Source organism: Saccostrea cucullata, unplaced genomic scaffold (genome assembly GCF_032062105.1).
Source record: "Saccostrea cucullata isolate Sc308-1 unplaced genomic scaffold, CSIRO_AGI_Scuc_v1 ctg163, whole genome shotgun sequence".
NCBI lineage: Eukaryota > Metazoa > Mollusca > Bivalvia > Ostreida > Ostreidae > Saccostrea > Saccostrea cuccullata.
Window position 1 is genome coordinate 503,701 of NW_026933609.1, and position 72,089 is coordinate 575,789.

Sequence of the window (72,089 nt, forward strand, 5' to 3'; positions counted from 1 at the left end):
TATGTCCAAAATATGAAGCACAGAGAAACATATTCAAAACAAAACTATCCACTTTTCCTAACTTGAACCAAACAATCCATAATAATGACAAATTGTTAAAACTATTGATGAAAACTAGTTGTAAAAAGGTGTGTGTAAAATATTCTCATCATTTTTATGTCAAATATCTGATATAAGAAAAAATATTTTAGCTATAAATGAGAAAATACATTGAAAAACTGAATCATATGTATGTATTTATATAGTATTTTATGAGTACAATACATAATTTTTTACACCAATTGTTTGTATTCTAGTTGTGTTCTACTGTATTTTCATGCTTATCACTATGTTTTCTATGGGCCTTTACCAATTACTGTAATTGTGTTGGTGCCAATAAAATATTTGTAAAATATTTGTAATTTGTTTTCCGGCACATGTATATCAAAACGGAAAACCTGCATTTAATTTTTTTATTTATATGGTATAAATTTTTATTTGTACTGTATTCTTTGATTTTCCATTTGAACTGTGTTTTTTTTTTAACTTGCATTCTATATTTCCATTTGTATTGCAAAATTCAACTTCTCATTGTTCCTTCATATGTACCCCACAGTGCATACTACTGTTACAAGTCCAAAATCATTTCTTTAGATTTCATGAGATCGCATGCTCAGCTCACTAGAGAGAAATGGAGATAACGGAACAATGATCAAGTCTAAAAGTCTATCTAAACAATATACAGATTGGAGGACGAGCGAACATATGGACCTTCAAGAACACACGCCGAGTGCTCCTTGAACATTATGTTATGATCAGGTAAACAGAAAATCTTTAGGAAATTCAATGTTTGTATAAGGGCACATGAATTAATATATGAAAATCGTCATTCAGCATTCGACTTTATGATATTTACTGACAAGGTCATGGTATCGGCCATATAGAACTTGCAAAATGATGGATTTTATTGATAATGTCGATATCCTATTTTCATCAAGTTGTTTGTCAGAAGCTTGCCTCATTTATAATTTGTTCGTACGTAGAGCATGCTTTTGCATGTTTTTCTAATGAACTGGGGGACATTATGATAAGTCCATGTTCAGGTAATATTGTCATATGTACAAGAAAGGAAAATTGACATTAATTAGAAAAATTGAAGTGATCAAATTTATCATAAAGTTTCGTTGACAGCTACCAAGAATGACTTTTTCTGGTAAAATATCAAAATATGAAACACTCTGTGGTATCTTTCATTTCAGGTTCACTAGCTGGGATGATGTATGGAGTCGACATGTGAATCGAAGTAACAACTATTATAGTATTTTTAATTGATAATACGTCGTCGGTAAGCTGAAGTCACAGTTTTTTCTCTCCATTTTCATGCATAAATTAATATGAATATAATTTAATTCTGGTTGTAACACGTCATTTGATTGGTTAAACGGTTTTATCCATTTTGTATAACATAACTTGCTTACGTCACAATGAGTTACGTCGAAAACGTATTACTCCGCTTGACATTAACTTTGAAAATATGCGATATTTGAAGCCTTTTTCCGAAGGAAAAAATGGAGATATTGTCTCATTGTCTACATTGAAATTAAATTATAAGGAATGAAGCTTATTTCAACTTATGTTATACGATATAACATAACTTGAGGTAGTTTACGCTTCGCGGTTTATAAAGCGTAAACTGCCCCAAGTTATGTTATATCGTATAACATAAGTTGAAATAAGCTTCATTCCTTAAACAAAATAGGTAGATAATAAAGGCACAATTTGTACTTATCCCCTCCATGCTTCGGAGGACGCTTGAGGCCGTTCAACAAAGAATGCCACTTACGGCGGTCGCTAGCAACAACCTGCACCTCCTTCCAGCTGCTCCAACCAAATTCTTCTCTTTTTCTTTCAACAGAGCGTCGCCCATCGTCGGAACCCAGGGGTTTTCTCTCGTGGGTTCCGACGATGGGCGTTTCTCTCCGTTACGCTGCATTCAACCAAATGCAGTGAAACGGAGAGAAGACCCTAGGTTCCGACGATGAGCGTCGCCAGGTGATCTTAATTTGGCCATCCTCTTCTACCCATTCCCCCAGGGGCCTATGTGAAAGCTGTTCTTATATGTGAGCTCGTTTCTCTTCGGAGGATGTGGCCATCTCCGGATACATTCCTTCCTTGGATCGTCCTAGATAGTACTCTAAATATGATCTTGTTCTTTCATACAATATTTGGTTGAGTATCTTTTCAGGTCAGTGTATTTTTAGGATCCTCCTTCATCTGGTCATGTAAGGCATCTTCTATGGGATGTGTCCAGTTTTTCATCGTCTTTCTCGATGAACAATACAGCATCACAGATAAAACATTTGTGTTGAAGACCTAAAGTTAAGTCTTTGTGTTGTATTGTGCTGACACTTTCATATTTTGGGACGGGATGTGAAAACAGTCCTGACAAAGCCAAGCCTTCTCCCTATGTCTGCCTAAATTCCTCTCGTCTTCTCCAGTGTGGCACCCAGGTACATGCAGAGGAATATAAAAAGTGATACATCGAGGTTCACAGAAATTAATGATTTTTCACTCACAGTTTTTTCTCAGGCTATAAGCCATGTATGTGGAAGGAAAAATAATATGGGTCATTGTTACTATGGAAATCTAGACAAAGAAGTTTCCCTAGCAACAGACCAATTTTTCCTTATATATTGACGAAATTTCACCCATTTCGAAGGCTTTGTACAAAAAAAAATAATGAAGTATTTTTTTTTCTTCTTTAGTGTCACTAGCTGCAGATCTGTAGCTCTCTGAAAAAATATGTTGATAGACCGGACTATCAATATATTTTTTTTCGGAGAGCTACAGATCTGCAGCTATAATGTCACAAGAAAGATACACTCTTGTAGTGTTCTGCCAACGTAATAAAAAGAAATTACATTATCTAATATGTTTTATAGATACAGCTAAAGATACATCATGTATCCCGTTTTTTTGCTGATTCAGCATTTTGCTTGATTTTAGCAAAAATCAAGTTGATAATTTTCGTTTCACCATCTTAATACAATTGTTTTATCTATTTCCTGTAAAACCACAGGAAAGGCTTTCTTACAACTATCTGTTGCTAAGCAACAAAAATGGATAGTTTGATAAATTAAAATGGGGAAAATGTAAAGCATTGGTAGAAAAATCTTATAAATTGTAATCAGTGAGCACCAAAAACAAATTTCGAAATAATAAAATATAAAATATTCTTTCTTGTGAACCAATGAGCATTTTACAATAAGTTATCACCATGGCAACAGTTCATTTCCTTAGCAACAGAGCATTGAAAGTTATTTTTGGCACATATTCATGAAAGTTTTTAACATACATTTGTATTATCTTATTCTTAGAGTTGAATTGCTATTGCCCAGATTCGGGCATTGCCAACCAGGTTTTTAAAAGTATTTTAAAGTTATTTTATCCCTAGCAACAGAAGTTACCACATAGGAAGAAAGGAAATAATTAGGATGTAGCAAACCTATCAACAAGAATCTGTGTCTTTAAGAATGTTAACTAGGAAAAACATTCTATTCATAGAAATGAAAAGTCATATACTTGACCTATGACTGTGGTATTTTTCAAATAATAAATCAATGACCTACTTTTCATTCTAGTAGCTTATTGAGACTCGAAAGTCTTCAAATTTTATTGCAAATTTCTAAAAATTTTGCACCAGGACCAATATCTGCAAAAACTGGATAGTCTAATTTCTGACAAATGTAGAAAATACAGTAATCTCATTAAGAAAAAAATATATTGACTTTTGTTTATGTCAACTTGTGACAATGCAGACCTGGTGAGGTTTTAATTGACCAAGGCCAAAGGCCGAGAAGGTTAATCAGTTCATGTAACGAGTAGGCAACATTCAAATTCAAAAACTGTTTTTAAAAATATCTCTTCCCACTCTTTTTCTCTCTCTCACCCCTCTCTCCCACTCCCTCCTTTCTCCCCACTCTCGCTCCTCTTTCCCCACTCTCTCTCGCAGCTCTCTCCCCCTTTCTCTCCTCCCCCTCCACTCTCGCTCGCACCTGTCTCCCCACTCTCTCTCCTCTCCCTCGCTACAATCTCCTCCCTCTCGCTCCTCTCTCCCCACTCTTTCTCGCTCCTCTCTCCCCCTCACCACTATCTCCCCACTCTCTCTCTCTCTCCACACTCTCTCTTGCCCCTGTCTCCCTACTCTCTCTCGCTCCTCTCTCTCCCTCGGAGTATGAGAGAGTTATCATCTCCCCACTCCAATCAGGAGTAGGGAGTCGAGGAGGCATAGAAATAGGGCAGGTAAAAAGAAATGGAAAAGTTTTCCTTTCGTTTTTCCCTAAGCTATGTCTACCTCTCCCAGCTTATTTTCTCTCACTCCCTCTTTCTTACCCTCTCTTTCTTTTTTTATTTTTCATTTTTCTTCTTTACAACATTTCACAACATATTTGTCGTAGATAACCTTATATATATGAATTTTATTAAAAAGTAATAGTGTTTTAAGCCTAGCATTCTTATTATAGCCAAAATTTACGGCAGTGGTTAGTTCGATTCAAACTTAATCATCACCAATAATTTTTAATTACGATTTTAAACATTATTGAAAAATTAATTTTTCAAAGAAACGTATTCGTTGATTTATAATCATGAAATAAACAATTTAAATTTGCAACGCTTACAAAACGTTTACTCAAAATAGCGCTAAATTGAACCACTAAAAGCGCCAAAGGCGCTTCCCATTCCTACTTATACACTGTTAGTGTATGTCAGATTTTCAGTTTAAACTTGTTTTGCAACTTTTATTGGTAATTAAAAAGACTTTAATCATGATATAAACCTTTATGATTGTTACGTACACATCTTATTGTACTGTAGTTTAATTATATAATATGACAATGAATGTAAAACTACTAAATGACTCTAATTCCTTGATCGTTGGCGTGCATGTTTCTGGCCATAAAGGATTTGATATGTGTTACTATTTTTTTGTTTACTCTACTAATGATTTGGTGTTCACTAAATCGCCTCTGGTGTAACACTGTCGCCTGTACGGGATCTTTCTGAATGGGGTGTCAATTGGTTAATTAATGGAACAATCAATTATAGAGTTTTTTTTTAATTCCAAGTCATTCTGTTAAAGTACTGAAGTTATGAAGAAGGCGGGGGTCAACATATTTCTAAAATGTTTTACGGTAGATTCAGAAGAGAAAAATAGGTGATGTGTATGTGAGGTAGTTGCTGGGAAGATGGGGTGAAGGGGGGATTTTCATTCAGTCTACATAAAAATATCACGAAACTAAGACTGAATTTTATCATAATCCAGAAGTATCAACTATCTATAAAAATTAGGAGAGATACCGTTAAAATCACATTGAAATCCGAGCCAGATGCAAATTCTTATATCATTCATTACCAGTTTTTCCATTTCTTACTGTCCAACTCGTTTTTTATTGGTTGTAAAACGCTTCACATATTAATTTCAAGTTTTCATGTTAGTTAATTTCTTTAAGAATAAATTACCAAAAACTGCGAACAATGAGCTCACTATCAATAATACCCCCCCTACCCCGCCTCCCAATATAATGGTAGTGTCCATGATTTGCTAAGGGAAACCCAAAATATGTCGGATCAAAAAGTAAAATGGAAAGTGCGCAATGGCAATATGTAATAAAGACTTTGTCCGCAACTGATTAACCTCAGCTTTCAGCCTCGGTCAATCAATACCTCAACAGATCTGCATTGCCATAAGTAGAGGGGTAATCCTCATCAAAATTATATAATATATTTATTATTATATCTTTATATAACCAGATTGCTGTATTTCTTAAACTTGTAGAAATAAGACAACGCAGTTTTGTTGCAGATATTGATAATGATACATAATTTTCAGGAATTCGCAAAAATTTTGAAGACTCAAGAGTCTCAATTAACTACCCACTAGCATGAAAAGTAGGTCATTGATTAGCCATCTGAGAGTGAAAAAAATAAATACTACAAACATAAGTCAAGTACTTGATTTTTCATTTCAGTAAGTACATTGTAGAATGGTTTTGCCCAGTTAACATCCTAAAAGACACATATTTTTGTTGAGGAATTGCTACATACTGATTCTATTTAAAAAGTATTTGTTGCTATGTCGATACCTTCTGTTGCTATGAATATATATGTATTAACTTTAAATATTATTAAAAACCCGGGCAATAGCAAATGAACTGTATCAATCAAATGATCGTTTTATAAACTTCGATAAATATGTGCTAAAAATAACTATCAATGCTTCGTTGCTAAGGAAAATTTACTGTTACCATAGAAATAGCTTATTGTAAAATAGTCAATGGTACACAAGGAAGAATATTTTATATTTTGTTATTCTGGTACTCAATGATTACAATTTGTATGATTTTTCTACTAATGCTTTACATTTTCCCCATTTGAATTTATCAAACCATCCATTTTTGGTGCCTAGCAACAGATAGTAAATGTCAAATTTGCAAAACTTTTTATTAAAAATTTTTAGAAAGCTTTTCCTGAAGTTTTACAGGAAATAGATGAAACAATTGTACATGTATTAAGATAGTGAAACGAATAATATCGGCTTGATTTTTGCTAAAATCAAGCAAAATGCTGTATCAGCAAAAAACGGGAAATCTTAATTAGCTGTATATATAGTAAATACATTAAAGAATGTAATTTCTTTTTATTATGTTGGCAGAACACTACAAGAGTGTGTCTTTCTTGTGACACTAAAGAAGAAAAAAATTACTTTATTAATTTTTTGTACAAAACCTTCAAAATGGGTGAAATGTCGTCAATCTATAAAGAAAAATTGGCCCGTTGGCAGGGAAATTTCTTTGTCCATGTTTCCATAGTAACACTGGCCTAAATTATTTTTCCTTTCGGATACATGGCTTATAGCCCGAGAAAAAACTGTGAGTGAAAAATCACTGATTTCTGAAAACCCCATGTATCATCTCCTGCCTGATTCTTACGTGGACCTGTACTTAACCTGGTGGCATTTTTATTTTCATTATTTTTTTCCTTGTTAACATTTAATTAATTTTAAGCTTGTAATATCAGTGACGTCATATAATCTCGTCTTTTCTTGCATGTCGCTGTGTTTTTATCCATTCTACCACAACGATGAACAGAAACCCATAGCTATAAATAACACATCTTGAATTGTCTCACTCCTGTCTGTACCTTGAATCTGACGTTCTTCCATTTTCTATGACAAAACTAGAGTATTATATAATGTATAGTCATATAATTTCCTGATTATGTCTACAGTACATATATTTCAGGATCAATTCCATACTGTATTAGTATTTCCCCCAAGTTTACCTCTTATTACATATGCTGTCAAAGGCCTGTTCAAGTCGATAAACCTTACTTACAGTGGTGCTTGCCACTCTAAAGATTGCTCTGTTCTAATCAGTATATTTCTTAGTATATATATATTTTTTTCTGATCCTCTTCCTCTTCGATATGCAGCTTGCTCTGGCCTTAGACTGTCTTTTATTCCATCTCTAATTCTGTCTTTCACCCTTCTGCAGAACACCTTAGATGGCACTGGTAATCAATAGTGATATTCCTCTATTGTTGTCACGTATTGTCAGATCTCCTTTCTTGGGTATTTTGACAATAAACGATCTCTTCCAGTTTGTTGGTATTTCCTGCTCACCGATGATTCTGTTGAATAAATCTGTTAACTCTGATGTTGAATATGATTATGTAGTTCTGTTTTGGTGTTATCTACGCCAGGCTCTTTCCATTTTTTTTTATTTTTTAGATTTTTTTTACCCTCCATTCTTATTGGTAATGTGTCAGTATCAGTAAATTCAGCAATTGTGTTCTATTGCGTGATACATCCCGTGGTTAATTCTGTTGCTTCTGTTGGGACATTATAAGGATATTTTTAAAATGTTCTTTCATCTTTCCAAGATTTGCCCGCTGACTGAATTTTATCATAATCCAGAAGTATCAATTATCTATAAAAATTAGGAGAGATACCGTTAAAATCACATTGAAATCCGAGCCAGATGCAAATTCTTATATCATTCATTACCAGTTTTTCCATTTCTTACTGTCCAACTCGTTTTTTTATTGGTTGTAAAACGCTTCACATATTAATTTCAAGTTTTCATGTTAGTTAATTTCTTTAAGAATAAATTATTAAAAACTGTGAACAATGAGCTCACTATAAATGATACCTCCCCCGCCTCCCAATATAATGGTAGTGTCCATGATTTGCTAAGGGAAACCCAAAATATGTCGGATCAAAAAGTAAAATGGGAAGTGCGCAATGGCAATATGTAATAAAGACTTTGTCCGCAACTGATTAACCTCAGCTCTCAGCCTCGGTCAATCAATACCTCAACAGATCTGCATTGCCATAAGTAGAGGGGTAATCCTCATCAAAATTATATAATATATTTATTATTATATCTTTTATATAACCAGATTGTTGTATTTCTTAAACTTGTAGAAATAAGACAACGCAGTTTTGTTGCAGATATTGATAATGATACATAATTTTCAGGAATTCGCAAAAATTTTGAAGACTCAAGAGTCTCAATTAACTACCCACTAGCATGAAAAGTAGGTCATTGATTAGCCATTTGAGAGTGAAAAAAATAAATACTACAAACATAAGTCAAGTAATTGATTTTTCATTTCAGTAAGTACATTGTAGAATGGTTTTGCCCAGTTAACATCCTAAAAGACACATATTTTTGTTGAGGAATTGCTACATACTGATTCTATTTAAAAAGTATTTGTTGCTCTGTCGATACCTTCTGTTGCTATGAATATATATGTATTAACTTTAAATAATATTAAAAACCAGGGCAATAGCATATGAACTGTATCAATCAAATGATCGTTTTATAAACTTCGATAAATATGTGCTAAAAATAACTATCAATGCTTCGTTGCTAAGGAAAATTTACTGTTACCATAGAGATAACTTACTGTAAAATAGTCAATGGTACACAAGGAAGAATATTTTATATTTTGTTATTCTGGTACTCAATGATTACAATTTGTATGATTTTTCTACTGATGCTTTACATTTTCCCCATTTGAATTTATCAAACCATCCATTTTTGGTGCCTAGCAACAGATAGTAAATGTCAAATTTGCAAAACTTTTTATTAAAAATTTTTAGAAAGCTTTTCCTGAAGTTTTACAGGAAATAGATGAAACAATTGTACATGTATTAAGATGGTGAAACGAATAATATCGGCTTGATTTTTGCTAAAATCAAGCAAAATGCTGTATCAGCAAAAAACGGGAAATCTTAATTAGCTGTATATATAGTAAATACATTAAAGAATGTAATTTCTTTTTATTATGTTGGCAGAACACTACAAGAGTGTATCTTTCTTGTGACACTAAAGAAGAAAAAAATTACTTTATTAATTTTTTGTACAAAACCTTCAAAATGGGTGAAATGTCGTCAATCTATAAAGAAAAATTGGCCCGTTGGCAGGGAAATTTCTTTGTCCATGTTTCCATAGTAACACGGGCCTAAATTATTTTTCCTTTCGGATACATGGCTTATAGCCCGAGAAAAAACTGTGAGTGAAAAATCATTGATTTCTGAAAACCCCATGTATCATCTCCTGCCTGATTCTTACGTGGACCTGTACTTAACCTGGTGGCATTTTTATTTTCATTATTTTTTTCCTTGTTAACATTTAATTAATTTTAAGCTTGTAATATCAGTGACGTCATATAATCTCGTCTTTTCTTGCATGTCGCTGTGTTTTTATCCATTCTACCACAACGATGAACAGAAACCCATAGCTATAAATAACACATCTTGAATTGTCTCACAAATCATATATGTTTCCCTCATACCCATTCAATGAATAAGGAAAGTTTAGAAAATCTGAAGCCATCAAGTTCATCCTGTCTGTACCTTGAATCTGACGAACTTCCATTTTCTATGACAAAACTAGAGTATTATATAATGTATAGTCATATAATTTCCTGATTATGTCTACAGTACATATATTTCAGGATCAATTCCATACTGTATTAGTATTTCCCCCAAGTTTACCTCTTATTATATATGCTGTCAAAGGCCTGTTCAAGTCGATAAACCTTACTTACAGTGGTGCTTGCCACTCTAAAGATTGCTCTGTTCTAATCAGTATATTTCTTAGTATATATATATTTTTTTCTGATCCTCTTCCTCTTCGATATGCAGCTTGCTCTGGCATTAGACTGTCTTTTATTCCATCTCTAATTCTGTCTTTCACCCTTCTGCAGAACACCTTAGATGGCACTGGTAATCAATAGTGATATTCCTCTATTGTTGTCACGTATTGTCAGATCTCCTTTCTTAGGTATTTTGACAATAAACGATCTCTTCCAGTTTGTTGGTATTTCCTGTTCACCGATGATTCTGTTGAATAAATCTGTTAACTCTGATGTTGAATATGATTATATAGTTCTGCTTTGGTGTTATCTACGCCAGGCTCTTTCCATTTTTTTTTTATTTTTTAGATTTTTTTTTACCCTCCATTCTTATTGGTAATGTGTCAATATCAGTAAATTCAGCAATTGTGTTCTATTGCTTGATACATCCCGTGGTTAATTCTGTTGCTTCTGTTGGGACATTATAAGGATATTTTTAAAATGTTCTTTCATCTTTCCAAGATTTGCCCGCTTTGATGATTAGCTCACCAGTTTTGGACCTTATGTTTTCTTTACCTCCACATATGCTTGGTCAGTTGGTACAGGGAAACATTTCCCAGGCGGTTTATGTTTGATGTGTTTCCTGCTTAGTTTGTTATATCCTTCAGATGTTTCCTTTTATCAGCCCTTGTTCTTCTTTTAACATCTTTGTCTTTTGTACGATATTCTCTCAATTTTCCTTATTCTCACTGGATTTGATCTACCTATTTGGTAACACAGTGGAATTCCGAAAGATTGTTGGAAGATCGACCTATCTCCAAATTATATAAATATTTTCAGTAGGAAGCTCAAGCATCTTTATACCTCCCGCTTGTCACGTGGGAGGGTATATAGTGATCGGGATGTCCGTCCGTCTGTTACGCTTTAGAGTACTCATCTTTCATCCGCAACTCCTCTTATACCACTAAATGAAATTTAATGAGACGTCTACAGAATCTTTGTTACACAGTGCCTTTATGTAACTCCTATTTTACTTTTTGATCAGACACATTTGGGGTTTCCCAAACGTAGCAAAACATTGACACTGCCATTCTCTCTATTACCGGTATATTGAAGGGTACCTATCTCTTATCCGCAACTCCTCCTATACCACTGAATAAAAGTTAATGATACTTTCACAGATTCTTTATAACACAATGCCATTGTGACCTTCTATTTTACTTTTGGATCCCACAAATATCTCTGGTCTCATGCAGACATATGGTTAATTCGCAATTATAATCTTATGGGAGACGAGGTATCATTTAGTGAACTCGGTCATTAAAAAATATGACTTCGGAGTACTTGTTTGTGCAATCAGAATGTTTTTTATGCTAGGACCGCCGATTATATTTACAAAGTGACAATATATATATTAGTTTAATGAGTTTTGTGGTAGTGGCAATAATATTGACTTGTAAAAACTCGTTCCTCTCCGATAATTTTTCGCCAGAGAGTATCATGTATCCTTTAATATTACAACACGCAGAAAGCTTAATAGTATTAATCTCAGACAATGGAATTACATATATCAGATGAGGCAATACTTTATACACTGTGACTCATACGTTTGACATCTGTATTAAATTCTTCGTAGCACGGGCTCAAATTAAGCCTAGGACACTTTCGTTTAGAACGCAACTTTAATATGTATGATTGTATCATGTTTTGGATCGAAACTCTGTGACACTTATCGTTGATAAAGAGTGTGTGTGTTTGTTAGTTAGAATGTGTAAGGGGATGTGAGGGAGGGTGTGTGTGTTGTATGTGTGACTACCATATCATCCTCACAATTGGGGGACCTGAGTCCTCTGGAGGCCCTGGACAAAAGTGAAATCAGGACCTCGATCTTACGTTTTAAGGATGCAGACGTATTTTCTTGAAAAAATAGTAGAAGGAAGAATAATGACAATATTTTTTGTAATTTATGATTTGTTGGACCTGAAGGTGAAAATGTTGTCCTTGAGCGGCGGCCTTGGGCAACATTTTTACCTTCGGGTCCAACAAATCATATATGTTTCCCTCATACCCATTCAATGAATAAGGAAAGTTAAAGATAGAAAATCTGAAGCCATCAAGTTCATCATAAAGTTTGTAAGTCGATCTACCATCACTGTCAGACTCCATGGTGTCCTTTTTTCGAATAGGACATATGGAATCAACATGTAGGAGTGAATGAAATACTAGTATTCATTGATAAAACAAAAATGTTGATATATCTCAATGTCGAAGTCCACAACAAGAGCTTTTTTATATAAAATATTTGAATAAAGTCAACTTCATCTGAATGTCGACAAAAGTCTGCACTTATGATTCATCCTAATTCTGGATAAGTAAGAATAATTAATCCAACAATCATTTAAACCATCATGAATATAACAGAGAAAATATTTTTAAGCTTTTAAAAACATGTGTTGAATTAATATGTGGCTATTATTTAAGATTTTGTAAACTGCAGAAAAAATATATTTTCAAATTTTAAGAACTTGTGTTAAATTCCTTTGAATTTGTTATTCAGGAAAATATGCTTTTAACCAAATCTTTTAAAGGATGAAATTCTTCGAATTCAAGTTAATATTTTTCATTAAATAGAAGTGCAAATTCAATTGACCTATCAATTTAAGAATATCAACAAATGATTAATCACATTTATGTATCTACAAACAACAAGTAAATATGATATTTTCTTCATTTAATAAATAAATATATGTTCTTCTTTTATCATTTGAATCACAGTGAGAATACAATATTGCAAAGAGGTACGTCAAGGTGATAATTGACTAGAGTCTACAGCTGCATATAATTTTCTGGATATCATTTTTCGTCTGAAAATAAAGAAAAAGATGTAGTTTTTCTTGACATATAAATTATAACCTCGAATTACTTTTCAAAATGATTATCCTTGAGAGAGAGAGAGAGAGAGAGAGAGAGAGAGAGAGAGAGAGAGAGAGAGAGAGAGCATAAAATATATTTGTTATATAGTATTACCAAAGCAGGGCTGTTCTGATCTCTGAGTATGTAGTCTATGAGTGCTTCTGCCATATTGCATTGAATGGATGTTTCAACTGAAATGAAAAAAAAACCCTATTACATTATAGACTATATCTAATATATCCAACTTTATTCAGGTTTGAAAAAAAGATTATTTAATCAAATTGATTGTTCATTTTCGTAATGAGTTTTTTAAAAGTAACTCAAACAAATTAAACTTAAGTAAAATTCTGAAATACTTCTTACCATCAAACTCATGTATACCCATTGTATTTTGACTTATTATATCTAGAAAATTGAATAAGAAAAGATAGAGCATTAATAATACCTTTATTCTTTTTAAAACTTTATTGAATGTACGATTGATTTGACTGATTGGACCTCTAATAATACGGAACATATTTTCAAAATCATTTTTTTATTGACTAATCTTATCAAATAAAGTTCATGTCTGGACGTTTTCCTTTTTATGCCCCAGTTATTGAGGATCTCCTGACATTGAACTTGGAGTTTGACTAACTTTTGCAAAAAAATTATCAAACTTTAACCTTGGATATAACTTTAAAACAGTCGATGCTAGGGCTTTCAGATTTCACATGTATATTCATCGTGACAAGATCTTTCCACGGGTGTAAATGCTTTTCACCTTCAAACCTTGACCAGAGAGTTTGACCCACTTTCATTTGGATACCGACAATTTTGAACTTTTGACCTTGGAGTTTAACCTACTAATTGAAAAAAAACCTTCGCAATAACATATTAGCACACTTGGTGCTAGGACTTGCATAGTTTGATTTTATTCAGATTGCTTTGCGTATATCTCATACTTTAAAGAACTGCGAACGATAGTATTGTTCTCCCGCCTACCTCAAAGTCAATTTTCAAAAGTTAACATATTCGATGACTTTTTAATATTTTTTATATTTTTTATGCTTGAAAAAATAACTGGATTTTTACAGGAGGAATAACAAGAGGCTTAAGGGCCTTAACGGTTGTCTGAGTATAATACAACTTAGAGGATCCATAGAATATAAAATAAACTGGAAGATGAAGCTTGATTCAAGGGAAATAAGATGATCAGGATCAATGAAGTATTTAGTCTTATTTTTAGTAACAACTCAAAAAATAAAATTCTTATCTGTACCCCATTTATCACTATTACCATTCAGACTCTTAATACACTATTACAGTTTCTGTACAACTTTTTAACCCCAATAAAAATTTCTCACATTGGCCTCTCTTGGTCTTTAAAGAACATTTTACTAAGTTATTTAAAAACCTTGGCTTTTGAACTGTTATTGCTTGTGCTCTTTATTTCACTGTTGTTTTTGTGACAAGACCTCTTTTTTTATAATTTGATTTGCATTTGGGTTGTTTAACTTTCGCCATGTTCTTCCATACGGACACATTCATAAACTTATCTTGTTTCATAAACACATATTTTCAATAAAAGATTGAAGGTCATGCAATCCCTTGCCCATATCAATTTTGATTGGTTGGAGCATTCCCTTTCACCTGTCACATAAGTTGTTACAAAGACTATTTTAAGATACAAATATTATTGACATATTGACCTTGGAGTTTGACCCACTTTTACAAATTTTATTAAATTTTAATCTTTGCCATAAATGTTGATGGGTCGGCCCTAGGACTTTCGTACTTTACATGTGTATTTCTTATGATCAAACCTTTCTTTGGTTAAATATTTTTAAACTCTTGAAAAACTTTAATGGTTTCAAGAAATTATCCTTGTAACAAGACTTTTCTTTGGGTTGCAACACTTTTAATATAATAGTCATGACTTGGAGTTTGACTTGCATTTGAGAAAGTCACCTTCACCATAAGATGCGTAACGGGAAATCATTGATTCACAAATGCACGTATGTCTTGTTTCATTTAGTTGTACAAAATAATCCAACGTTTTTCCTTCCATGCTTAGTAAAATGAAACGCTTTTTTTAATATAGTACTTCAGTTATTTAAGTAATCGGCAATTCAAAATTTATTTCAACTGACCTCGAAATATTTTGTTCTTAACGAAATTGTGCATAAATATACATTGATATTTGAAATCGTCACAACACATTGACCCCCCCCCCCATCCCCCCAAATCATTTGAAGAATTTGAAATTATGATGTTACATATAAAAACAGTTATACGGGCGTATTTTTGATAAGTTCATACTAACTAAAGCTAAAAAGATCTTTCTATTTGTTTTGTTATTTTATTTAAAGATGGAACTTTCCTGTAAATTACACAAAATCAATTACGTTTCATAGTTATTTGAGATTTAAAACAATAACCGATTTATTTACTGATTCGGAGAAAAATACCAGACACAGTTTAAAGTCAAGAACTATAGAAACGTGGGGATATTCAGCTTTAAAAACAGTGAAAAATTTAATTTGCACGTAAATAGCAAATATCATGTAAATCAGTACACTTATAATCTCGTATTTTTATTTTTAGTTCAGATACGCCATATATAGCTTTAATAAAGTGCAATATTTTTTTTACCGACAAGGATTCTTTAATTATTGCTAAGTAAAAATTAAATAAAGAAAAACCTTCATGTACAATGATTTTGAATTTTATGAACATTAGCTCGAAATAATGTTGCAACATTAATTTTTCTCCTAAAACGCATATTTCAAAGAAAGATATATATAATGAAAACATAAATTTATCTTCTATTGCAGTAGACACTTAAAACGACACTATCAATTTCAATTTCTGCCTACCTTTCACAGATGCATATTAAAGAAGCGAATGGTTAGCTTTATCGTTGAATTATATTTTAATGCAAAGAAGAATTCATAACTAGTAACTGATTAATAATTATACTCACTGTGCCAATAAAAACAGGAATATGAAATTCTGTCATTTCGAATTCAATATATCACGTTCCATTATTACCAAATTGATGTATTTAAAAACTGCTGAAACTGTATTGTGGTATAATGGAAAGAAACTTACCAAAAACCAAGAGACAAAAAAATATGAAAACCAGGAAAGATCTATAAGCACCATGGGTTTCCATTTCGATTGAGCACTCTTGATTGTTCATTCAATTTGTACTGTTTTAAAACAGCAGAATTTCAAACCTACTCAAAATTAAGGCGTTACAAAATACATTATATTTAGTTATATTGATCAAATTTGACGACTCACATTTTCGATCGTCCCATTCTACTATTCAATCATAATCTTCCACAGAATATACAGTTACCTATATGTTTAACTGCAGACACTTTTTGCAGCAAATGTAATTTAAAATTCATTATGGTATTTGGGATCCCTAGCCTTAATGTAAAATCAAAATCTGATGAAAAAATGTAGGTCATTGGTAAACTGTTGCATAAATGCAAAAAAAGTCATTAAGATTTCTGTTACAACGATAAGTGCACATCTGTGCTACACGTGTACCATGAGATCTATTTTTCCAATGGATTTCTTTCGTATGTTAAGTTCCAGCCGTTCTGGGTTAGATATATCAAAATAGCCCGATTTTTTAAACTGACAAAGCAATAGGCCAATCGGAGATAAAATTTGGCAGAGAAAGTTCAATCAATTAATGAATGCAGATCATTGTAGAAAATGTGAACCTGTATGAATATTCACTAAATCTAGATATTTTCTTTAATTGAATTTCGGTTAAAACACATGCATATGGACCACGCTTTTTTTAAAGGACAGCAACTTAAAGATATATTTAATCCAATTTGACAAAGTGTCAATGTCTTCTTTTTCATGTGTTGCCCATCACCTGGCGTAATCTTCTACAGAATCCACAACATGTATGCAATTATGACACCAGTTAAAAGACTGGAGTTCTCTTAATTTAAATTAGGACTTTTAAATCATAATTGTAAAGGTCCTTATTATGAACTATATTTACGTCACCAGTAATATCGCGTCCAACAGGACAATAGTTATAGCTAGGGTGAAAAAGAACATGAACACAAAGGAGTATTATGTTTAAGATATTTGATAGTTAGGCTGTATCAAGTTTTCTTGTACTTAGAAAGTTTGGAAGCAATAGTCGATCTTTGTAGGAAATACATTGTGTAGTCGTCAACTTGAAATATGGTGGAAAACAAGACTGGACCATTCTGTGATTAAGAACATTGTTTATATTAAACGCGTCAATTTCTTCGTTGGCAGTTTAGTGTTCAATAAATAAACGTGTTGTTTAGATGCATTTTTCAAAAGCCTTTGATTTGCAAAATCCAAAATCTCTGGTTCGAGTCCGTATTTTGGAGTAAAGGAACCAAAAATTGGACTTTTCATGACCTTTTCAAGTAGATAATATAAAGAAGATGGGGGAACAAGGCGGGCAGAATGCCTATAGCGTCGGAAATTAAGAAATCATTATTCAATATGTGAATTGAGTATTTAAATTAACTTCTCATTATCAAAAGTTATGAAATTATGAGAAAAAAAAACTTTTCTGAGAGAAAAAAAAATCTCGTAAAAAATTTCTTTTATAAAAATATAAGATGATATTCGTGGGGTTCGAACCCTAGCAGTAAAAATCCGACGTATCTTACAGATTTGATACTAACGCGCTAACCACTGTGCTACATGGCTTATGATGATTTTGGGCATTCAAATCAAGGTTGTGATATGATCCTTGACTTAATGGACTTTCTCGGAAATCTACGAAAGTTTTGTCATAAAAGTGTATTAAGGTATAGTGGGTATAGTGGGTCTTGTCTCCATGTTTTTGTAAACCAAAAAAAATACATTTTATTGCAAACTTTTAGGATTATCTTTTTAAAAATGGAGCGAAGACCCACTCATATTGAAAAAAGTTGTTAAAGTATGAGAAAATGATCGTTTTTTGTTCTTTTTAGTGTGTGTATGCTTTTTCATGGGCAAATATTTTCAGTCTTTGTGTGAATTTTGTAAATTGTAGAGATTTTACATTAAGTATACTTTAATATTAAATATCAAATAAAAATTGGATATAATTGAGATTAACTTTTCCACTTCTTATCTGTCGCACTATAGGCACTTCGTCCGCCTTATCCCCCCATCTTCTTATTAAAGGGAAAGAGTAACGTTTGATGCAAATGTGTAAAATTTTAAAGGGATTTGTGGTGCATAATGATACATCTTGGTGTTATTTTCACCATTTATAAACTACAATGTAGGTCGGTGTGAACTTTAAGAAATGTGTGAAATAGAGGAAGCGATACGTTATCCATTAAAAGTCCAGATGATAGGTCTTTAATATTTAATCACAGAAAATAAAAAAGGCAGTAAAACAGATAAAAAATGTTCGCGGTCCAACTTCATACTTCCCCCACCAATAAATTACTAACTGCGTACAAGAGGCCCATGGGCCACATCGCTAACCTGAGAAGCTTTGACCATTCTGTTTTTTACCAGACTTCCCCCTTGTAATACATAATGCATCCCCATTCTACCCCACTGATCATAATTTAGACATTTTGAAATCTACACTACCCAAGGATCCTTCCATGTGCACATAAGTTTCAGCTTTTCTGGCCCAGTGGCTCTTGAGAAGAAGATTTTCAAAGATTTTTCCTATATATTTCGATGTAAAACTTTGATTTCCAATTGGCCCCACCCTTCCTCCGGGGGTCATGATTTGAACAATTTAGAATCTACACTATACCAGGATGCTTCCACATAAGTTTCAGCTTTTCTGGCCCAGTGGTTCTTGAGAAGAAGATTTTCAAAGATTTTTCCTATATATTCCTATGTAAAACTTTAATTTCCCATTGTGGCCCCGCCCTTCCCCCGGGGGCCATGATTTGAACAACTTAGAATCTACACTACCCCTGCTTCCATATAAGTTTCAGCTTTTCTGGCCCAGTGGCTCTTGAGAAGAAGATTTTCAAAGAGTTTTCCTATATATTTCGATGTAAAACTTTGATTCCCCATTGTGGCTCCGCCCTTCCCTGGGGGGTCATGATTTGAACAATTCAGAATCTACACTATACTAGGATGCTTCCACATAAGTTTCAGCTTTTCTGGCCCAGTGGTTCTTTAGAAGAAGATTTTCAAAGATTTTTCCTATATATTTCGATGTAAAACTTTGATCCCCATTGTGGCCCCGCCTTCCCCCCGGGGGTCATGATTTGAACAATTTAGAATCTACACTACCCCTGCTTCCATATAAGTTTCAGCTTTTCTGGCCCAGTGGCTCTTGAGAAGAAGATTTTCAAAGATTTTTTCTATATATTTCTATGTAAAACTTTGATTCCCCATTGTGGCCCCACCCTTCCCCCGGGGGTCATGATTTGAACAATTTAGAATCTACACTACCCTAGGATGCTTCCACATAAGTTTCAGCTTTTCTGACCCAGTGGTTCTTGAGAAGAAGATTTTTTAATGACCCTACCCTATTTTTGTCTTTTCTTGATTATCTCCCCTTGTGAGAGGACTTGGCCCTTTATTTTAACAATTTAAATTTCCCTTTACCCAAGGATGCTTTGTACCAAGTTTGGTCAAAATTGGCCCAGTGGTTCTTGAGAAGAAGTCGAAAATGTGAAAAGTTTACAGACGGACAGACAGACAGACAGACGGACAGACAGACAGACAGACGGACAGACAGACGGACAGACGGACGGACGACGGACAAAATGTGATCAGAAAAGCTCACTTGAGCCTTCGGCTCAGGTGAGCTAATAAAAGTCTATTACTAACATTATTACAACTGTAAAAATGGTAAGTATAAGACCAAAAACAAATATTAAGTAGGACTGACTACAAGGCTGGAATGCCTTTAAAGTGTATTTAATCGTTTTTTTTTTAGATGTTCTCTACCAGAAAATATATATGAATGATGTCAGGAGAAAAAAACATTTGAACTGGACCGCTTTCGAATTGAAGGTACCAGCCAATGGGCATGGATTGAGGGGCAATATGAAAACCATCTATTCTTCCGTGTTCAATAGTCCAGAAGTAAAAAAAAAAAAAGAATTCGATGTAGATAGATTACACGATCAGTACATACTGGTACCAGCTATCAAGGCAGGTAGTAACACTGACTTTGTTTGTAAAGCTCAGTATTTAAATTGTATTTAAGTGGTGGAACTCTGGTTTAACTTCAACTTTTACTCATAGCCCCCTTTCTAAGGAGAAAATTCTTTTACATCGTATGTGAGTTTTGAATAATTGTCCTATCTACCAGAACGAATTTGAAACACCATATCTAATTTGGATAAACTTCATAAATATCAGTACAGACAAAGATACATACCGGGTTCCAGTAAATGTTCTAACAAGCCTCTTGCTTTACTCCTCGGTATTATTATTCAGTAGTGATGGAGAAATTACTAGTACTGTGCTACGCTATATTTGAGAAGTGGTATTAATCAGATGTTGTTACTTAAGAAATCAGAGGAAAGTTTGGAAAATTAAATTTGAAATCACAATATTTAACTAAAATCAACAACATAAATTAACTTACGACTTTTCAGCGCTATATACAACCATTCCCCACGATAAATTAAAGTATAGACCTGACAGCTGCTTTTATTTAAATAACAATGGATCTCGTAAAGAATATTCACTTACCTTGTCTTTGGTCATCTGCAAAATTGCTCTGATTATACACAAAAGCACTCTGAAGTTGATATTAAAAAGAAGCAAAAAGATGTTTCTGATTGACAATATCTATATAGTTTTTGAAGACTAGGTCTTCGAACACTTTTTTGGAATTCCTATGGGTACCAATTACGCCCCGTTATAAGCAGACATATGAAGAAGAATTTGTTCAAAATATACGTGAAAAGAAGAAAACACCTGCTTTACCTTCAATTCGACATGATATATCGAAGAAGTAGTTTCAATTAACAATTAATGGTTATTTCCATTCTTATGTCGAAACAATATATCCCGTTGAGCTTGAAATAAAGGATACCATAAAGTCTGACACAAATGTTTCATATTTAGATATTTTATTAGAAAGAGAAGTTAATGGTAATCTAACAACAAAGCCTAATGATAAAAGTGATGAGTTTAAATTTTCAATCTCAACTTCCCTTACTTATTCGGCAATATATCTTTATCACATGCATACAGTGTTTTAATCTCTTAATGATGCGATATGCAGGAGCATGATGTACCTAAGAAGATTTCTAATCTAAACCGAGGTAATTTAATGATAAACAAGATTACCATCAGTCTCAAGTCATCATTCGTAAGGTCTTTGGTCGATCAAAGGACCTTTTTAGTAAGTACAACTTATCATTAAGTCAAATGCTGACTGTTGTTTTTCATACTAATTGTTACAGTTATGTCAGTGAATTGTTACAGTTAGGACACACTGACTTTCCGACGGAGATATAGGTTATTTCCCGATTATGATCATGATGTGAGTGGTCGACAGGGGATGGAACAGAAATAGGGGGATCAAAGTTTAACAGGTAAATCGTGAAGGTAACATATCAAGGTGACATACAACAGTTTTTTTGTTCATACCCCCCCCCCCGCCTCAAGAGAAGGATAGGACTTTAGATCAAATCACCAGGAAGGAAATAGGCCTGCAATAAAGAATAAACATTTATTGGTGTGTAAAGAAACAGTCTTTGAAATTTTTTTTCCAAGAATTGCAGGAAAATACGGAGTCATATTGTACTAGCAATGAAAATTTAAGCATCGCACTGAAATGTTGATTCAATATTTTCACGTCATGACTCCTGTGAGTATGTTAATTGGCATATCTCTTGAGAAGTTTCACTAGAATATTTGAAAAAAAAAACATTGAAAAAAATATTCTTCAGAGGATCATAGCTCTTATTAATCATATTCAAATGGAAGAAATTATCCATAGGCAATGCAATTTAAGTTCGAGGTTCTTAGATTAAGGGTCAAAGCAACAGAATGAAGTACAGGATGGAGAGAAGGCTTCATATTAAAAGATACTGAAGAATTCCGGGGTATCCTTTTAAATATACTCTTCTAGAAATAAAAGAAGGCTTTATTTAGAAGCTTTAATTCAATCATCTATTTCGTTAAGAAAGGAATTAAAATAACTTTTATCAATTTGTATCGGAATCATGAATGTATAATTTATTGTGTACATATGATGACTTATCAAAAGGAAATAAAGTTTAAATCTGAATATTCAAAATTCATTTGCCCGTGGGAAGTTTTATCACAAGATATTCACAATTTACCCAAATTTAAAAAAAAACAACTTTAATATTATAAGTACTTACATGTAGCAAATGTATTCATTTATGGACATATCTCTTGTCCTTTTAAATAAACTTTGCCCTTTATTTTTCTTGCAATCGTCAGAGGAACTTTTCTGAATTTTGTATAACAAGCATTTAATTTCGAAAAATTTGTCAACTGACATTTAAACAATGGATTATAATTGTACATGTATAATAGTCGTATATAGCGCGGGAGGACACTTATGATCTCATTATTTAAAAATCCCTCTGAATGTATAGAAATAATTCTGAGTGTTAACTTCAGACTCATTGTGTTTTTCCATCATTCAGAGAAACATGGAAAAAGCATTGCTGTGCACAGTAGTATTACTATTATTATTAAAGGTATGTAGGAATATTTCCCGATTTTTCTTGAACAAGGAAAAACAATTAAAGTTTTTAAAAATATATACTTTCCTGAATACTGATTTCAGATTAATTTTAATTCTTATTCTATTTATATTATTATTTCTATTTTAGACGTGTAGCGTAGTCTCAAAGAAATATGATAGAACCGATTTTTTATTGCTAGGGTTCGTATCCCACGAATACCATCATATATTTTAATAAAAGAATATTTTTTCTCAGAAAAGTTTTGTTTATCATAATTTCATAAATTTCAATAATGCGAACTTGATTTAAAAACTCAATTCACAAATTGAATATGATTTTAAAAAAATATCTGAAGCCATAGGCATCCTGCGCGCATTGTTTCTCCATGTTCTTTTTTTTTTATTCTTTTGAAATATTTATTTTTCAGGAAATATTGTCAGGTGCAACAAATGAGGGATATTACGGTTTTCTCCCCGATACTATATCCATGGAAGACTACGGAGCCAGTTGTTCCGTGAGTTACACCAACAAAGATAAAGTTTATGTGCCATCCATGTGGTTTGTCGACGGAGTTCCCGTTCTTTGTAAGTTCAATATACATCCACACTTATATAACTCTCTATATATATTCAGGTCTGTCAGTCCAACATATGAATTGTTAGACTACAACGTTACTACTACGTGTACTCGGACGTCACAAATAATAAGCCGTTAATTGTTCAATATTTTCTTTTCTATTTTTTTTCTCTGTGATAACTCTTTGAAAGTTAGCAGAGTTGATTTCTTGATCATTGTACCGGAATTTAAATTAGACAGGTCCAAAGGAGCTAAGGAGGCCTAATATGCATGCAAATCTCGTGCGGTTGCTTTTGTGCTTGACGTCAATGGGCGAGGACTACTGTATACAGGGAAATTTTTGCCCCCCGTTTTATTTTCGCCCCTTTCGCCCTACTATCATTTGGGCGAATTTAAAACGGGGCGAATTCAAAGAATACAGTATAATTTCTTAAACAAAACTATGACTGGGCGAATTTAAAACGGGGCAAAATTGTTTGCAAGTGTGAAAGGGCGAAAATAAGACGGGGCGAAAATAACCCTGTATACAGTATTGAAATTGGCATGGGAATAATTTAGATCTATGTCTACATTTTTAAAGTCTAAATCTGTGATTTTATTTCACAAAGAAATGGAAATATAAGGAATCACTGTCTATTTAGTATAGTATGCCAGGGACATCAATGATAGTGGGAAACATGAGCTAACATAGTGGGCGAGCCCGTTATGCATAATTTATCCCATGTTTCCCACAATCGTTGATGCCCTGGCATACTATACTAACTAGACAGTGATTCCTTAAATATATCGGCGACACGGAAATAGTCGACGTTTCAAGAGTTACCGTGTATGCTATTTGAAAGATGGCGTCTAGGGAAATATTTTGTGATAAATAATTTCTGGTTTATGATAATTAAATGATTATTTTTCATTCTTTTTTTGGTTATATTTTATATTATCGTATGAAGATAACGATTGTCATGATCGGGATGTACGGAAAAATTCATAAACAATTAAGTACGTAAAAATTGTCCTACAATTAGTTTTAGAATTGACTTCGTGATAGATTATACTTGCTGACAAGGTGATTGTATCAACCATACCACTTGAAAATTGATTACCATAAACGTGATTTTTTATATCCCTATTTTATCAACTTGTTAGTCAATGTCTTGTTTTAGAAATTGCTCGAACGTAGAGTATTCCCTTGTGTATCGAGTCAATTACAAAATAAACTCTTCATCCAAGTGATGATAGTATATCGCTACACAAGTAAGGGAAGTTGTCTGAAAATGAAAATTTGAAGACATCACGCTTATTAATACAGATTTGTTAGATTACCGTTAGGTAGAGATTTAAACGTTTGGCATATTTCTGAGTTTTCACGAGGCTTAAATCAACGCCTTCGAATAGAAAATATTCAAGTTTTGGTTGTCTCCTGAATATTTAGCCCTTAAATGGTAGCGTCGCAGTCTGATTTAGAAATAATAACTAGAAAGGTTATTAAACTTTTCATTATTCAGACAATGATCCTAACTGGTTTGTGGAAGAGTCGAGTTTTTCTCCATTTTCATCAACCTTGCAATCCCGGATCAAAAACGTTAATGCAGCAAAGAAAGCCATCCATGTTAACTTCTACAGCAAGTCATGCAAAACAACTATTGATTTTGGGAAAAATAGGGATGACAGTCGAATAAGTTACAAAGTGTCTTCAAAAGCAGACTTTCTTTATCTTAACTCCTATCCAAGAAATGGTGCAGTGGGATTCAAAATGCCTGCAGATATAACTATAAAAAAAGATTCACGAAACCTGATACTACAGAAAAAACTTCAATGGTACGTATGCAGTGTTTCTTTCAATCGTTTAAGCTCGAGAAAAACTAAATGGTACGTTTTAAATAAAATTTACCAGCCTATGAAATACAAAACATGAATGTAAGGTATGAGTTCTTTTCTAATAAGACAATAATTATTAAAGATGACAAATTTGATCCAAAAATAAACGCTTATCTAAAAATCATTATCAAACGCTTATTTTTATTAGATTTTTTTTTTAATGAAAATAAATTGAGAGAGTAATTAAAGTGGTAAAACAGGTAGAAGCGGTACATGAAAAAATACTGAAAATCAAAACTTGTATTATAATATCAAACTTATTTTTTTTTTTTTTTTTTAACTTGTGTATGCATTTTAATCATAACAATATCCTATTTCATTCAATGTGGTTTACAGTTGTAACGATTGTATTTATTATATATTTTTTCATTTTTCTTGAAAAAATGCAAACTCATTTCTTCGATTGTTGAGTTTATCAATCAAAATGTATGTTGAATATTCGAACCTAAAAGTAAATCGTGAAATCAGAGTCAAAATGTTGAAAAGCTCACAAAGAAGATAGGAGGATAAGGCGGACAAAGTGCCTATAGTGCGACAGATAAGAAGTGAAAAAAAAATTAATCTCAATTATATCAAAATTTTATTTGATATTTCATCTAATATTAAAGTATACTTAATGTAAAATCTCTACAATTTCCAAATAATTTACAGAGACTAAAAATATGTGTCAATGAAAAAGTAAACACACACTAAAAGAACAAAAACGATCATTTTCTCGTACTTTGACAGTATTTTTCAATATGAGTGGGTCTTCGCTTTATTTTTTTTGAAAGATAATCCTAAAAGTTTTCAATAAAATATACATTTTTTGGTTTACAAAAACATGGAGTGAAGACCTACTATACCTGAAAAGTACACTTTTATGACAAAACATTCGCATCTTTCAGATAAATACTTGAAGTCCATTAAGTCAAGGGTCATATAACAAACATGATTTAAATGCCCGAAGTCTCTATGAGCCATGTAGCACAGTGGTTAGTGGTGGTTGGTCTCAAAGCTGTTATAGTATATGATACATTAGATTTTTATTGCTAGGGTTCGAATCCCACGAATACCATCTAATATTTTTATAAAAGAAAAAAAATACGAGATTTTTTTTCTCATAGTTTCATAAATTTCAATAATGAGAAGTTAATTCAAATACTCAATTTACATATTGATTTCTTGATATCCGACGCTATAGGCATTCTGCCCGCCTTGTTAACGTTCCCCCATTTTCTTTGTCAACACTCTTTTTGTCCATAAGTTTTACAAAACATTTTATAGCCGTTGTTTGTTTTTACATAATCAATAAGAGTGAGTATTTATTGTTGTTTTACGCCGAGTTGATCGCAAGATTTCACCAAATTTCGGCAGTGATAAGGACGAACGGGAAATTGAAAAATTTCAAACAGGTCTGTAAAGTCAAAAGACACTGGCATAAAGAAAAGGAAGTGTCTTCCATACAAATAAAGGCCTCATAGATTGTAACAAAAAGAAATATGAAGACAAACAAACAAAGGTCTAAAAGTTTTCAAAACACAATATTTATTTAGTGGATTCTTAAGACCTTTTATAACACAATGCCTTACTTAATAGAACAATTTTCAGAATTTTATTTCCATAGAAATATTGATAGACCAAATAGTACACGAAGAAAATTTGCTTTGAAAAAAAAAAACACTAGAAAACTGGACACAGAAAAAAATCATCTGAACGCATACAAAACACCGTGTTATGACACGTTATGTCAATATTTTTATGTAGCATTATGGTGCTTATTAGAATTGCTAACAATTATTTTTCCAGGGAAATAATAGTTTCCTCGGGGCGTAGTATTCAATCATACAAGCAAACCCTTCCGATCAAAGACGGCAAACCCATCAGGTGGAAATATTTTGGCCCTACTGTTTTATCGACCTTTGGAAGACTCATTTTTTCTGTAACTACAAAAGGTAAGAATTTATCAATTATGTCGTACAATATTAATCAATTCAATTCATATCATATAGAGCAACAATTACCACTGTTATATAGAGCAAGCAAATGTTTGTTCGACTGGACCTGTGAATTTAAAAAGTATTTATAATTGTTTGCTCCCTTTTTGAAACGTAGAAACAAAAACGGAACCACGTTTTTTAGAATTCATAACCTCAGAGTCGATTTCTTGAAGAATATACAAAAGATTAAGAGAATGAACAGTTTGTGCATGTACAGTGACTTTTCAATCAATCAAATGACAATACTCAGTATATACTTGTCAACTTTTTTTTTTATATTTATTAACTTAGTCACTCACTCACTCAATTTTCACTGACCCATAGGACATAATTCATTTTAAAGAAAAAAAAAACAAGATGTGTTTGTGAAACTCTGATGCCCCTGAATGGCAACATATCGAAGGTTTGTCACAAAGATTTCATATTTGAAGTATGAAAGTCCTAGCAGCAATTATTCAAAAGTTATGGCCAAAATAAAAGTTTGGAATTTGATGTAAAAGTGTGTGAAACTCCAAGGTCAAGATGTCAAATTTGTTGGTACTCAGAGAATGGTCTTGTCACAAGGAATATTCACCTGTGAAATACGAGAGCCATAGTCCCACCCAGTCAAAATTATGTGCAAGTTTTGCGAACAAACAGACAGACATACAGCTAGACAAACGGACGGACAGGACAAAACTATATTCCCCTGAAACGTTTACGGGGCCTAAAACAACTTAATGCAATCAAAAAATAAATTTAAAGTATTTTTACAATTTTTGTTTGCTTATACAAAAATATACGTTATCTTTAAATGTCAATTAAGTTTAAGTTTCTCAGATCACATATTGGTTCTACATTTAACATTGACATTTAAAGATAACTTCTATTTTTGTGTAAATATGAATTTATTATCTCTGATTACGCCATCTTCCATATAAATTTTATTGCTTTTAGAAAAAATGATCGGATCGTGCTGCTTGTCAAATTCTGAACAATATTAAAATTTAAAACAGAGCTTATGGAAATACTTTTAAATTAATTATTTGATTGCGACAAATTCGTTTTTTTTCCTTAAAATGAATTATGTCCTCTAACATGGAATCACAGTCAGGGTCCTTGAAACTAATAAATTTCTCTTGTTTTATCTTAGCTCAATGGACTCGCCCATCTGTCACAATAACGTATATTCGAGATGTCAAACTAGCCACATCAAACGCATATTCTTATAAAACCATTCCATCCAGCTACATTTCCGACGAGATTTTCTGCAAAAACATCAACGACAACACGCGGCTGTGCCAGTGTTACATTCTGGAGGATGATGATAATTCACCGAATAACAGCTTTATGTACCTGAAGTCCAATTCCTCCAACACTCGAACAGACCTGCGATATTCACCCTATGGATACGCAAGTTACGGTTACCAGACCGAATTATACTCCATCCTGAGGGACCCAACTTTAAAGGAAGGGGAAACCTACTGTATGAAAAATGCGGGCGGCCCTCCTGGCTACCAAATTGCGATAAAAACAGATTAACTTACTACAGTACTAAAATGTGTTGAAAAGGACATGATACAAATGACAAATAAAGTCTATATTATTATGACAAGGGCTAAATCTTGATGTAACTTGTGAAAATGTGGTCAAGATTCAGGTGAAAAAACGGTCCTCTATTGAAATCTGAAGGGTCCATGATTTGAACATTGGTTAACTGTACTTTATATTGTAACATTAAATTTTGATCCTACTTGTAACCTTACATTATTTCTAGAGATGGGAAATGATTTAAGCCAACTCAAGTCTTCATTTGAAGTAACTTTCACTATAGTTTGTCTTTTTTGGTCCAGTTTACATGAACACACATTAAGTCTTTTCTATTCAAGTAAGAAATAACTTTCAATTTTAAGTCTCAGACAATCTGAAAGAGAAAAATGACGAACAAACGAAGGTACCGTTAAAATTTAACCTTGAATAGTACATCAAAATGTAATTAACTGTGTCCTGACATTTGAGGGTACAATAAGATCATAATCTGCCTAGTTAAATCATAATTTAATTAGAGTTTTAAACTTCAAAACTTTATAATCTCATTAATTAGATTTAAATTTTTCTCTTCATTTCTGTTTTAAATTTATTATGCGCTCTTTCGTTAGCATTACTTTATCTTTAACTTTTTAGATACAAAGTAGTAAATTGTTGATCGCAGTTATGTTAAAATCTATAATTTGAAATTGGTATTAAATAACTCTGAAATGAATGAAATTGAATGCATGACATGTTATGGAAGGGTTGTATACACATTATAATCCGAAATCTATTGCTTAGGTTTTACTTTTTAATTGGCGTTGATCTGTCCCTCTTTTTTAATGAATAATTATTTTGAACAAGGACATTGCAAAGCAGAACATTCATTGGCAAAGAACATCTTTATGATCAAAGCGGCATACAATATCTATCCCGATGCAAAAGTTACGCCACTTCTGTTTCGCACAGGCCATAACACATCAACAAACAAACCCACACAAATGATTCCTTTGATATATCCTCTCCAATTCCGTTGCTGGAAAAAATCACTCTCGACTGAAAGTTCTATTTACCTGATGATGTAATTAAGAGCCATTCTCTGTAATGACTTGAACTTTTATATAGGAGCTGTGGCACGCATAGTCTCAGAATTTCTCCAAACTCTCTATGATAAAAGTCTTTGATACCCTAAACTGAAATCAGGCAAAAATTGGTTGCTATGTTTTATAGTTACCATGGCAACATGTCTTAAAGTTCGAAAAATGGCATTTTTTAACATGTTTAGAGCCCCATAATTAACATTTGCGGCAAAGCAAACAATTGGCAATGACTGTTTCCAAACATTGAAGGTCAGATGTCTCAAATGCATGACAAACATGTTTGGTAAATCAGCTATTACATACGTTACTATGGTAACAAAGTATTCAAAAGTACAAAAAAATATTCATTGAAATTTATAAAGTCATACACGTAAAAATAAAAAGCAAATGTGACCAAATAGTAGAAAAAAGAGCCTTGAAACATATACCAAGAACAAAATATGATATTTCATTTTGGTTGGCTATGGTTGCCAAGGTTTTTATACCACAAAGAGCCTTCAAAGTAACACTCTGTATATTTAAATCTGATCCTATCTTTTAAAAAAGCATATTTCCTCATAAATAATGATCAATTTTGGAAGATGTTGGTGTCCTCCTAGTTTTCCCATTTGAAAAAAATCAGATTAGATTCTTTAAATAGAGCGTTGCTATGGAAATAAGCAGAAAATATATGCTTAAAAACCTGAAAAATATTTTCTGTCCTTGGATACGTACCCTTAAATGTAGATTCCCAAAACTTTTATGATTGATATTTATTAACAGCTAACCTGACTTTTAATTTTGACTATCATCCAATCTCTAAGTGGATGCAAGAAGTTGGCACACAGGGTTTAATATTGATATAAAGTTTACAAAATCGAACATTTTCCCTTCTTGGTTACCATAGCAACAGTGTTGTTTTCTTCATTAAATTTTATCAATATATGATATTCAACTTCAGTTCTAACAGATAAGTACTATTCAAGCGGAGTCCTTTCATTTGTTTCTTGATTATATGGCAATTTAATTCTTAATGCAGCGAAAAATAATTCAATTTTAAGCACAGGTACTTTGTTTCCATGGTAACACTGCAAAGTAGCAATTATACCCAATTTTTCTTATGGTTTTGGTGTTGTAAGGTCCTAGGGATGCATATTTGCCAGTCTTGAATGTTCATGATTTTCCTCAAGACAGTAGCATTAACCCAAACTTAGTTACTGGTTTTGCATGGTTACACTGTGTTACCATGGCAACCATAAAAGTTATTTATAGAATAATATTGCTTATACTTATATACTTAAGGTCAAACATTTTCACTGTTTTTCTTAAGAAGTTGATTGAGTTTGAGCATGTAACGCCTACCATTAGTGAATACGGTGTGTTTTTCAGCATATTTCAGCATTTTAAATGTATTCCAAATGTACCCTTGGTTACCACTTACTTAGAGATATATTCTAAACAGTTTCTTTACAGTATAAGTGACATCAAGGTGTCATGTTTTTGTGAGAATGATTTGTTTGCTTTTTCTAGTTTTTATTAAGCCACAGTCAACATTTAAAGTGGCTGAAAATCTCGATTTTTCAAACTTTTCCGGCTGTTGCCATAGCAACCGAGACACATAGCAACAAAATTTTGTTTGATATTTGTTTCTGGTGTCAAGTACTAAGCATGGGTGAAGTTTCATCAAAATCGGTGACCATGCGTGGCAACGAAGTTTAAGTGGTTACAGAGAATGGCTATTAATACGTAATATCTTTCCATCACCGCACTTTTTAAAATAGCTTTTTATAAATTTGCTTGCCTTCGTTCAACTCAATGAAATCTTCCATGAATACTTACTGCTTAGGTTATCATATTTTGGAAAATTTATCTTTTCTTAATGCTTTTAAATAAAATTCAAATATTTAATGAGTGATTGATTTCTAAGGAAAAAAATTCGTTACTGCTAAAGGTAGAATCCCTTTAATAAACGTCATACATGAAGCTATAATGGAAGAAAAAAATATAATATTTAAATAGATTAAATATGGAGATAACAAACATTATTCAAGTTCAAAAGTCCTTTTTAATAATACAAATCAGGAACTGAAGAGAGGGAATAGCTAGGGGTCTCTGAAACATTTACTCCAAAATGAATTCAATGCTAACAATGAGAAGTGACCAGCAGGCATGTTTACGAAGCTATCTTAGGACTAAGAAACGTCTTAAGATATACTTACGACAATTCTTAAGACTAAGTGGGGTTTTCGAAAGTATCGTAACTTACGAAAGTTCTTAAGAATTATCATAAAGTTACGACAGCTTTAGACATATCTTAAGTCTATCGTAAGTAGAAATAGCTGCGTCCATGTTGTTGCAGGCTCGACGAAATCGTCGTTTCAGACGTGATTGAGTATTGAGATATAGGAAGAATTCGAAAGACTGATTATTAGTATGTCGGGACCGTGAACGACAGCTGTAAAAATTATATACCACTGTAATAGACTTCGTTAAATAAAATGTTTGATAAGACTATTAATTTTTGTTGATGTGCTTATCAAAACAAATATCTACAGTTCGACTGATTAATGATATTGCGCACTATTTACTATTTCATTTTGAAAGAGGTATTTATTTCTTTAAGCCCGGCCCCACCCCCCACCCCCCGCCCCCGAAGCCTCAACGCTATCTAAAAAATCATGGATTTTTTTTTGTATTGTGCATCTATCAGGTGGTTTCTACAGACGTTGAATTATTACACAGTTATTAATGTACTGCATTTACACATGACACGGACGTAGCATCGATTTTGAAAGGGGGGAGGGGGTAGATAAAGAATCCAACCAACATAGAAAAACAATCTAACTTACATTTAAAAAAAACTTGACCTCGAAAATTTTGTAGCTCGAAAATCCACAGACACCTGACGTTACTTTATTTTTCTTTAAAAAAAAAAATATAACCCTACCTAATAGTAATATATTTTTAGGTAGGGGTATATTTTTATGAAAAGAAAAATAAGTTACATCAGGTGCATGTGCAAAAATCTTATTTCGTGCTGGGGAGTAGAGGGGCTAGGTTCCAACTTTTTTCAGTGCCAAAGTTTACTCATACACTACTAGATTACCCTTATTTTACTATTCAACACAAAAAGGGGGAAGGGGCGATCTTTCAATGAACATTTTCAATGGCTCAATGTACAGAGTATGTTTGGACCTTCCTTTCCCCATGTTCAATTACATGCCTGTATGCATTTACTTTCCAAGAATAACCATGGTTAGAATTCTTATGATATTCAGTGCCTCACGCAGATGCACAACATACATAGTAAGATGTAACCCGTAAACAGAATAAAATTTAATCTCACTTAACCTGAAAGAGTCGCGGTGTAAGGAGTTGATGCTTACGTCTCAGTCGTGTGTTCGAATCCCACTGTGGGACATGGAGACCGGTCCTTCGGATGAGATTGTATAAAATGAGGTCACGTGTCGCAGTTGGTGGTGGCACGAAAAAGATCCCTCATTGCTCAATGGCTTTAAGTGTCGAGAATAGGACACAATTTATAGCTCTCCACCAGCAAGTGGTGGCCTCTCCATATGAGTGAAAGATTCTCGAGAGGGACGTTAAATAATATACTATCAATCAATCTTAACCTATAAGAGAGAGAAAGTTTTTTCTCTGTAATAATGATTTAAGACGTCTTAACTTAGGAAAATCGAGAGAAAGCTAGAGAAAGAGAGAGAGAGAGTTTAAATGGGTTATTCCGGGTGACCAATGATTTAGTCTTTGGGGGGAGAGGGCTCCTCCAGATTTGCCTACTTCCTTCCGATTTTGCGCTGCATTCCGTTTCACTCATGTAAATTGGCGCACTTTTCATCGTTCAAGAATTCTGAATGATCAAATGGCACTCTATTTCATTTTAAATGTAACCAATGTTACAGCATATCGTTGAATTTATATGATTAATAATTAAAAATAAATAATTCATATTTATAAATTAAATAGAAACTCCAATTCCTTTTTTTTAATTTATACTCTTTTAAATATTTCCATAATGATGACATAACGTGTAGCATTATATATAGCAAAAAATTGCAACTCTCTTATCCTTGACAATGGTTAAAAGTTTAGAGTATTTCTAACGTCTTATCTTAGGGTGATCATAAGATAGCTTTGAAAAACACCTTAAGATAATCTTACGATGATCCTAAAATTTTCTTAAGATATATCTTAGGAAATTTCTTATGAACAATTTTAGGAAAGTTTCGTAAACATGCCTGCTGATCTTTTTTGTCGCATGTCCGATGCCAAATACAGGTGTGGAAACCGGTCTTTCGGATAAGACCGTAGAAATCGAGGCCTCGGTTCTAACACAAAAAAGATCTCTAGATCATTGCTTAATGCCCGGTCTGCATTTGCAGTCTTCGAGAGGCAATATGTGGCATCTCATGAGTGAAAAATATTCGAAGGGACGTTTAACAGACAAACAAACAAACATTGTGAAAGAGAAATATTTTTTTTCTACAATTCATATATCATAATATATATTTCATCATTAAGACGGAATCCTTTCCAATTAAAAATCTTTATTATAAGATAATTCTAATTAGAAAATGTACTGCTGTAAAAATATCGTATTTAACTTTTATTTAATTCAATGCACGTGGCGCTGCATACAGTGTCTAAAAAATAAGATTAGTTTATAAACAAGTATTCTATAAATCATTCCAAACTTTTAACTTTTAATAGAAGGGACGCCAATATATATAAGAAACACAATAATCCGGATTATGAATTAGAAGGTTTAATCTGGTTTGTGACCTGTACTTTCGGAGATGCCATCATTGATAAACCTTTACTCAGCTGGTCATACTGAACAAAAACAAAGCTAAAATCACCACTAGAAAAGGTTTAGCCACAACCCACAAGGCTACACAGTGTAATTGGACGTCTGTGTAAAGTGTGAGCGTGAGGTTTCTATAAAATACTGTGAGAAAATAGATGAGTACAGTGGAAATTGAACACTTATCAGGACTATCACTTCTGTCTGCAAAACTGGGCAGTCACCGGCATTGCTTCTGATTATAGTAAATAGTTTTTTTAATGGATTTGTAAAATGTGTTACTGAGGAGAAAACCTCCACTGATGTCACAGTCAGCAAGACGAGCTTTTATAACAGAATACTTCGAAAGGGACAAGGATATTGAAGTTGAAGGTAATGTCACCACAATCAGGTTTGAAATTTGAAAGATTTTGTTGAACTTGAATACTTTAAAAACTACTTAAAAATAATATTGTTGAACACTTTTAAATGATACACTCACATTTATTTGATAAAGTATTAAAGCTTTTGATTTAATATTCAATTAATAAGATTGTGAAGATTAAACTTACCTCTTTTTTTTACAAAAAAAGATTACATGAAATTTTAAATCGATTTTGTCGTAACTTTAGCGAAACCATTGTAAATGTTCTTTTTGTGTTCTGGTATAATAACTTAAAGGTAACAAAGACAATAGTTCAATAAATGAAATGTTTATAAATATATTTAAAGATATTTGAAATTTAGAAGGCAGTGGTATTATAATCATGATATGTAATCGATTAAAGTCCTAAATTAATCCGATTAATGGAGAAAGACACAAGGACCACGGCGATTTAATAATGAAATTAATACATGTAATATATTACATCTTATCAAAACAAAATTAATCTGCAGTTTTTAACATAATGATATTATACTTACATAGTATATAGTCAATTTAAGATTATTGGTCCTGAAAATGAAAAATATGTTTAAAAAGTACCCGTCAAAAACTTAATATTATTGTCTTGTTATATTCTGCACTTCCAAATTTAACTATCATGATAGGTGTTAATAGTTTGAACACTTTCAAAAAAAATTGAATCGTAGTACCAAATCGAAAACTCGGAAAAAATACTTTGGGTACTTCAATCACAACTGAATAAATAACCCTGATTTTAAATGAGAAAAAAAACAGTTTAAGTAAGAAAACAGCATTCACTTAATAAGCAGAATAAGATGTTTCTTGATGCAAAAAATGGTTGATTCCATGAATTTATTTTTTAGTTTTGTCAGTTTTGTTTGTAATTAACATTATTGCAAATAGACTTAAGTATTAATTTTTTAAAAATCTGATAACGTTTATTCCTTTTCAGCTGAAAATTACAAAACAGAATTGAATGTAGCTCTACGTAGATACCAAACCAGCAGCGACGTTAGTCGCAAAGACTATCTCCGGGCATGCAAGCATTGTGGAGTGGTCCCCCTGTCCGTCTTTCTACGTCAGCTAGGGGAGAGAAATATGTCTCTCAGGTTTCAGCTTCTTACAAAAAATGCCATCAAGTCCTGTGCAATCGCTCTACTTGTACGAGTATTTTATTACTTTATGTTTGACAATACAGTTGCATTTTGCATTGAATTTTCCAGAAAAAAATTAAGAGAGAAAAAAATCTCAGACTTTGTTCTTCATGTCTTATAAAATGTGAAAGAGCAATGGTCTTATTCTAAATAAAACAGTGTTTAAAATGAGTATTTTGTTATATTTTACATTCTGTCTACTAGTTTTATTTGATTATTTTACAGAGTAATACACGTGTCCAGTCTCTGGATCTAGAGGGATGTCAGATTGGGTTGTCAGGTGCTCAGTATATGTTCGATCTGCTTTATAGGAAAACTAATATTACAGAAGTGGTAAGTTCATTAAGGTCGCCACTGAAACTCATCTACTTAATAAAAGTGAAATGTCGTGTAATCCACTGCCTAATTGTGTGTATTTTACAGAATTTAAGCGGCAACAAACTTGGAACGGAGGGATTACGATGGATTGTTCAACTTTTTCATTCAAACCATCACATTAAATCAATTAATCTCTCTAGTGAGTATATAAGTTAAAAGTTTACTTTTTTCTGATAGGACTATCTCTTTTTAGTCTATCATTTCATGCAAAGGATTGCGTGCATTTTTTCTCCCTTTTAAAGTCTTATTTTGGATATGATTTTAGCGCAATATGAATAATATGTGGCATTATAAAAAATCACTGTGAAAGATCCACCAAACACTAAGAACATATAAGAAATGTTAATACAAAAGTATCGAAAGTTACAAATAATAAAAATGCCAAAGTGCATGCATGTCTTCTACTGTTACATGTAGTACCAGTTCCGACCCCATCCCACCCAACCCAACCCCTCTTATACATACAGCACCTTGTTGTTTCATATAGATTTTACAATAATACAATAAATATGCATTCATTTGAATATCTAGATCTGTTGTCACTTAAGTACATATGTGATTTCAAATGATTAGTCAGCGCAGGATTTTAAAGTGCAAAATTTCCCTTCTATCACCTAAGTTGCAAAGTTTTGATTTCGTTGTTTTCGATGTTTTCCTTAATTACATTATATTTTCTAGGAAAATTTAATATATTGCTACTAAACAATGTCTTTGAATAGCATCATATGTGCAGGTATTACATCCTTCATAAGGCCTTTCATATGGCCTTGTCCACATTTTCAGCTTTCGTGGAACCCACTATGACGAAAAACTGCATTAAAAACATACACTGTAATACAGAACTAAATTAGAATGTAGAGAACAGGAACTGGACCAACTCTGACGACTTGATTAAAGCTTAAGATATGAATTGAAATGTTACAGAATGGGAAAATTGTCCAATTCTTTACATAAAATTTCCAAAAATTTAATAAAGTTCAATTGAAGTATTTAAAAATAAACTTGATTACTTTTTTAGAACTTATATTAGAAAACCGTTTCAGCAAAATACAGTACAGGCCACGAGTTTTCCGCAACGCTCGGTGGAAAAAACACCGTGTGAAACGCTCTGTGTTACACCGTGTACACGGTGTAGCACGGTGTGTGTGGATTTGAAATATACAGGTAGGCACAAATATATAAAATCTCAGCTAGTGTCCTCCGTGTCGCACCTTGTCAAGAAAATTCCCCTCCAAGCTGCACCGTGTAAATAGTATTACAGACAAAATCGTTTGTTTCTCATAAAAATTTGATAATAAATTTTGATGACAACTTTGGTTTACGAGTATGTATATAAAATAATCGTTTTTATTCTACCAGATGTTGGACTTCGAATGGCACGCATGATATTGAGTTTAGATATCGGTAAAAAAAAAAATTGAATGATTTTCATTTGAATTAACTGTGTGTTAGAAATTTAAGTAAAATTATTCATCCACGTTACAAATTAAATCAAATTAAATCAAAATTATGAATTTTATTTTTTTAAATGAATAATTTAATCTCATGTGTTCATGTAACAAAGGAAGACGAAATGGCGTTGAGCTGCATTCGTGTCACATACACTGTATAGTACAGTATAAAATTAAATCAGAGCTGTATCTATGTTCATGGTTTTAACATGTACAGCACTAGTGTACGATCCAAGCATTATTATGTATATTCCTTATTAAAATACATTTATTTTGTTCTTCTTGAATTATTCTGAATGTGGATGCGAAAATCGTTAGCAGGAAATTAATGCAATAATTTCAAAGTGTATTTCTAGTAACAGCAAACATTATTTTCATAGAGTAGTATTCACTACGTTGTGTTTTTAAAATCCTTTCAGTGTAAGTAGTTATTTCAATAAGTTTTTCTTTTCTTGTAAAGTGTATAAAGAGCAACACCAGAGAGAGAGAGAGAGAGAGAGAGAGAGAGAGAGAGAGAGAGAGAGAGAAAGAGAGACTCATACAACCCCCTTTTAACATATAGTCTGTATTTTTTTTTTTTATTCTTCGTTTTATTTAAGTTAAGGAGGTCACAATTAATCATTCTACAATTCTATTTAATTGCCACAACTTTTGTTCATATTCAACCCATTTAATGCAATTAATTCGTTCTTTGTATATGCTGTACGCACAAAATTCTCGTGCATCACCTGCCAATCAAAATACCATGACGCTAGGTGACCTTGAAAGTCTGTTTACGCGGAAAGAATTTCTCTTGTGATTTGAAACAATCTTATGGTCAGTTCCGAGTTCACACCTGTTCAAAAAATATATTGGGTCTCTGCCCGTGGGCCAGGGGCGCCGTATGTTTATCACACCTTTCAAATTCTTTAGCTCTGACCACAGCAAGTGTACATTTGTATAACATGTAACACACTCAACTGATATCATGCGAAGTTCACCTTCCAGGTTTCACTACAACAACAATTATAAACTTACAATTATTTGTTGATTTATTTATCCTTTTTCAGACACAAATAAGAATGTATCCCGTAGATTAAGATTTAAAAAAACATAACATAAATTTGCAGACTTCTGATAAAGTTTTAAGCAGCTGATTCGTATCGCTTTCTAGAAGGGGGGGGGGATTTTTAAAAATCGCTAAATATCTATGTTTTCTCAAACCGTTTTTAGCTCTACTGGTCAGAGACCAGAAGAGCTTATGCGATAGTAATGCGTCCGGCGTCCGTCCGTCTGTCTGTCTGTCTGTCTGTCTGTCCGTCTGTCTGTCCGTCTGTCTGTAAACAATTTTTCAAAACGCTACTCCTCCTACAATTTTGGTCTGATTTCAATATAACTTGGCACACAAGTAGACTACACTAAGATACATAGAATAGTGCATGGGTTTTTAATTTCGATGAACGGTGTTGCCATGGTTACTAAAAATAGAATTTTCTGTGAAATTCCTTTAAAACGCTACTCCTTCCACAGTTTTGGTCTGATTTCAATATACTTTGGCACACAAGTAGACTACACTAAGATACATAGAATAGTGCATCGGTTTTTGATTTCCATGAATGGTGTTGCCATGGTTACTAAAAATAGAATTTTCTGTGAAATTCCTTTAAAATACTCCTTCCACAGTTTTGGTCTGATTTCAATATAACTTGGCACAGTAGTAGACTACACTAAGATACATAGAATAGTGCATCGGTTTTTGATTTCGATGAACGGTGTTGCCATGGTTACTAAAAATAGAATTTTCTGTGAAATTCCTTTAAAACGCTACTCCTTCTACAGTTTTGGTCTGATTTCAATATAACTTAGCACAAAAGTAGGCTACACTAAGATACATAGAATAGTGCATCGGTTTTTAATTTCGATGAACGGTGTTGCCATGGTTACTATAAATAGAATTTTCTGTGAAATTCCTTTAAAACGCTACTCCTTCTACAGTTTTGGTCTGATTTCAATATAACTTGGCACAGTAGTAGGCTACACTAAGATACATAGAATAGTGCATCGGTTTTTGATTTCGATGAACGGTGTTACCATGGTTACTAAAAATAGAATTTTCTGTGAAATTCCTTAAAAACGCTACTTCTTCTACAGTTTTGGTCTGATTTCAATATAACTTGGCACACAAGTAGACTACACTAAGATACATAGAATAGTGCATCGGTTTTTAATTTCGATGAACGGTGGTGCCATGGTTACTAAAAATAGAACTTTCTGTGAAATTCTTTAAAAACGCTACTCCTTCTACAGTTTTGGTCTGATTTCAATATAACTTGGCACACAAGTACACACATAAGATACATAGAATAGTGCATTGGTTTCTGATTTAATAAAACCATGGTTATAAAAATAGAATTTTCTGTGAAATTCCTTAAAAACGCTACTCCTTCTACAGTTCTAGTTTGATTTCAAAATAAGTTGGCACACAAGTAGACTACACAAAGATACATAAAATAGTGCAATGGTTATTGATAAGTACATACCAGTAGAGCTACAGTCTCGACAGAGACTTCTGGTTTCTTCTTTTCACACGATATATTTCAGAATGAAGTAATATTCGTACTGAAGTTAGCATATTTCATTTGCCAAAAATTCGGCTGTGATTTTTGTATTCAGCGTGTTTACTAAGTTTATCACTATTTTAATTAATGAAATTATTCAGATTATCATCTCTGCCTGTTCAGTAGATTTTCGAGTTTACCGCATTCAATATTTATCTCCATATTTTACATAATTACAGATTTTTAGTGTTAGTCTAAATGCAATAATCCTCATCTGAACAATTATTTTTAAAAGAGCAAAAATGTGCTAGTCTGATACGTATTTTTTTTTAAAATACATGTAATCTAGACACAGTACATGCACATTTAAATTCTTACAAAATAATTAATTCACTTAGTATAATCACGCATCTGATATGTAATACGAAGGGAAAAACCATCTTGTATCAACGATTTAATTGAACACAGTTAAAATCAAAATCTGCAAAGTAGAGACAATTAAGTAATTCATTTATGAAAGTGTGTTTCCTCTTAGTGTAATATAATAATAGTCTATTGAACTTTTTATGACTAATATAATTAGGATTTAACTTGAAACGTAATTGTATATTTTTTTTTGCTGGACACGAGTACGTTGTTATTAAGTTTTCAGGCATCTTATTAGTTTAATTATCTGTATGCGATAAATTACCAATATATGTATTAATTTATGGAAAAAGTACAACAAATATTTCGAAAGAAAGTTGATTTAATTTTATTAAATAAGGGCAATGAGAATGTTTAAAATATTTATCATCAGAACTGTGACACACTGTGTTACACGGTGCACAGACACGCTGACTTCAAAGACGCCGACAAGGTTTGAGCTCCATGCTAAAGCGTGGACTTGCGGTCCACGGGGCCCCGTGTTTTTTGCGGAAAACTCGTGGCCTGTACTGTAATTCTTTAACATTTTCTTATCTAAATACCACATTCTGAGGATCTCACAACTAAAGGACAAATATATAAAACGCATTCTGATGACGATAAAATACGTAATGTAGGCGCAATTTTAAGAATGAATCTGGAATTGAATGAAAACAAAATAAATATCCCTGATTTATCGTATTCAAATATCTTGTATCAAAGATCTTTAAATGATGTCCAGAAATTGCATGTCAGATATTAATTTTCGTGCAACGTTAAAACAAAAAAAGTCACGTCATTGAAACATTACAAATGTTGATTAGAATATATTAAGCAACACCGCTTAAAATACTAACTATTTTCAAGGCTTTGTCATCAAGTAGACGACCTCGCTGACAATGGGTTTCTGTTTTGTGATTGTCTTAATGATTGTATTCTGTAATACGAATGGAAATAAACAAGACTCGGCGCTGATATCAAATATCGGAAAACTTCATTTCAAACTTTTCAAATCTATTCAAAAGAGAGCGATTCTACTACGAAGCGCAACATTCGAGACGCAGTGTTCCGACACTGGATGTTCTTTCAATGAATGCTCGGGATGAACTCGAAATTCTTGCAATCCCAAGATGATGTCAAAATTAAATTCTCTGGAACTGAAAATTGACCAACTTCGAAATACTACACTTCCCAAAGTAAAAGAATGCGAAAAAGGATGGACAAAGTTCAATGGTCATTGTTATAAATACATAGAATTAAAAGTTAACTTTTTTGAAGCGGAAATGTATTGCCGCACGAAAAAGTCGTCTTTGGTGGAAATAAATGATGCGAAGGAGGATGCTTGGATTAACCGTTTCCGTAAAGAAGATGTCTGGATATCGGCTACTGATTTAGCAAAGCATGGAGAGTGGCGATGGTTCTCCTCGGGAAAACATATGAGTTTTACAAATTGGGATAGAGGACAACCGCAAAATAATAAGGAACATTGTGCAGGATATATCAAATCACGCAAATGGCATGATTGTCCTTGTTTTTTAAATAAACAAGCTTTATGTAATACCTGCTTGTTTACATATTATTGAGATCTAAATAACCTTCCACTTTCTTCCTGGATAAAAATCACAACTCCATATTTGTGTGAATTGTCATTTATTGAAAACGACAATGAGTATTAAAGAATACAATAAATGGGGAGATCAAAAAACCTTATACAAATATTCTTTTACATAAACAAGTAATGATCTCCCCTGTTACATGTCAAAATAATGTACGAAATAACAGAAAAAATTGTAAAACATATATACATTACAAGCAAAAAGTTGGCGTTCAAAAATAAAAACAGAAACGGAATGTGTTTTCGAACAATGCCTATCCTTGAACAAAGTATATGTCTCCGTAGATTTTTGGAACCTTTGAAGTAGAATAATTATCCTTGAGATTTCCTGTTTATGAAACACAAGAATGAAAAGAAGTGACCATTCTCGTAAGTTTATTAAAAGAAAACAACTCTAAGTAAACAGGGACACTAAATACATTAGAGGTGGGATTAGGTGTCATGGTGAAATGAGCATCCCCCGTCAAAACGACTGCTGTATGCTCCATATAATTAACATGAAAGGTCAACATTCGACTTAATGACATGTTATAGGTATTTGAAAACAGGGTCATTGTTTCGACCATAAAATTTGTTTAATTTGGGCTCTTTAATGTTCATTACTAAGAAGGTGGATTTCATGACATACAAAAGCGCAGAGCAACAACAGAAGTAAAGAATAAATATAATGAAGATTACCAAAAACTGATCTTTTTCAACATTTATGAACATGAAAAAACACTGTTTTCTAAGAAGTTTTTTTTAATTTCAACATTTCATTTTTAAAGTAAGTTATTTGTTTGTTATTTTAAATCTATAACTTATAAATGAAGGAATGATTATTGGCAACATAACAAAACCCCGTGTCACCCTTTTTGTGGGTTTATTAAATATTATCACGGTCTCAAAAAGCTTTGCTTAGACATGGTCTCAAAAAGCTTTGCTTAGACTGAGGTGAAGGTATTCAAGTTTGTTCAAATTATTTTTATCCTCTTTCAAAAAGATGGTAATGAAGTGGACACTATTCAAAAAGAATATTCATAAACCTCAAAACTCATTGCATACTTTATCAATTATTAGATTTTTTAATTGATATCAATGTTTTTGATCACACTCTTCATTGCGAAGGCGGAAAGAACAAAAGGCCCATTTGCCACATCGCTCACCGAGCACTGTGGCTAGGAAAAAAGCAAAAATCAATCCAGTTGTAAAAATCTTAAATGCAAAAGTGGTCCCGACCTACCTCTAAAAGAAGGGGGGTTATTATTTGAAATACCTTGAATCTACACTAAGAATGCTTAAATATTTCTTTGACTTACTGTGGCTTTTTTTCCTACAAGTCTGAACTTTCATTTTGGCCTCACCCCACCAAAGGGGTTATGATTTTAACAAACTTGAACCTACACTACCCAAGGATGCATCCATTTAAATATGATCAGACATGGCTTTGTTGTTTTTCAGAAGAAGATTTTTTTTATGCATGTTTCCTATATATTCCTGTGTAAAACTTTGATCGTCCATTGTGGCCCCACCCAACCTGCGGGGGTCATGATTTGAACAAACTTGAATCTACACTATCTGAGGATGCTTCCCTATCAAAATTACCAATCATGGCTTTGTTGTTCTTCAGAGGAAGATTTTTAAAAGATTTTTCCTGTATATTCCTTTGTAAAACTTTGATCATTCATTGCGCCACCACCCTACCCGCGGGGGTCATGATTTAAACAAACTTGACTCTACATAACCTGAGGATTCTTCCACATTAGTTTCATTTCTCCAGACCCAGTGGTTCTTGAGAAGAAGATTTTTTAAACATGAAACCAAATTTTTACTATTTTTTAATTTTCTCCACTTGAAAGAGGGCGGGGGCCTTCAATTGAACAATCATGAATTCCCTTTACACAAGGATTTTTTGTGGCATTTTGGTTGAAATTGGCCCAGTGGTTTTTGAGAAGAAGTCGAAAATGTTAAAAGTTTACAGACAGAAGGACGGACGGACAGACGGACTACAAAAAAAATGTGATCAGAAAATCTCACTTGAGCTTTCAGCTCAGGTGAGCTCAAAAAGATATTCAGAGTATGCATTTGTTTTGAATTCTCAAGCATTCGAGGACACTGTAATTCATTAGCTGATTGTTTATGTTTATTTAGATAATGAGTTTGAGGACACCGATGCAGTCTACATATCTGAGATTTTACACGTAAGTTTTTTAAATGTTTATAACACATAATTTAATTTCTTATTTTTTCATAAAAATTGCATTTGACATATGTTTTTTTCCTTTGAATTTCAAAATCGTTTTTGTCCAGGGTGACAACATTATAAATGAGCTCAATCTCAGCCACAACAATTTTTCGGTGGACAGCGGCGTGGTTATAGGCAGTGCCTTAGGTAAGTCCACAAAAATGAAAAGACTTAAAGAGGCATGTCTACGTAGGAAAAGTGGTGACTAAATGAGTAATTAGAGATGGTGCCTAGGTTAGTTGGCCTTAATGACAGAGAATAACGTGCAATTTGAAATTACCCTCAGGCGGTGCCTCAGGGACGCTTAGAATAAAAGAAAATTCAATATGAAAGGTAGTGCTTTTTTAGCAAAATTTTACAATGGTTGGCACTGCGTTAGGTGATATTCTAATGTGATAAATCTTTTCTTAAGAAAGTCACAATAACCAACTGTTTTAATAATTCCGTAATGACCACAGGCAAGTAAGCAAGGTATATTTATGTATATTGTATTCTCCAGATTGAAATGTTTAATATGATAGTACTGTTAAAAAAGAGTATTCTTTATTAAAACACACACACACATGTAAAATACTGAAATTAATAAAAAAAAAAGTCGATTTTTGTCTTCAGTAGATTTCTGTTAAAATTTGGAGAATTTTTTAGAATCCTTTTCTTTTCTATTTCTTGTCAGGTTGTAACGACACAATTAAAATACTAAATCTTAGTTGGAACCATATTCGAGGAAAGGGGGCACATGCCATAGGAATTGGTTTACAGGTAAGCAGTTTGAATTCAGTGACACTTGTTAATGTACATGTAAATGGATATGACGTTTGAATGCTAAAACACGTTTTTTATTTCAAAAGTTGGAATTCAAAATGAGAACCTCTTTCACCAAATTTTATCTTGACAGAAAAATTCAACGATAAAAATCCTGAATGTGTCCTGGAATGGATTTGATATTGTTGGTTGTCATGGTTTGGCACATGGTCTGGAGAAAAATAACACGTTGGTAGACTTAGACCTGAGCAGTAACAGAATCGGTGTGGTGGCCATCTCAAAGCTTCTGGAGGGATTGAAAAGAAATTCTTCCCTGGAGTTTCTAAGGGTTTGTCATTTCAGTAGTATCTTATCATATAAATAAAATGGTTAATGATTTTTTTAAAATTGAAATTTCCCCTTTAAGACCAAAACATACAACTGCCATATATTATCGATCTTCATTGTAGATGAAATCTTAGATTGATAAAGTATGAATTCTTTACATCAATGCAATAATTGCTTTTACTTGTATTATTGTGAAGCTCCTTTCTATTGAATAATAATCAGATGTACCATTTTCTATCTGTTAGATCGGAAACAATCCTCTAACAGCACAAGGGCCTTTACTCGTACTACATACTATGAAATATATACCACACATCAAGTACATCGACTTTGGTGTAAGTAGGACGTTTTTGGAATGGTGAATTAGAACTGATGTACATTACGTGCTTTACAAGACTTCTTTTGACAATATCTATTTTTTCTGTAAAATAAATCTGATCTATTTAGAACTAATTAGGTACTCCTGTGTATAACTATATTCACTTTTAAGTTTTCCTTTTTACGTAGATACAACCAGTTGACATGGACTTTGTGACTACATTGGTCACCCTCCAGAAGAGTCGCGATCTTCACGCCACCTATGGCAAGGTTTGTCTTAAGCCTGTCTCAGAGGACGGGGATCCCACCATGTATATCCGGGGAGACCCCGTCAACGTTATGTTTGAATTTACCAGGATGAAAGAAGTAGATGTTCTAGACTTGTTTATAACCTTTGACACAGATGGGAGCCATTCTGTCACGTGGGATGAATTTAAAGAGGGTGTTCAGGTAAACTTCTGAATTTTTTTTATACTTCTAGTATAAGGACAACAAAATATACAACCTTAATTTAGTTTATATTATAGCTTAACAGATGGGCCGTACTGAAATTGCAGTCTGTTTGCGTGTAAGTAAATCACTAATTAGCATTTTTCAAAGCAATATCTGCATGTATACTAAGGCCTGCTTTTTGATTTATTACAGGTCAGCAAAATCCCAGTCCGAATGCGCGACTTGGACATAATAATAAAAAGAATTGATATTAATCTAGACGGAGAAATAAACTTTTCGTAAGTAACTCGGTTAATTCCAACTGAATCCATATCCCTACAGCCAAATTCTTCGTAAAGGGGGCTTATGCACTGAACGACAATATGACAAGCATGAAAAAGAAAGGTGTGGGGGACTACCTAAACTTGTTTTGATGTGGCGGGCACCATTCCAGATCCAATTATTAGCACACCTGAGCTGAAAGCTTTAGTGAAATTTTCGGATCACATTTGTTTGTCGTCCGTTTCACATTGTAATTTTTTTTTTTTTTAATCGAATAATTTTTTTTTCTTCCGTAGACGAGTTGAAAGATAAGCAAATGTTTCATTATATAGTTTAAAGTCACGTTTGATTAAAATCGTGACCATCCAACCTCGCCCTTGGAGTAAAGTAGGGCCACAATCGGTGATCAAGATTTTGATCACAAATATATGTCTATAGCAAAATCTCCTCAAGAGCAGCAAAGACATATATAGGGAAGAATCTTTGGGCAGTAATTTAAAAATGAATATTAAACACGAATTTCAATTCAATATTTTATCAGACGTCCATGTCAATCGTAATCGCCATGTTATTGTTTGTCACCCAATATCCTGACTGTCAGAAATGGACATAACATATTTCTTGACTATTCAGATAATGTTCTATGGACTTCAGACAATTCTCTTAAATCTGTTGAATTAATTTTTTTCAGTGAATTAATGATTGCACAGAAGGAGCATAATTTACGAGTAAAGAAGCTAATGGATAAAGGAGAGCGGGTCTTTTTACAGAGTGATATTGGTATAGTACACCAAGAACTACTCACTTGGTTTGAAGACAAAGGGATTACTCTGAAGAAGTACAATGCTTTAAATTTACCAAAAGAGAAAGCCGACGAAGATAGAGACCTATAAAAGTGAAACGTAAATTAATTCCTCAATTGTTTTTCATATGTTTACGCAAAATGTTACTGTGTTGTTGTTCAAATATATGTACATCGTACAATGTTATGGTTTAAAAAATATTATGACAGGGCTTCATATGCTACTGAGGTATTTATTTAATTAGATTTATAATAAAGAAATTTTAAACATGAAAAATATTTTTTTTTGAGACTGAGCATTGCAAAGAGTATTTTCTTCAGTCAATAGTCTTACCGACCTCTTCAGCCTTTATGTACAAGATGCAACAAAATACAAAAAAATGCATTCTGTGTCTCCTGTATCAAATATAAGAAAACTTTAATCACAGCTTTTCAAATCCAAACAAGATGTGCAACATTTGAGACTCAGTGCTAAAAAAGTTGATGTTCTCTCAGAGAATGCTTGCGCTTCCTAGATGCAAAAATCGGATGGATAAAATTTAAAGAATTTTATAACGAATACCTTGTAAAAATACTTCACTTCTTCAAAAAAAACAAACAAACAAAAAACAATATTTATAAATATTATATATTTTATATATTGTTGCACGACAAAATTGTCTTTTGTTGAAATAAATACCAGAAAGGAGGATGCTTTAATTTTCATTTCCGGAAAAATGGTGTATGATTATCTGGTGCTGTTTCAATATCAGCAACATGCAAGGATAAACTTCACACCTTGATATAAGAACTTGCCTCAAATAATAAGGAACTCTGTACAGTCTATTCAAAATCATAAAGGGAATGGCCTTTCTAGTTCTTTCATTTGCAAGAAGTGTTTAATGAAAAAAAGAAAGAACAATACTTCATTCTTCATAAAAATATAAGTATACAATTTTTGTGTTTTTTTCTTTCTTCACGTTTAGTTAATTTGAATAAGACAATTTTATCCTTTCAAAATTGTTTGATATGTTTATTTATATTGATTTAGTTTAAAAATTAAAAAAAAAAATGATTGAGTTGCAACATCGTTCATGAGCTACATGTAAACCCTAGTCGTATTTTTTCCATGGAGAGTAATGTGGTCATAAGAAGTATGTGTATGTGAGTTTATAAAGTTATGTAAGTTATTGTCGACCAAATTGATGAAACAAGGATATATCAACATTATTGATTTAAGTTAACTGCGATTTCCGTGGTCGATGCAATGACTTTGTCCACAATCTATTAGTCAGTCAAATGCTGACTGCCATTTTTATAGTAACTGTTAGGTCATTATAACACACTGAATTGTCTACAAATATTTCCGTTTTTCACGACAGGAGATGCTTTTGCTTTCATGACATCTGATCCCACATCTGAATCTGATGCTTTTTAAGATCAGTGTTTGCTCTGCGCAATCCCACTATAAACTATACTATGGTTAACCTTTAATAAGTTTAGTATTAATGACATACAATAAAGTATACAATGAACACGGTTTGAACATTAGGCAAAAGTGGCCTAAATTAGTTCTCTCTATTACGAAGCTTTGTGGCAATTATTGTTTTAATTATTAAAAACACAATTTTATGCGCTTTGAACACATAATACATTTTTTGTAGAAATAAAGCTGAGGCGTTTTAATTCTCTGTATTATATGACGAAACTGCCTCCTGTTGGCTAGACATGATATATTTTTAAATGATTCAAGGCTTTTAAAATGATATTTTAAAAAGTGTATTTTATATATTGATTAGATGGTTTTTGCAGAAATATTAACTGCAAAAGTGCATACTGTATCAGAATCACCTCCCACACCTAGAATTTAACAATGATGTATATCCTACATTACTTTAAAAAAAAATAAGGAAATTATATTTTATGCAACTACTTCTGAGTCCAGATTGAACAAGATATTAATATATCATATGTTTAAATGATCAGTTACGCGCCTGTTACTATCTAACCCGCTTATTGTGATAAACTCTATGCATTTTCAACTGTTATAAGGATTAGTGTTTCGAATATTTACACCCATTTTTATTAATTACTCTTAATCCTTTAACCCGAACACCAATTTCAATTGCGTTAATCCGATTAATATTGGATCCGTAAAATGTTCAACAGCCCCAGGTTTTCGGGACACGAAAAGGACCATTGATTATTTAGTTTACGGAAAGATGTACATTTTTATGTGTTTACCTATGTAAACTCCAGACAGCAATGTACTAAGTGGGCTCATAATACATAATGGACGTACAGAGAAGCGAGAGCCCAAGTATGGGCGAAAAAATATTTAGGGTGAGTATATGAACTGTTTTAGGAGTCGGTTAATCCAGACAAAGTCAGTGTCTAAATAAATTCTGTGCTTTTATTTTGATTATGATGGATGGGCAATCATCCACTACATTTTGTTTAAAGGGGGCATTTGCAACATAAATGAATTTACTTTTCACTTTAAAGAAAAAGATTTTCAATGTCTGTCTAATTTAGCAACCAGTTTAAAGGAAAACAGAAGTACGTATTACGAAGCTTTACGACCAATGTAAAAGCTTCCATCATATGTTCTTTTTGCAACATATTTAAAATGGAAGATGTTTGTAAAGTCAACCTTCTTAGGATAATTTTTTTTATCGGGGTTAGAGACAAATGGTTTTTTAAACATTTTATTTGGGGAGAAGATTTTGAATTCATTTAGTACAACACGCCTACAGAAGTCAATTGTATCATTAAGCATTTTACTGGCAATTTGTTTGAAGCTTTAAATACTCTTTATTAAAATCCCTTTTCAATTTCTGATGACTTTCCAATATTTATCATCGTAAATGAAAATTAAATTTGAAGTTTAATATAATTTGCATTTGTTTCTGGTTATATTGACTCCATAGTCAGTACACAGTATATTGTCGCTATTCATTTGTACTTTTTCAAAAGAAACACTGGGTCCTTAAAGTGCTTTTTAAATCCCTTAATAACTGGACTATTTTTGGAATTGCATAATGTACTTAGTGTCTCAAGTTTCAGATGTCGATTTACGATCTGATCTGTTCGACATTAAGCCAATTTCCGACTGTTTAAATGACCAATCCAATTGTTTTATACATATAGAGAATAATCAGCCACCACAAAAATAAAAGTGTTTGCTCTGACCATTGATCAGTATACATAAAAAATTTAAATTGTATTTAAACTTTTTTTAAATAATCGATATTTTCTATTGCAGACTCTCATTCATTATCAACATATAATAAGTTTCTTGACACCAGCTTCACCTTTTCTAATTTCAATAGATGGTAACACCACCAGCAAAGAGGGAGGCCCGCCGGACATTGAAATCGACCTCCTTAGGAATGGCTGCAAGGTACCGACTCTCCAGTAATTCTTCCGTTCCCTCCAGTTCTTCCACCCCCTCCAAACAACCACCAAACAAAGTGACCAGAATAAGAAAAGCGGAAATAGACCTTCAGGTCCAGCAGGAAATGGAACAAATTCGGATTGAGGAAGAACGGAAAAAAGAAGCCGAATTATTACAAAAGCGGAAACAAAAGATAAAAATTGAAGATGTCGAGGACTTCGATTTTGACGGTATGAATAAGTAGATTTTGATTAAAATTAGACTTTCCATATAAAACCCAAATGTATCGTTGTGGAATTCAGCAAGTTAAAGTGGAGGGAAGATCACCTTAATTATCAGAATTCAACCCCATTGAATTGCATGTAAATGTGTAAAAAAGATAGGGAAAGATGGCCCTTTTATTCCAAGAAAAAACCTTAGAACATGTTTTTTATTGCTGCTTGTACTCACATAGGCAGAGGAGAAGATGAGCCTTCTTTTTCGTTTGATAAGCAGCTTTGGATGAATTACTGAGTCATGTAATATCTTGTGAGACAAATAGCTATTTCTTTTTAGCTGACAGTGATCTATCGGCTAGCGAGTCTGATGATGAAGACGTCAGCCAGAAAATGTATATGGAGGCGTGTAAAGAAATGAGACTGACGCCCATCAAAGCCGTGTATAAGGCGTTAGACACGGAGAAACTGGCCATTGTAGGGGTCATTCTGAAGAAGAAAGAATCAAAAGCTTGTGCAATAGGATTATTGGTAATTTGTTTTACTCAACTTGTATTTAACCAAAATGTCAACGGACTGTTATTATCCTTATAGTCCATCTTTTTTAATGTTAAAATTTTTAATTTTTTTTTTATGTTCCTTTTATAAAAAAGATGAGAAATATGTGTACAATAATATTTTTGAAAAAACCCATAACAATATATTGCGTAAAAAAGTATACTTATTGTATGTTTATCAACATAACTGTAGGAATTTTAAGTTACAAAAAAGTTTATAAACAATTTTTTTCCATTGCAGCGCAATACTACAATTGAAACTCTTGTTCTGGAGAGCAATGAACTTGGTGGTTATGGTGCTAGATGTTTTTCAGATGCAATATCCCGAAATGAATTCCTCACAGAAATAGTAAGGGAGTCACATACAACATAATGATACAATTAAAATAGCAACTTGTTCAATAAATCTGTTAATAGGCTTTGTATAACATATTCTAAATATGAAGTTTCAAGTTTATGTTTAAATATATATATATATATGTTCGTCGACTCGATTTAAAAGGTATTTTTTGAATAGTATATCATGATTCTAAAAGACATGTATTGCATGTAAGCATAAATGAATCTCTATTAATTTTTTGAAAGGATGTATTCGATTTAACAAAAGAATTGACCTATAGGAGAGAACAATTTCCCGGAAAAAGTGACATTTAAAAATCAATCTTTATTTCTTGTTTTCTACCGTATATATGTCTAAATTTTTTAAATTTGTATTTTATACCTAAAATTTATTATTTACAACTTTACAATAACCCTCCAAAGTTGATCGAAACACCATTTTGTCCTTTAAAGCGTTGATTTTTGCATGAATTTTGGCCTTAAAGACCATCAGGGCAGGCCTGCCCCTAAATAAAATTATGATATTTTGATAGGTTAGGGTGTAAGGAATAATTTAAGATAAGATTTTTTTAGGGGCACCCCTGCCCTGAGGTCGAAATTCACAAAAAACCTACAAAAAATAAGGAAACCAGATTTTCAAAATCTTCTCTAAATTTATGCCATTAATTCTTATGGTCAGATTAGCTCAGTTGATATATACGCTGACTTTTTACACCTTGGATACTCTCTTTTTAAAGTCGGGGGTTCGAATCCACCTGGTACAACACTTTACAGTTTTAAATTTCGCCTTTTCAAAGACTTTTTAATTTTTTTTATAGACTTGTGTATTTTTCCTTCAATTGTTTATCCCTTATGCATTCCCATTCTTGATATAAGAAACACTAAAGAGATATCAAATCGTAACAATCCAAGGTACAGTTGTCAGTCAGGTGGAACAAACCTCAGTATAAGCACACTTTCTCCGAGGACAAGAATAACTCACTATGTGTTACTCAATACAGGTATTCCTGGCAGCATTTAGCTGCGATGAATTTCAATTGTATATATCCCTTAGAATTTAATCACATTGATTTTGGCTTCATATTTCAGTAGATGCACTCACTTGGATTTCATGTAGGCCTTTATAATTTGCACACATTAAAGACAAGATTTTATTATATCCACGGATAAATAGCCTAGACATTAAGAATAGAATTTCAGAGGCAGTAGACATTACCTTTATGCATGATGAGAAGTAAAGACAAATATCAGTTATTACATTTGGAGATAAACTCAGAAAATCAATAAAAAGGGTTCCTCCTATCTCTACTCACTGAAATAAAGATTTAGGAAAAACAAATTGTTATATGTATTCAGCCTAATGTCATTAATCAGAACGGATATCGACAAGCTTTTTGTAGAGAATAAAACCAAGCCCGGTCCTATAGGTCAGATCCCTATTTATAATGAAGTGATCCTTTGAAGTCTTTTGTTTAGTTAAAACATGAAGAGCAATATCAAGTCAATATATGGTCGCTTTTTGTACCTTTATGATTTGTGAAAGTGAAATCAGTGACCTATTACGATTTAAAAATATTGTTTTAATTAAAAATCTTTTTTTTCAGGAAATGGTTTTTATGAGGAAGACGCAAAATATTTTAAAGATATGCTTGATGTAAGTAGAAATCTGAAAAAGCTGAAGAGTCAATGTAATATGACTTAAAGAGGTCGTATTTCACAATAACGATTTATCTTCAGGAAAACCATGCTTTGAGGGAGCTTTACTTAAGTCACAATAAATTTCAAGAAGTCGGAGGAGAAATTTTCGCTGATGGCTTAGGTAAGCAAGACATCATTACCTGCATTTTTTGTTTTAACTTCGCATTGTGTTGTTACTCTAAAACAACCACTGTTTAAGAAGTCATACAATTATTATTTTTTAATATTATTATTTTCCATCAATATATTTCAGGCAACAACGATTTTCTTCGAGTCCTTGATCTTAGCTGGAATCATTTACGCATGCGTGGTGCAATGGCAATAGGGGCTGCTTTACAGGTATGCTGAATCGTTGGTATTTTTTTTATTATTACAATATGTATACATACAACTATAATTTTGTGGAATATTGCAATATCTGAGTTTTTTTTTCCTTTAGGTAAACCGACATTTAGAAAAACTAGACATTTCATGGAATGGTTTTCACATCCGCGGTGCTCTCACTTTATCTAAAGCATTGGAGATTAACACCACACTATTAGAGCTGAACTTAAGTTGTAACAGACTATCAGATGGATGTATTCAAATCTTAGTGAATGGACTTAAGAAGAACTCAACATTAAAAGTCCTCAGAGTAAATATACTTTATATTTTCTCAAAGTCTTTATTTGATTTTCTCCCCTCTTTTCATTACAATTTTATTGTAATCCAATTTTGGTAAAATTGTTTGTAAATATAAATGATTATTCAGTGTTTATTTTGTGTTTAGTTTTGAAGAATTTTTTTTTATATATTAATAGTTATTAAGTGTTTATTTTATGTTTAGATTGCACAAAATCAGATATATCCACCTGGTGCTTATAAAATTCTTGAAAGTATAGAGAACACCCCAAGCATAGCATTGGAGATGTTAGATCTAGGGGTAAGTAATTTACAGTTTTGGTGTTTCATCTTTGTAATAGAATTTCCAATGAAAATAAATTATCATTCTTTCGAAGAATTAGACATTAGGATGAACTTTATCGCTGTCAATTAAAACTCATCTATTATTTCTAACAGGATACACCGGTGATGGATACATTTGAAAACCTCTACAAAAAGCTTCAGGAGATCAGGAAACCCTTCACAGTTATATACGGCATGGTGTGGGCCACTGATCGTCAATCATTGGCCAGCTCTGACCAAGATCCGGAAGAGGAGGATCTCCTTAACGAAGATCCTCTGCTGGTTCTGTTTGAGTATGCGCGGTTACAAAACTTCCGGTTGTTAGACATGTTTAAACAGCTTGATACAGACAATAGTGGATCACTGGATAGGGAGGAATTTTCCAAAGGACTCGCTGTATGTTGGTGTGCCAACTCTGTTATTCCTTTATTAAATTGTTTATCATTCAGTCTTTAAGTGAAAAGAACCTTAATTACAAAAATCTTCATACCGGTATTATATTGGACTTTTGAGAAGACGATGACTTCTAAAGTTGACGGTTTACTTCGACATTTAAATCTGTATCATGTACGGAGGTACAGAATTGATAATACATAAGAAAACCTTTCTAGTGGTCATAGGCATGGTGTTAGGGGCACTAACATGTGAAGGATGGTATTTGCGGGTAGGGTGATCGTCGGATTATTCATGTGCAACTTATATGTGCTTTATTTCAGTCCGTTATTTTCGTATAATTAAATGTTGAGCTAAATATTTTTATTGCAAAAGAGCTTCCGAATATTGTCCAAGTGTAAGAGTAAGCCCTCGACTGTAAAAGTCAGCGCTCTTCGAAAAAGTCCAATAGGCCTACAAGTAATAATATTGTTAATGCATGGTTCTGATTTTTCCTTAAGGTTTTGTTCTGTTTTTCAGCAAGTAAATATTCCCATGAATAGAAGATCATTAAATAAACTGATAGACGTGATGGACAAGGATGGAGACGGAGAAATCGACTTTGGGTAAATAATATATCTAACATCATATGCAGATTATTTACATAAAGTACATATAGCCCACAACTTTTTTCCATATTTAGAATTCATTACACGACGCATTTCCTAACCTAAGATGACTTAGACAATGATCATAACTACAATATTATTAGGAAGTATTTTTTATTCGCTTCTCTGCTTTAATTCTAGTGAACTGATGGCAGCACAACAGAAGCATAAACTGTTGCTTAAGACCTACATGAAAGGCGAGCGTCCCGTAGAGGAGACTGAAATTGGCCGAATAGACAGATTGCTTCGGAAAGTCATGTATAAAAGATTTCTTATGCGCAAATTTTAAAAATGCACTTATCATCTCATATTGTTGTTTTGTTAAAATTAAAACAAAATCATTGAATGTTATTGTTGTCATTGCCAAAAATTATTTTCCCTGTTTTGTGGTCATTTTGCAAAGCAATCCTGTCATTTTGTTCCTTGACACAAAACATCTCCATATTCGATCCTTTCCTTCGTCTTTGGTCGCCATCATTTTTGCTCCAGTTCATACCTTCTATTCGTAAATTTATGTTTGTTTTCCTTTGCCTCTCCCCACCAAGATACTAGTATTTTGGTCTTCCTTGACACATTCATCCCTCCGTCTTAAAGCCTTAGAAGACTTATCCTGGTGTAATCCGCTTTTGAAGTTATCCTATCCATTACAGTACATGGTTTGTGCATTGTCCTCCCTGGATTGGCGGTGTTGTACTCACTTTCATTTGAATTTTTCTGTTGTTTTTGTTGTCATTTTATTATCATTTCTTGAATACATCTTGTTTCTTTTCATTGCTTTCATTTACTTTCCAGATCTCGCAACCAAATACATGAATAGGACCTATATGATAGAATGTTAGAGGTTTATGGTTTCATCTCGCACAAATGGAGATCGTTTTATTTTGCCATAAACATTAGCGTATTATGTATTTTTTTAGTACCACACAAAAGTCATTTATTTATAATTTAAAAGGTCAGAGAATTACTCATCCAAATGACGCATTTAGACGTCATACAAGGATGCAAACGGAACAAAATGAGGCAAAGAGGATGGACTCCTAAGAGAAGAACAAGCTGATTTCATTTTCAATATTTATCATACATTTACTGTACACCTACATGTAATATCAGTATTCATTTCTATCCCTACTTTGATTCGACATATCTATTTGAACTCGAAATAGAAGATGCCTCGGAGTCTGATACTTCTGTTTTGTATTTGGATATTCTACTAACAAAAGGCATTAATGGTAACATATCAATAAATCTTTTTTGGAAAAGATGATGACATAAAATTTTCTATCGTAAGCATTTTCCCTTTTTTAAATGTTGCAATATGCCACTATCTCCTGCATATTGAATTTATGGCCCTCACCAGTTGATTCGATACTCAAGAGCATGCTCTATATATGTACAATTTTTGAAAATTGCCAAGTTAGGGGAAAATTGGTAAAGTAAGGATATCAATAGTCTCCTTTAAAATGGACATTTCCCAAAATCTATGATCGAAACAATGACCTTGTCAACTGACACAATTAAACATTAAATTGAATGTTGACTGATTTTATCATAGAATATTTCATTACATCGTATTCAGATCAAATCTCGCTTTGTTTAGGAATAAGCAAGCTCAGTATGCCAAAGGTTTTTCATCCCTATCGAAACACCACGATCTACTAGCTTTATGAAATATCCTTTCCACATCCATAGCTTAGAAATGTGTAATGGCCAAAGGAGAAATTCTGACACCCTACGCCGGGCCACAAGGGTGATTTCATAACATATTTTGATATTTACGTAATCTAGGCGCCGTAAGAAAACCTCAATAGAAGATGAAAAGAAAAGGAAGTTGGAACGGAAAGAAAATAAGCGCCCTTATTGTTAAAAGCAATAACAGTTTTTCATGCAAACTATTTACGCGTGATCTTCAGTAAGTGTTGAATTGATCTCGATCTTTATTCTGTAGAAGATGAGATAATACGTTTTTATACGCAGAAAATTTGTTAACACATTTTTGTCATAATTTCTTTCCTCGGACTACCCCCTTCGGATGAACAATCTTCAAAATCTCTGCCGTTGAACAGATGCAAATATAAAGTTTTTTTAATTAGAAAATTTAAGATAAAAAATTGAAAGATATTTCTTATGGACAAAATTGTCATAGAAATATTTCAGTCTCTGTGCGTTTCAGAGGTAAAATACGGTTTTTAGCAGAGATCCTACAGCTAACAAAGAATTGATGGACTGTAAAGAAAAAAGAAACTGGGTTTTACAAAGGTAGAGTCACAAAGAAACAGTTCATTACATACGTAATCATCAAGCAAAATCACCATGACGCGTTTTTATAACGAAGAGCGTTCAATTAAATGCGTTTGATTGTATTCTCTTTAATGTCCCTCTCGAAAACTTTACTCTAATATGGAGATATACCACCACTTGCCGGTGGACAGCTGCAAATTTTGACCTATGCTCGGCACACATGGCAATTGTATCTTTTTTTTTGTGCCAGTGCCTAAATCGACACAAAACTTGTTTAATACGGTCTCATCTGAAGGACCGGTCTCCACGTCCCACAGTTGAATTCGAACCCGCGACGTAAGGATCAACTCCTTACTCTGTGACTCTATAGAAGACGACGCTCTTCACAGTGCGACATGTTGACGTCATCGATGTATTTAAATGTTGAATAGAAGGTCACAACAAGAGAATTCTTCTCAAGTAAAGTTTTTTTTATTATGTGTTTTATTTGAATACTTAAAGTGGTGTGCTGATAACGGAGAGCAAATTGACTTTTGCGAGGAGTGATGACTCCTTTGGTATTCATGGGAATTCTGACGGATTTCGAAGGATTGATCTCCAGAAACCAAATATTGTCAAACAGAAACCCAAGCATCTTTTTAATATCAACTAAAGAGCACTTGTCTGTACAATAAAATGTTTAGCAACTTTTAATATGAGATTAAGTTATGTATTAGTAAACACGTTTTTAGTGTCAGAAATCTTCACTCATGGAAAAGGAGTAACTTAAACTGATAGACACTATGTTCAGATTATATTTTAAATCCTTAAAAAACTTTTGAACAAACATATATCTTTCACGATTCAGAGGATGATTTACATCATGCAATGAACTCATCTTAGAATATTTAAAACGACCTCAAAGAAAACATCATGAGAAAGCAATTTTGACAATTAAGTTATAAGATGATTGCTTGTTATACAAATGGAATGACTGGAGATTAATTGATTCGATACGAAAGAGCATGTTTTACGTATGAACAATTTCTGAAACGATTAAAACGATAAACTTGTTATTGACAAACAAGTTTATGAAGTACAAATATCAGCAATCTCGTTTAAAGTCATCATTTCGTAAGGTCTATGGTCGATACAATGACCTTGTCAGCAAATGCAATTTATCATTAAGTCAAATGCTTACTGGCCTTTTGCAAAATTGATTTTAGGTCATTATTTACATACAAAATTGTCCGTGGATTTACCTGTTATTTTTTGCGAACATCACACAGCGAGTGTAACCGGTCGACAGGGGATGCTCACTCCTCCGTGGCACCTGATCCCACCTCTGATGTTTTGGAGGTCCACGTTTCCTCCGCTCCTATTTTGTAATGTTTAAAGGACTTTTAAGCATGAATACTGTTCGTCATCTCTACACATTGCACATACAGAGTAAGTTCTAAAGATAATATGAGAATTTTAAACATCGTTATTATAAATGATAAAACAAAATCCTTAATTAATCTAATTTACAAAATATTAGGTACTTGTTTAACTTTTCGCTCATATAAATGACTATTAACCTATAATTATCTAAAACACATTTCACTTCACTATTTTTCGGTCATAGGAATAAAGTTCATTCTATTTTTTAACATCCCAGAGAAATTCAGATTTATTAAAACGATGAATTATTATGGGGGACTGTTTCTTCAAACTTAGTTTTGCATGCATTGACTTATCTACATGTAAACTAGATATACATGTTATAAGAAAAATTTAAAAGATTGTTGGTAGGCACTGGATTTAATTTGACAATATTATGTGATGTAAATACTGTCTCTCGGGAAAAACAGGAAATTGAAAGGAAAGAAGAATTTAATATTTCTTAAATTGATTGTAAAGAGGTAAGAAAAAATTGAGAAGGTGGATCTCTGATCTTCAGTATGGGAGTGGATCTATAAATTTGCCTTCTGTATGGGAGTGGATCTAAACACAACTTGTTTATTTCTTTATCCGAAAAATCTCACAGGAAGCTTACATATATGTAGCTTAATGGGATAACATCAGACATCAAGAATTTCTAATTCCGTTTTTTATGCCCCCGTAAACGAAGTTTCGGGGGGTATATAGTTTTTGTCGTGTCCCTCCGTCCGTCCAGCTGTCTGTCTGTCTGTTTGTCTGTTTGTCCGCAAAAACATAATCCTTGCCCATAACTTTTGATTTAGTAGGGCTATGACTTTCATATGTCACATGTGTATTCCTTGTGACAAGATCTTCCTTTGGGTATCACCAAATTTGACCCTTTGACATTGACCTTGGAGTTTGACCCACTTTTACACAAAAATTCCAAACTTTTACTTTGGCCATATCTTTTGAACAGTAAATACCACAACATTTATACTTCACATTTGTAATTTTTGTTGAAAGACCTTTCATTGGATACCAACAACCTTGACCTTTTGACCTTGACCTTAGAGATTTCCGTAATTGTGAAAAAAATTTTAACCTTGTCCATAACTTTTAAACGGCAAAGGATAGGGCTTTCATACTTCACGTATGTAATCTTTGTGAAAAGACCCTTCATTGGATACCAAGAACTTTTACCTTTGACCTTGGAGTTTGACCCTCTTTTAAATGCAAACCTTGACAATAACTTTTAAAGGGTTAGGGCTAGTGCTTACATACTTTATACATTTAATCCTTGTGACAAGACCTTTCATTTGATAGCGAGACCTTTGACCCTTAAACCTTGACCTTGGAGCTTGACCTACTTTTAAAATTTTTTAACCTTGGCCATAACTTCTGAACGGTTAGAGCTAGGGCTTTCATACTTTACATATGTATTTTATGTGGCAAGATCTTTCATTGAAAACCAATGACCTTGTCCTTTTGACCTTGATCTTTGAGGTTTTGTACTCATGCAAAAACTTAAAACCTTGGCATTAACTTCTTAACGCTAAGGGCTAGTGATCTCATATCATTTATGTAATCCTTGGGAGAAGACCCTTCATTGGATACAAAGTACTTTGACCCTTTGACCTTGGAGTTTGAGCTACTTTTAAAAAGCAAACCTTGACCATTACTTTTAAAGGGTTAGGGTTAGTGCTTTCATACTTTACATATTTAATCCTTGTGACAAGACCTTTCATTTGATAGCAAGGTCTTTGGCCTTGACTTTGGAGTTTGACCTACTTTTAAAATATTTTAACGTAGGCCATAACTTCTGAACGGTTAGGGCTAGGGCTTCCATACTTTACATATGTATTTTTGTGGCAAGACCTTTCATTGGATACCAATGACCTTGACCTTGAAGATTTCTATGAAAAAACTTTAACCTTGGCCTACTTTCATATTTCACAATTGTATTTCCAGTGAGAATACCCTACTTTTGGTACCATTATATTAAATTTGCATGTAAAAAAAAGTTTAATCTTTGCTATGTTGCCATACGGGGGCATCAGTATTTCACAAACACATCTTGTTATATATACTCCTTACTGCGTGACTCTAGAGCAGGTGATCTAACCACTGCGTCATGCAGGCGACAACAGAGATTCATGAGAATTTAACATTATTATTGATTTAATATGATGGAGACCAAAGAATACATTTTATAGACAATGCCTGTATAATTTATTTATTAATATTTTAATGGCTTCTTTTTTATGCAAGCATTTCGAATTCGTATTGACAAGAAATACACAAATTTGCAAAATAATGTGATTAAAGATTTATTCCATCTTTTTTTTATGCAAACACACAGATAATATAAAGAATTTACATCGGCTTTTAAAAAAGTAGATACAAAGCATAAATACCATAATAACTGACTTGGTCATTATTGAAAGATTTTCCTTTCATTTTGCATTTAAAAAAATTATTTTCATTAAATTTGAAAAACTGTAAACTTATATAACATTCAACTACAAGCATACAATGAGAATGTGGTTTTAAATTACTTTCAACTCTAACCATTGTTTAAAAATTGTTCTCAGGTTAATGTTTTGAGACTACATTTTTTAGTTTTGTGCAGCATGTGAGCATAACAGCGCACTTATACTTTTTTCTTTATATTTTATGAACAAACATATATTTAGTCATCCTAATCAACTCTAGCAATAGTAATATTTTTTTTTTCAAATATTCAAACAAAAGCACTCATGCAAGATTTAAACGTTCTATTAATCCTAATCAACAAATCATTTTATGTAAAAAAAAATATAAACAGAAAAAGAGAAAACATACCTTCGTGGATACCTGATATTACGGAAATGAAATAGAAAAGTTGGAATGGTCACTAACTACTTAATAAATGACGATGTAACTAAAATATGTCAATAGATAGTATGCTGTAATTTGACAATACCAAAAACAACTTAACACATGTAATATAAACAAAAAAACGTGTTGAAAAAATATCATAAAATCAGAAGTTTATATTACCATGCTATGAGGTTATACATGGCACAAAGTGTGTACAGTAAACGAATGCGTATTTCAAATCTATTAAAATTTAATGTACAAGATGAGACTTGTTTCGGTTTGGTGTATATTAAAGGGACATGGACACAGTTTGAACAGAATTTTTAAAAACCAATTTTAATGTTTACAAATCCTAACTATGTCTTCAACCAATTATTAGCAAAAAATTGAACATCATTTTTTGATTAATAAACGAGATACAAAACGGAAAGTTTTTCTTAATGTAAACAAGGTTCGTGCCTTGTTTTTGTTTACATAAAGAAAATATCACATTTATAACAAAATGAAATTCAACAAATCACTACGAACTGTCTAATCGTATGTAGAATCAATTCTTTAAATTGAAATTATCTGGTTTGAACGAACATATATTAGTATATATTTATCTGTAAACAAAAACATGACACGGACCTTGTTTACATAACAAAGGTTTCGAGCTCTAAATTTGTCTTGTATCTCGACAACTGAAGTTCAAATTTTTGATGACCATTAGAAAGACCTTAGTTAAATATTTGTAAAATGGAAAAATAAATTTGATTTTTTTTTAGCTGAAACAGTGTCCATGTCCCTTTAAATACAAAATACAATTCAAATAGATAATTTTAAAAATCCTTTGCTGATTTTTTTAAACAGATTTTTATCATTGAATTTTTACCTACATGCAGCTATCAATGTTTATTGTTGGTGAACACCAATGATGGGGTCACGTGACGAAAATGTTCCTTTCTTCGTTCTAAACCAGATCGGGCTGCTCTGTATTCCTTTCAGATCGATATCGCCAACGATGAAAACTTCCACAATCAGTTTGGGATGGAAATGCTTTGATGTCGTCACTTTTCCATTACGTAGTTGTAAAATAGGATTACTACCCAAGGGAACTTCAAGTAAATTTTCTCTGCACCAATCAACCTGCCTGTGCTCCTTAGAAATGAGAAGCATCCGAACGTATTGGTTTCGACTATTGAAGGTATATGCAATTTCAAAGAAAAGTAAAGGTACATCATTCTTCCCTGGCATACTAGGGAATTTGATATTACCATCTGAATTCTTTGTTTTCTTGTCGACTTCTGTTTTTATCTTTGCCTTAATTTCTTTTGGAGAATCTTTTAAAAATTCCTCCCGCTTCCAGTCGGTTTTCTTCATTCCATACCAAGAAAGGCTTCTTGTCTTTCTTGGCTTAACTTTTTTCCCATGAGAACTTTTCTCTTTTCCATGAAATAAAGACTTAGAAGTCATTAAGGTAGGCGCTGATTTATACACACATGTTTTTTCCGTGTCGTCAGTTTCCTCCTCTGAATTAGATTCAATATCTTCAGCTTTCTCTGACTTTTCACCTAAGTAAAAAATAACATCTTTTGCTGGTAATGCAATACACTGGTTACCATATGGTAAAATGTCTGGTTTTCCAAGACTTGAAAGACATGCTATCATCCAAATTCCTTTCAAATCTTGGTTTCGGACTAAGATACACTTCCTTGGGAAATAAACACAAGTCCCGTCCATAACTCCATTTTTCTCGTAAATTAAGCGCTCTTTTTTGCACGTACTGCGTAGAAAATACGTAACTTCATCAACTTTCTTCCGTTCTGCAATCAAGTTTATAAGTTGATGCCATATAATACGCAACAAATCTTTACTCAGGTAGAAATGTTCAAAAATGTTAGAGCTCATCGTTTTCAAATTTTGTTTCACTCTCCTTTCTCGGTAATGTTTTGATTTCAAAATACCGATCGACCAACACCAATAGATTATTGATTTTTCAATCTATATCAATTCTTTTTTAAAGACAGGTTGTTTTTCACAACTGTTACGTGATATGTTATTAATATCCTAGGTCATACAACAACGTAAGTCCTGTTTGCAGTAATCTCCATTTTATATACAGAGGAATATTTTGTCAGTCGCAATGAAATTTTTGTTCATGCACACTATATAAATATTGCATGTAGTTGAGTGTAACATTGAAAATTTTCAATGTTACACTCAACTACATACAATATTTATTATATTATACATATAACAGTGAACCGTGCGCGCATAAATTCTGCGCAGTCGCTATTTTTTTTTAATATCACCCGTCGTCAAGCAATGTTGACTGTTGCTACGCTGGAGGGCGTGGCTTCATTATTCAGCGGGTAATAGTGTTTTTTTTAACAAATGTTTCTCGACCAATCGGATTCAAATAATTTACATGAAAGTATAATATATTATATTTATATGCTTCACGCTTTGTTTGATCCTATTTTTTGCCCGATTCACGCTGAATTACCTTTGTTAAGTTTGAAAAAAATAGTACTAGTTAATTAAATTTTCTTTACATGAGGTTCTTGATATCATTTCTTGCTTTAAAACATTTTTATCTACCGAATACTAGTACTTATTATTGTCCTAATAGGTTTGGTTATTTTTCTCTGCTTCATGTTTACAAATATTGTAATTTAAAAAAAAAATCATGTTCAGCTTTATCTTATACAAAATGTGGTTGTTCTCCCCAAAAATTTAAAATGTCCTAAGGTCCAGATTTTAAAACTTATTACTAAGGTCTTTAAATAGATACATAAATGTTGGCAATGTTCTGATCATATATTTACTAGTATTTCTGACAGGAAAGATCACTGAGCTATTATCGATTATGATTTTCTTTTCAAGACCGTTGTATAGTAAATGAATAGCTCAATTCAATTATTGTGCACATTATTACCTTAACAATAGATAATGCAGTGAGGTGCAAAAAGAGGTGCAAAAAGAAATCAATAGGCTAATACAGAATTTTTTTTATTTGAGATCAAATGAACTCAAAAACCCAAATTTTAGGCCTAGCATAAGATAACTATATGAAGCTATCTGAAGCTTCTGTTTGACTTGAATTAACTGCAATTGCTTAAACAAAAAAACTATAAACTTTTAATATAGTGCGATTGCAGTTAATAGAAATGTTTGATTGATGAGAAGAATATCACTGAAATATATACTTTACGGGTTTGAGAACTGCTATTTCAGGATTTTTTGATGCACGAGAAATCTTTTTCACCGTAAACCGCTTTAAGTCTACATCTCAACAACAAGTACGTCTATTAATAACTTTGGATGAACATTACTCACAGTATTCAAAGCTCCATCTTTCCACTCAAGAACTGGGTTCTTTCTAAGTGGTACTTGAAGTAAATTGTCTTTGCACCACTTAAAACATGGCGGGTATCCCATGCCGATACAAGTACCATTCGGGCGTACTGAATATCCTTGTTGAAATAATATGCAATTTCTAAAAAAAAGTAAAGGGTCTTTGGTTTCTTTCAACCCCTCTGCAGAATTCATTTCATCGGTTCTCTTTTCCACATTTGCTGGTTTCTTAATTATTTCTCAAATTCTGATCCTTCAAAAAACCCTCTCGCTGCCAATTTTTTCTCTCAACCTTCTCCGTTTTATCTCTTCTAGGGATTATCTTCGGAACTTTTTTGGTTTTCTTTCTTTTACTTAATTTTAAGTGATTATGGGGTTTCTCTGAAGTATCCTTTTCACAGATATTGCAGTATATAGAATCGTTTCCCCTGTCTAATACCTCATTTTCCTCAATGACATTTTCCTCTTCATGCGTATAATGTTCATAGTTTACTTCTTCCTCCTCAGTATTATTATGATTATCGTAGACACGGCCAAACTTTTGAGAAAAAGCAATTTTTGGCTTTATTCTTAGATAATCAATCAATTCATTAACTGGAAATTCCATAATCATCGTTTTCTTGTAAATCTCCCTTTCCTTCTTCTTAGTGTTTCTCAAGAAATATTTGACGTATGATCTTCTTTCGTTTTGTTTGTCAATCAAACACAAGAGATCTGACCAAGCTTGTTTTAAAGTATTCTTGGTAACACAGGGAGTTTCAAATGAATTTGTAGCCATTTTCGTTTCCAGTGGATATCATGAAGCTTAAACTGGTTATTTATTTTCACTTCAAAATGGCGCTGCGTCAAAATTAGCTACCAGTCAGTTGACTTTCTGGGTAATTTTTAATCTCAGCGAGATGTCGTAGGGACTAAAATATTTGGTCGGACGTCCACTACGACATCTCAGTCCACTTCCACACAACGTCTTGATCAGGGATTTTTTGCTCAGATTTCGAACGGTTGTTTCAATCAATACGGGCTGAAATGAATTATCTGCTCGCTTCAACTTTTTCCTTTGAACATCCCTTTAAGTCTCTATCACGATAAAACTTTCCTTTCTTACCTTTAAGATGTTTAAATCCAACAAAATACAAAGTTGTTTATTTTTCCTCTGTAATGTCCAATTCATTTAAACCTCCGATGTTGAAGAGTTCCACAATAGTCTGCTTTGAATTATTCGTTCTACTACTATTTCCTATAGGGAGTGGACGTCCGACCAAATATTTTAGTCCCTACGACATCTCGCTGAGATTAGGTAATTTTGTTAACCCGCCGTTAAACAGCAAACTTTGGTACATTTAAGAACGCCGTTGCTCAATAGCCTTTGATCAGTGTTGTGCTGTGATGTATTGAAAATTTTTCCCAAAGAAAATGAAACTACAACAACAATCAATCAACATCATTTACGGTACCTCAGGGAACATTTAATGACCATGCCAGAAAATAAACTCTACCATATTTTTATCTTACTGGAAGCTAAAGTTGATGATATTGTGTACCAATTATAATCCGATTTTTTCAAGGAAATTATTAAATTACGGAGGGTTTTGTTGTGCCTTTTTATTTGGAAGGAAGAGGATTGTATGATAAAACCATTAAGATTCCAAGTTTGAAGTAAAAGGACGGTGGAAAAAACAAACAAAAAACTAAAATAATTAAACATTTTCATGTTCTTTCTTTACAATAATTTTCAACAACCACAAAAGAAAAATAAAAGACAGCAAACGCATTATCAAAAGTATATAAGAACTAGAGCCGAGCTCGTTGCAAAGCAACGAGTAGGTCTTCCGTTGGAGCTGTGGACAGGAAGTACAGACGATGGGTCAAGGTCACTGCACTTTCTTATGTCAACAACCTGTCTTCCCAGCATGAGCCTCCAGTAAATTTTAATTACAAGATTATGCTTAAACATTTTTTTCTTTGTCAGTGACCTTAATTTGCCAGAAAGACATTTGATTAGGGTCATGACAAAACCTCCAATCATAAGTAATTTATTTTCAAGTAAGAGCCTCCAATGATTTTCATTTACTAACTCATAGCGTAGTAACGAAAATATTTTTTCTGTCAGTGACCTTGATCTTAACAGAAGAACCTTGGCTCTGTGTCAAGACAAACACCTTTTAGTGATTAGAAGTTCAAAACCCTGACAGGAATTTTACAACTTTTCTGTCATTGGCCGATGAAGATGTTTGAAATTTGCATTATCTCGTTCCATTTTGTCACAGGTCAGAAAAACAACATTGAGGTATTTTAAAACATCACCGGATGTTAATATTAAACGTTTATTTCCTTCAAGACACACACTTTGTCAAAAGATGAAAAACATGGAGTTTCTATGGAGTTTCTATTTATGAAAGATAGACGGGGTTGAAACTCCCTTCCATAATACGTATTTTAGGTAATAGCTTTACTTTCAATAAAATTAAACTCAAAAGTCCACAAATAAAATATCTTTCCTCATTTATTTAAAAGTTTGGGTAAAAGGGGTGAGGAGCATGGGGATGTCATGATGTATACGTAATACATTTGAGGTTATTATTCTGTTAGACAGGAAGACCCGAGGAGTTGTGATTTGCTGATCATGAAATAAACACATTGACAAACCGAAACCACATGATTTTATACACGTTATTCAATCAATTCATTCATAATTATTTTCCTTGAAGGAGGAATGCATGGATAAAGGATTAAAGAAAATTCCCGATGTACAATAGCATCCGTGCATGGACTTCATTTTAGTACTACATAATGATATTGTGCTTGAAGTTGAATAAAATCATCAAATAAATTAAATGTAAATAGGAAAGGTCGATTATGTTTAATAGAATAAAAATTAAACAATACTTGATACAGGGACTCGCTGGTAAAAACTTGAATGTACTTGAATAAAATGCCTCTCACTCGCTCTCTCGTACGCGTATTTTTTAAACGAAGGAAAGTAATTTGCGCTGGATATAAGTTCATCATTTTAAAGAAAATACTGAGTTATATACGGTAAACGATACAAATGGTTTGACTTTTGTGCCGGTTATGATTTTAACAGTTTAATTTAGGTTGTAAAAGCGCATAATTACATGATAAGTCTGTTATTCAGATAAGATTGTTACCCCGGTATATAAGTTCTTAAATTTTCGAATCTGGACATATGAGGGTTTATTACTACTTGAATGTACATTGTATAACCTGCTACTGATATTTAATCACGGAACAAAATTACAATGTTGGCACACTATACTAATCATTTATACGGGTTTTGAATAAATTATAAAACAAATTTAGTTGATTGCTTTAAAATCATTATTTCTTGAACTTTACTATAAAACCTGTAATATAAATTAATAGACAGTGTGCAGCACAGAAGTCACTTATGAAGTTTACACGTGCCGGTGTTACTTATCGATGTTTAGTCCATTTCATTGAGTATAATTCTATCCTTACGATTCGGAAGATTCTCTTTAAAAGTTTAAAATTGGTATAGCTATGGTTAATATCTGTGATGAAAAAAAAATGTGTTTCGGAAAACTTGTGTTGAAAACAGATTTATTTGTGTATGAAAAGAGCAAAGCTTGTGCATTTTGATAAATATTTGGTTGAAGTAAAGTAACTGCAGATCGCCAGTCCTTGCGCTATGAATCGTCAAATTACACATGGAGCTAATGAATATTTAAGAACTGAAGACTGATTAATGTACATGTAAATTAAATGCCCCAGCGTTTTGTACTAAAGTCAAACCTAAAACATTTTAAGATATTTTTGAAAGATTTAATTTACTTAGAGAAAATAATATTTTCTTACTGTTGTAGAATGGTTTGTATATATATATATACCAATTATTTTGCCTATGACTGCGGGGTCAATGGTTCACCACGGTGTGTCGCTTTAGAATTTTCTCGGCCTAGTGTAATCGAAAGATGGATTACGTAATGGTAGACACACTTAGAATCAGGGTTCCAGGTGAATATGAGAATCGCGCAGTAAATAATTGTGTATTATTTGACTCTTAAAAGTTTTTTCTATGAAATCCGGGCGTATATTGTTTCCGTTCAAATTGTTTGTGTTTATATTCAAACGAATATAAGATACTCGTACTTTTTTCTATAACTCCTTTTCTTGGAGAGATCTTTATTAATAAAAGAAAAATGATTCCATCGAATACTCTGAACGGGAAACAAAGAACACGTTTAAAACCTAATTTAAAAAAGAGATATGATACAGCGTGGTAAAATATTTATTACTTACGGCAAGTTTATTTCAATTATACGCATAAAGAGTTCTTCAATATCAAAATGAGAACGGAGCCTTGTTTACGGTGAATACGGATCTAGCTTTCTTTCCTACCATACGTAAGACACGAACAAAATAAAATTTTCATGGGACAGATATTTATAAAAAGGAACAATTTTATCAAGAATTAATTTAACCATTCTGTGGTGGTTTATTTTTTGTGTATATGACCATGATGACTGTAGGTCGCTGGATCACACGCCGATTGATTCCCGGTGACCGACTTTGCCCTGCCTCTATCGAGGGAGGCGCGTTATATAATTGTAAACAAACAAGGTGAATGTTAAAGCCGTGCACTTAATGGCTGTGAATAGTATATGTGTTTTTTAGCTGTTTTATTTTCTCACTATATTGTTCGCTTTTATGTGATAAGAACAAAAGATTATATTTTCTTCCCTTTTTAGTAGACTTGGTTTATACGATTTTTTAAAAAATAAAATAAAATGGAAAGTTGTCAGTGAATAAACATGATAATTTGTAAGGAAAAAAGCACAAAAACTTCGAGAACTTTATTCTGAAGAATATTAGCATCCAATGTAGCCATGTTTATTATTAGTAAGCTTGCTTCGGAAATTATTACACGCACGAGGAGCTCTCGTTTACGTGCTGAGTGAAAAGAATTACCTGTGCATATATAGGTCATGCACAAGCTCATTTAAAACAAGACTCAAACACAATAACAATTTCATGAGATCAGTAAGATGTTAAAGCGCAACTTTATAATCGATAGTCATTTCGAAATATTTACCGTTTTTAAGTTATAAAGCAAAAACTTTCAAGGTCCCTTGATCCCTAATTATAGGGGCCAGCCCCTTTTAAATATTATCATATGAAAGCCCTTGCAATTATGCACAACTTTTGTTCATTATGTCTTAACAAAATATATTTAGTTTTCAAGACAAAAAGGAAAATATGTGTAAATTTTCTCTCTTTTAGGCGTTCTAATTTTTAACCCCTATATAGCGCCATTGTGAATACAGAAATCGAAAAACAAAAACCGATGTGCACAACTTCAATCCTTCTGTTACCTAAAAGCAGTAAAAATTCTGCTCCAGCTTTTGTGGTCTCTGAGCCTTTATCCGGAAACGAAAGCCTATAAATTTTCGTTTAAAGGGAAATAACTCAAAAGCGGAAGTGAATTTTTGAAATGTTAGATACCACTTTGATAGAGTTTAATAATGTCTATAATGTCTGAAAATTTGAGCGAAATCCGTTGATAAATGAGTGAGATATGAGGCCTCAAAGTTGGCGTCTAGGAAGTAGAAGAAAACTAGAGCAAAGCTCGTTGCAAAGCAACGAGTAGGTCTTCCGTCCTGTTTTGACCGGAAGTGACGTCAACAAAAGAAAACATGAGCTAAGTCGTCTCCAGTCACTTTATAATTTCAATTTTGCATCAAAACCTTAAAAATTAAGCTATTTTTGGCTACTTCCGGTTTGACCGGAAGTGATGTCGACGGACGGAAAAAAAAGTTTTATGCTTCCAGTGACATATGTTACCCAAACACTTGTCAAGAACGCAAAAATATGCATTTTCTGACGACTTCTGGTTTGACCGGAAGTGACGTCGTCGGATGCGTTTTGACGACTTCAAAAGATTAAGCTTGACATTTTGAACAACTTTGCTTCTTGGACGTATTATAAATTCTCAATACTTTTTGAGATATCTGGAAAAAAATTTTGTCCCCTCTAGATCCCTTAATTTAGGGGTCAGCCCTTTTTTCGAGATGATCTTGTAATTCTGCACAAATTTTGTTCTATATGTTTTAACAAAATATTTATAGTTTAGAAGATAAAAAGCTAACTATGTGTAAATTTTCGCTCTTTTATGCGTTCTAATTTTTGACCCCTATATAGCACCGTTGTGAATAGAGGAATCGAAAAACAAAAACGGCTATGCACAACTTCAATCCTTCTATTGTGTAAAATCAGTAAAATTTCTGCTCCAGCTTTTGCCATCTCCGAGCCTTTGTCTGGAAATGAAAGCCTATAAATTTTCGTTTAAAGGGAAATAACTCAAAACCGGAAGTGAATTTTTGGAATGCTAGACAAAATTCTGATAGAGTTTAGTAACGTCTATAAACTCTGAAAATTTGAGCAAAATCCATTGAGAAATGAGTGAAATATAGGCCTCAAAGTTGGCGTCTAGGAAAAGGAAAAAAAAAAGAATAATAAGAATAATC

General features: G+C 32.8%; 3 protein-coding genes across 3 annotated transcripts; all 3 read left to right on the top strand.

Moving 5' to 3' along the window:
- Positions 1–22,570: 22,570 nt before the first annotated feature.
- On the top strand, positions 22,571–28,851 carry LOC134238737 (uncharacterized). The gene is made up of 5 exons (XM_062720859.1): positions 22,571–22,694; positions 23,110–23,266; positions 24,761–25,073; positions 26,922–27,067; positions 28,245–28,851. Exons 1-5 carry the CDS (start codon positions 22,647–22,649, stop codon positions 28,631–28,633), a joined length of 1,053 nt encoding a protein of 350 aa, XP_062576843.1. The 5' UTR covers positions 22,571–22,646; the 3' UTR covers positions 28,634–28,851.
- A 5,973-nt stretch (positions 28,852–34,824) lies between these two features.
- On the top strand, positions 34,825–47,811 carry LOC134238732 (leucine-rich repeat-containing protein 74B-like). Its single transcript, XM_062720856.1, has 12 exons — positions 34,825–34,894; positions 35,860–36,068; positions 36,287–36,394; positions 36,485–36,578; positions 44,578–44,627; positions 44,737–44,818; positions 45,345–45,430; positions 45,567–45,761; positions 46,006–46,095; positions 46,268–46,528; positions 46,724–46,809; positions 47,484–47,811. The coding sequence occupies exons 1-12, from the start codon at positions 34,825–34,827 to the stop codon at positions 47,683–47,685; spliced, it is 1,533 nt and encodes a 510-aa protein (XP_062576840.1). The 3' UTR covers positions 47,686–47,811.
- Positions 47,812–49,865: 2,054 nt separating this feature from the next.
- LOC134238738 (leucine-rich repeat-containing protein 74B-like) lies at positions 49,866–56,064 on the top strand. Its single transcript, XM_062720860.1, has 14 exons — positions 49,866–49,916; positions 50,906–51,200; positions 51,526–51,716; positions 51,984–52,099; positions 52,133–52,186; positions 52,219–52,244; positions 53,686–53,735; positions 53,819–53,900; positions 54,033–54,118; positions 54,219–54,413; positions 54,606–54,701; positions 54,839–55,120; positions 55,637–55,722; positions 55,906–56,064. Exons 1-14 carry the CDS (start codon positions 49,866–49,868, stop codon positions 56,051–56,053), a joined length of 1,758 nt encoding a protein of 585 aa, XP_062576844.1. The 3' UTR covers positions 56,054–56,064.
- The last annotated feature ends 16,025 nt before the right edge of the window (positions 56,065–72,089 follow it).

Excerpts from the sequence above, each read along its gene's own strand:
- LOC134238732 (XM_062720856.1), top strand. The coding sequence starts at position 34,825 with ATGTCACAGTCAGCAAGACGAGCTTTTATAACAGAATACTTCGAAAGG. Across the intron at positions 36,579-44,577 it reads TAAATCAATTAATCTCTCTA|ATAATGAGTTTGAGGACACC; the intron begins GTGAGTATATAA and ends ATGTTTATTTAG. Across the intron at positions 46,096-46,267 it reads TCAAGTACATCGACTTTGGT|ATACAACCAGTTGACATGGA; the intron begins GTAAGTAGGACG and ends CTTTTTACGTAG.
- LOC134238737 (XM_062720859.1), top strand. The coding sequence starts at position 22,647 with ATGGAAAAAGCATTGCTGTGCACAGTAGTATTACTATTATTATTAAAG. Across the intron at positions 25,074-26,921 it reads CTACAGAAAAAACTTCAATG|GGAAATAATAGTTTCCTCGG; the intron begins GTACGTATGCAG and ends TTATTTTTCCAG. Across the intron at positions 27,068-28,244 it reads TTTTTCTGTAACTACAAAAG|CTCAATGGACTCGCCCATCT; the intron begins GTAAGAATTTAT and ends GTTTTATCTTAG.
- LOC134238738 (XM_062720860.1), top strand. The coding sequence starts at position 49,866 with ATGGACGTACAGAGAAGCGAGAGCCCAAGTATGGGCGAAAAAATATTT. Across the intron at positions 52,245-53,685 it reads TCGTCGACTCGATTTAAAAG|GAAATGGTTTTTATGAGGAA; the intron begins GTATTTTTTGAA and ends CTTTTTTTTCAG. Across the intron at positions 54,702-54,838 it reads TGGAGATGTTAGATCTAGGG|GATACACCGGTGATGGATAC; the intron begins GTAAGTAATTTA and ends TATTTCTAACAG.